Genomic DNA, 72,089 nt, shown 5'->3' with positions numbered 1-72,089 from the left:
TCTATTAATTATCAATTTGTTATCAATAAAACTTATATTTTTGTATAAATCGATTTTATTTAATTTTTTATATTGTATTTCCCTCTATAATATTCTTGTTTTCTATTTAGATTACAGTTTATTTTAACCTTGCATAATACATTCGCATAGAATTGAGAGAGAAACAATATACTGTATTAGTATTAATTATGGTCATCACTCGAATCGAGTTTTATGTATGTCTTCTCATCTGAGAAGTTAGTCTAATTTGAGATCCACACTTCTCATCACAGTTCCAATATATGTTCCTATTTACAATGCCTCCGGGACAGAGTTAGACACCAGGGTCATTTTTTAACCTGGAAAGGAACAAAAATAAAAATTGTCTCAGTCGTGAAGGATTTCTCCTCCACTGACAGAGAACAAGAAATTGAAGTGCAGCATCTGAAGAACAGATACTACACTTTGATCTTGTCCCGAAGGTGCATCACTGATTTTTATTGCATACTATTCTTGATGTTCTCAGATCTTCAATGTCGTGATGCAGTTAACTTCCAAACTTTTAATCCATATCTTGCATATCATATTCACATACAACTGAGATGGAAACTGTGGTATCGTACCTGGCTTTGTTAGAAGTCACTTTCGGACGACAATATGGTCTTTGAGTTAGCCAAGAACCATGCCAATATTTAATATATATTATGGGTATAAAATATATATATATATATATATATATATTTATATATATATATATATATCAGCAAAAGTGCCTGTCGTTCACTGGGTTCAAAAACAGCCTACAGAAAATGGACTCTGATTTATGAAAGTATGATAGGTTATGAAAAGAAAGGGTTGTAAAGAGATAGCTTCGAATTTGGGGTATCAAAACCAAAGCAAAATATGATGAAAGTAAAAATAAAATAGATAAACCCCATAATTTATTATACCATACCTGTTCATACTGAAACACTTATCACAATATTCTGTGGATATATATTAAAAAACCTTGTTAAACTTTGTGACATATTTCCATTCTATGGGGGTCAGGCGCGAACATACACCCCATAATTTTATTATGCCATATTTCTTCAAACTGAAACATAATTATCAAAGTATACTTACGCAGATAGATATGAAAAGTCTTTATTAAAGTTTGTGCCTATTTCCATTCTATGGAGGCGCGAATGCAGACCCCCACAATTTTATTATACCACCCCTATTTAAGTTAAAACATGCTTACCAAAGTATTATTATGTACATCTATATCAAAAACACTTGTAAACGTTTTTTTTTTCATTTTAAAAATTTTTATTTCCATACTTTGTGGACCAGGTGCATACGCAGACCCCACAATTTTAATGAACTACCATTCTGCCAGATCAAACATACCCATTTCTTTGTCTCGATACATCTTCTATCATTATATGTGATCAGTTTTCTATAATAGTCAACCATATAGGAGCCTATTCGTGACGAGACACACACACACACACACACATACACACACAGACATTCAGCTTTATATTATAGAAAATATATATATATATATATATATATATATATATATATATATATGGGAACGTGCATGTAAAAATGAAATAAATGAAACATTTATAGAATAGAAGGATCACCAGGTAGCAAGTGCTACCTAAAAACATGAACAGAGTTTTGTAAATGGAAAATGGAGAAAAACGAAATTTTATAACAAAACATTTTTATACAAGATATGGAAATATAAGTTATATTTAATCATTTATACAAACACGTTTTTGGTGAAGAAAGTTGGGTTTAGTAGTCATGGGACAAAATGCTCATAGTATGAATATATGTATGCAAATAATATACATATGTGAGTATTTGGCAGCGTGGCATTGAATGTGTGTGTTGGTTTAATTTGTTCTTTTTAGTGCTTGCATATATACGTGAGTAGCAATTCGTTTCTGTTTGCCTAACTGTTACTATTGCACAGGAATGTGTGCACAAGATGACGTAGTAAGGCATAGAGGGAGTGTTGAGCAGACGTTCTGAAATCCTGTTCAAGGTGCAGCTGTTAATGTCTCTGTATCTCTAGCTTTTGGCTGCTTCTTTTATAGGAGTTTCTAACTTTATGTTGGCTTACCATTTTCACGTAGATATGTTACTCCGTGGGATTTCGAATGATTTTCATTGGTTGAAAATATTTTGAACTAACACGTTCATGTCAAGATTTACTAGCTACAGGAAGTGACAAAGCGAATACAAACAAAGCAAAGAAAGTAAAAGAGTAAGCGGTTAGAGCTATTTACTTTTTAGCATTCATCAGAATTGCTTTGCAATTAAGTCATCACAAAACCACATGCTTGCAAACTGTATCATTATTAATGTGATGTTAATTCTACTTTGTAAATTTATGAAGAGTAGAACCTCAGGATACAACATTAAGAATTAGTAACAAAATACAGTACATATATATAATCAAATAGCATTATAAATAACCTGGTAAGGTGGGGCAAATACTGTACCCAAGGGTTGGAAAAACATTGTATTCCACATCGTAACTTGAAAAAAAAAAACATATACTAGGACCACCGTATCCCAGGGTTCTACTGCATTTCAACTGAATAAACTCAAGAGAGAAATAATTTTATTGTAAATTTATTAATATGTTCTGTTAATCTCATTTCGTAAATGTCTATATTTTATATATTATTGAAATATTTTATATATTATTGTCTATATTTTATATACACATTTCATAAATGTCTATATTATAATCCATATCTTGCACATATATTTGATATATTTGAGTAAAACCTACATGCCATATATACCTGGTGAACCAAGTGTAAGATAGATTTAAGTAGGTACACTTAAAGCGATGATTAGAAGATATGTCGGTTGGAGTCTCTACAATAGTAGATGAATATCTATAATCTGGTAGGATGTGTAGTAAACATCAATAAATGTTGTCTAAGCCGATATTGCCACCTATCAGTTTAAAAATGCAACTCTGGAGATAAGGGGCGATAACCATATGTGTCTCAAAATTTGAGAGTTTTGTGCATTGTGTTTGTATGTGCACTGCATGCAAGCTTGGCACAATAGGACTTTCAAACTGTCTCTATAGATGTTCCATCCTCAGTGAGAACTAACAAAAGAAAATTGTAAAAAAGTGAAAGAAAATTGTATTAGTTTTGTCTGTTAATCCCGTTTTGATCTAAATCTTGCATATCAGTTTTGAATACACTTGAGAGAAAATCATTTTCTTGTAAATTGTATTAGTATGTATTGTTGTCACAAACCTTTCTGTTCACACATACCTTACAAGTTGAGCTAACAGATATTCACTAATGCATGAAATTGAAGACAATGTATTAACGAAAAGATATATAGATACTTTAAAATGCCTAGCAAGTAACAAAAGCATTATCATATCACCCACATATATAGTAATTATCTAGAAAAGCATATACTGGAAAAAAATATCTACACTACTATCAGCACAAACGAGACAATCAATGGGCTCAGAAAGGGCAAGTTTAAAACAAGATTGATTCGGCAAGAAAGTCATGTTGTGCATTTGGTATAACTTTGAAGGAGCCGTGCCATCAGTGCCAAACTTTACTGTAAGCAATTGGAGCAAGTCTATGAAAAGTTGAAGCAAAAGTACATGCCTTTGACCAATCAAAATTGCGCTTTGATGCAACAGGATAGTGTCAAGCCACACACTGTCAAGAAGACTAAAGACAAGTTTAAAGAGCTGGATGATGTTGAGGCTCTGCCACAGAAAAGACAATAATCTGATGGAGCAGGACTAAAGGTTCAGGGTTCAAGCCTACCTTTCTACTAAAACTTTTTTTTCTTTTACACCTTCAAACACCTGGCCAACGTTTTTTTTTTATCTACCCCCCCACACACACACACACTTCCAAACACCCGGTAGCCCTGCTAGTCTATATATATAAAAGCGAAAATGTGTGTGTGTGTGTGTGTGTGTGTGTTGCAAAAACTTTTGACATGGGCCACGGATTTTCGCCAGATAGGTATCATTTTACAGCTCCAACCTTCGTCCAACAAATATCGAAAAATTGGCCAAAAACATTAATTCCTTCACCCTAAAATCATCAGTTTTGTACAGGAAAAATGTAGCAAAAAATCCTTCCTTCATTTTGCCTTTTCCACGTCTACTGCGACCATGGTCTTTTCTGTTCAATGCAACACTTTCTGAAGAGTTACTGATTAGACTTGTTAATTTGATGAAGCTGAGGAAGCATCTCAAGAATTCTTGGATCCGAAGCTGGTTGAATGGTATTTTGACCAGATTTGAAAGCTTGTAGATCAATGGCAAAGAGTCTTTAAAAATGATGGTCTTTATTTTGAGGATTAATTTGAATTTTTTTTTTTTGTTAATACTTGGCGAGTAAAATTAAAAAATGTTTTCAAGTGTTTACGGACTTATAGAATAAGAGACAACAAAATGGAGTTTCATTCTATATTCAAAAGCAACTTTATTTGTCATCCTCGTTAGTAGTGGGTACAAGAGAGAAACTGGTTAGCAAGTGTTCTTGTGTAAAGATAGCTTTAATATATTGCCGGCTTGTTGAGGAGAGAACAGGTCAGTCAACATGTGCATCATGCAGCCAGCAGTCGTCAGGATGAAGGAGGCCAGTTAAAGGACAAAGAAAGAGTAAAGTCTTCAGTGTATTTAAGTGTTGTAGTGGGTGTGTATGTCTGTGTCGGTATATTGACGAGAGCAGTTCTGCAGCATGATAAAGAGTGTTCGTTTGGGTACAGCACGTGGAAACAAATGGGAGTTAGAAGGTCATCATGTTAGCTTGTTGTACTCACGTTTGGCCTGGGGCCAAAGGCCCAAGTGAAGTCTGCTGCCTGGCAGGGTCAGGAGGAAAAGAGAAGTAAAAATGGAGAGCATTCTCAGTCTTACCTTTTATTCACTCGGTCACATGATTGAGATTGGACAAGCCAGAGAGAAAATGGATTTCATATCTCGAGCTGCAAGAATTAGCTCCTGCCTGTGATTGCAACAATTTTCGACTGCTACAAACTTTTGAGACAACCTAATAGATTATTGGTTCTATTTCACTATTATGCTGAATGTTATTTATGCATAGTTTCTACATTCTGTATAATTGTGTAGAATTTAAGCGTGCTATCACAAAGGAATATTTTTATATATATCTATATACCTATAAAGTTAAGTTGTTTTGTTTTTTTTTCGTTCTGACATTGATATTAGAAGCCTACTTTTTTCTATTGGTATTTATTTGCTTCCCCACGAAAGCACAATGTGACACAAGGTCATTGTTAATGTAGGGGAAATCCAGCTCCACAAAAAAGGGCACTCTGGAAGTAGGCAAAACTAAAAATTGCTTTAATATAGCAGGGTTTCCCCTACATTGATTAAGAACAAATGAACTTAAGTGTAGCATCAGAACAGATACTAAACTGTAACTTCTTAATACACTCAGTTATAGATATGCGACTGAGTATATGAAGGTTAACTAATTTACATATTCCTTTGAAAAACGAATGTTAATTAATCACTTATTTTGTCAATATGTGTGCAAAAACTCGCTACCAAACTCCTCTCTGAATATTTGGTCTACAGAGTTGAAATTTGATATATAGAATATTATTTGGACCTGTAGCAAACTTTTAATTTGATTTTGAGCTAGCAAAAATTGCTGCTAAAGGGGCCAAAATTGAATACAAAATAGTTGACTGTGGTAGGGTCAATCGAATAAAACATTATTCCTTCTTTTACTTTTGCACATGCGCAAAATTAAACATATATAGCTCAAAGTTGCTTAATTTTTAACCTTTTGCATCCATCTGTCATTAGCTAAGACAGTAGCGATGCTGAAGAGATAAATAATGATTAAGGCTGGAGCACTAAAATTCTGGTTTCAATTTTAGCAGATGGAACCCAAGTCAGATTTTTCATAACTTTTGAAATCATTACTACAAATTGAATGATAACCAAATAGAAGTGAACTTGGCCTTCGGACCAAGATCAAAGTATAGTATCTGTTCTGGTGCTACACTTCAATTTTTTGTTCTCGGTAGGTGGAGGAAAAATCCTTCATAACTGAGACAATTTTTAATTTTTGTTCCTTTTCTCCACATTAAAAACCTACCCTGGTATCTAACTAATTCTGCCCTCGTAGGGAGGCAGAGTAAATAGGAATAATCAATTGAGATTTTGCTCTATAATAAGAAAAAAAAAAAAATCTGCATGTATTAAAATATAATATTTATGTGTAATTTACAACTAGGCAACGTCAATGTATAAATGGTAGAAATATTTGAGAGTTGAGTAAAGAGAATTTTTGTGTTTTTTTTTTAGATTTTCTTGTAAAGTCTTGTGACTTTCAGAAAACTGAATATATTGTCTACATTAACTTCATTAAATAGATCCTTCACATTGTCTATTTGATAATAGTTTTTGTTGGAGACCTTTATAGGCAATGAGTATGTGCTCAAGGGTGAAGGATGACTCGCAAGGTATGCATTTTGCAGGTTTCTAAAAAGTTTGTGTGATTTAGATTGCTCTCATCTTAAGTGTTATTCTCTATATAAATTTTGGAAAATGTAACCTCTGACCTTCTTCAGATGATTTTTGTCAAACTGAGGAATCTGCACAGATTTTGAAATGAAAAGCATTATAGGTAGTTCCATGCGTGAAAACCTAATAAAAGATTAACAAATACAAAAGGCGCAAAATAATTAAACAACGCCTGTTTTTTTTATAATAAAACAAGGAAAAGGTTTATTTCGCATTAAGAAGGACTGTGTCCAAGGCGGTGTAAGAAAAGAAAAAGGAACAGAAAGTTCTCAGGTGTTCTACCGTCTGGAAGCAGAAAACTTAAATTGTTTCCAGGCTGTCCAGTGGAAGTCTTCAATGGGGTAGTTGCAGCCAATGGACAGAGAGGGAGAGGAGAGAGAGGCTCATATTCTTTGGTGGTCAGGACTCCTCTGCTCGCTGCAGGATTGTTCCAGACAGGAGTAAATAGTCCATTAAGGGACACATAGGATTAATGCGCCCTGGTAGCTGACTGGTCAGTGTGTAACCGAATCAATCAACAAGGGGGCATTAATCCATGAGAAAATAGTCTGTTATGGTAACTGCTACAGCATGCTCTCGTTTCAGGACAAAGTAAAATTTCTAAGTAATTCAGAGTATTACCTACACTAAGGATTGAACCTTCAACCTCCAAAAGAGTGTCACTTTTTTTTTTTTTACTCTTTTTCACTCCAAACAAGGCATATTGCCACTTGGTCATAAGAGGATACTAGTTGGGATCATGTTTAACATGGGATTATGGGGATTTGACTCTGTTCACATTACATTTAAACTTCTGCCAGTCAATACAGCCAGATAAGAAAGAAACAAGGAGGAGATCCCAAAGTATAGCAGTCCAAGGGAAGAAACTAAGGACCTCAACAGCAAAGAGATGGGATTTTGCTGTTTGTCGGGTTTGAAGTTATGGTCCATAGCCATGATGTATTGTCTCCTTAAAGTTAGTAGTAGAAACATGCATCACAAAAGATTAGAGACAGCATTGTAGGGCAAGAAAGAGAGTTTTTGTGTGTACCGCATTGAAGTCAAGGTGTGCAGATAGATATGTCAGCTTGTTTGTATTCACGTCTTAGTCAAAGCGCGAGCTCAAAGGCTGGGTAAGTTTTGCTGAGTCCCAAGACAGAAGTTGGGCGAGGGACAGTACTGTCTATGTGGAGTTGTTGTCAGTTCAAGATCTGGGAAGAAAGAGGGAGAGTGTGTTGCCAGTTTAAACTTTTATAAACTCGGTCATGTGATTGGACAAGCCTTTTGATTGGACAAGCCAGGAAGGAAGTTCAAAATCAATCAATATTCAAAATCTTGAGCTGCGAGAATTTATTCCTGCTTGTGTTCATTGCAATCCCATCTGCTACAGGTCAGTTAACTAAATTTTTCTAAGTACTTTATCCATTATGTCGCATATCCTTGTTAAGTTTTGTACTATTGGGTAGTGTTATACTATAAAGTGGCCCTGGGGTGGATTTGAGCCACTGAGTGCTGAGAGAGGGGAATAGACAAAGGAAGAGGAAATAGCTTAGAATAAACAAAGAAATCGGAAATATCCTACATTCAACAATAGATATGAAATAGCTTAGAATAAACAAAGAAATCAGAAATATCCTACAATAGACAAAAGAAGAGGAAATAGCTTAGAATGAACAAAGAAATCGGAAATATCCTACAATCAACAATAGAGAGGAAATAGTTTAGAATAAACAAAGAAATCGGAAATATCCTACAATCAACAATAACAATAGAAACCTACTGATAAAACAAGGAAGTGCAGCTTCCGGTAGCCAGGGTGGGGTGGGCGACCTGATATACTAAGACAGAGGAGACAGTCAGTTCTAGATGCCTGTCACAGCGGATGGAAGTTGGACAGTGACAGTTGAGATCTAGATGCGCTAGGCGACGGATGGGAGTTGATAACGACTACAGTTGAACAGTTTTAGAGTTGACTGTGAAATAGAGTCGTGGACAATTTTTAGAATTGACTATGAAACAGAGATAGACGAATGTAGCATCAATAGAACGGGAGAATACACACTCACACTCACAATCCAACAGTCAATTTATATGTGAACTTTGGCGTTTGTGTTTTTCCTTTCTTTGTTCATATTTCTATTTTGTGAACCACGTGTGTTCTCATTGACAGTCGCCAACGGAAAAGAGGAATAGTCGAACGAAAAATCCACGGTACGCAATGTTGGGAGTCGGCGGTCTGATGTCGAGGAGCCACACACGTGGGGTTACAGTAGTATTATGCCACGGGTTCAGTTTTATATACAAGCTTAAAGCTATCGCTGAAACATGTTTGAGATCTATTCTGTTGTATTTACATCTAATCTCTTGCATATGCACTGTTATGCCTAGACTTGCATAGTGACTAAAGTATTAGGAATCTATTGCACATTCTCAGTTTTCCTTTTCTGTTCAAACCAATTTGTTCACAAATTTCATTAGTTACAGTCGAGACTTTGTGTAGAGACATACATTCCCTCTTGCCTCTCGCTCAGCTGAGATACAAATTGACACTGGAAATCAATCTGTACTCAATTACATTTCTACTCTAATACATGCCTGCCAAACCAACTTGCCTTTCATTGTTATAATCTTTATGTTCCTGGTAAATTAAGTTGATTTTATTGTAGAGAACATATTGGTATTTGTGATAATGGTGTTGAGCACCATAGTAATAAGCACCCACGCTTGGCGTGTCCTTGCTATAGAAAAGCACTCGCACTCACACTTATAACAAAAATGATACAAATGCATATTTAAGTGCTGTTAGGGTTTGAGGTAACAAGATAATAAGACTGATTTTGTCTGACAAGCGGATTTTGTTTTTTGGACATTATCTCATTTGCGTGAGTTCGTCATCAGGAAGAAGAAGAAGAAAAAAGTACTATTGCTGCTTGGTTGAATAAGTGAACGAGTCGTGAGAAAGTAAAGTACAATACTGAGGGTTAGTGCAGTGAAGTGAGAGTTGATGCTGCGAATCGAATGGAGATTTGATGTGGAGGATTTAGAGTTAAGAGGAGTTAGGACTTCTTTTTCCTGCTTTCAATATTTTATTTGAAACTCTGAGTATCTTTTCCTCTTCCTTTCAAGCCAGCTCAGTAACAACTGACTCAACGATATGGCTATCCTCCATCTCGACATTCAACTCACACCACCACTCACTCTACAAAGTAAAATAACCCCCACCCACCTACTTCATTTGAGGAGCTTTGTGAAGTGTGGAATTACTTCCTAGTTTACACAGATATCTCTACTTGATCTTTCGACTGATTTTTAGGCAAAATATCTGCTTTATAAATGCATTTTAATCTTTTAAGGATTTGCTGTTTAACCCATTTAGCAATTCCAAGATTATTTTAGAAAGAAAGAATTAATAGTTAAGTCCTACAGAAATATCTATTCACAGGATGAGAGGGAGGGTCAGCATTTTAAACTAATGTAGCATATTAAACTCTCACCTAGACATTGATACAGTCGATTTATATTTATATATATATATATATATATATATATTTATATATATATATATATATATATATATATATATATATATATATATATATATATATAAGGTGTAAACGATAAATTCGCATCAATTTCAATCTGCAATTTAGGTCTTTTAAAGCAGCATTATCAATCTGAAATATTAGTTGTTGTGCATTTTAGAGTCTGATGTTCCAGATTAGCCATCTAAAAATACTAAAAAATGAGTGTCAGTGTAGAATTTTACCATGAAATGGTTACTACTGAATTGTTCCCCACTGGGCATAACACATCTGCTCCTAGGACTGTTCATTGTGTTGTAGCAAACTTAAGGAAAGGTAAAGACATCCAAAAGAAAGCGCACAGTACGAAAAGCGAAAAAATCCGCACCAGAATGTTTCTTGGTGGTTTGAAACAGTCCATTGCAACAAATGCATCATAGTCAAAGGCTGAACTGACAAAAAAAGCAGAATGTGACCAAAATGACTATTTCTAATGCAGTACAGAAAGATCTTGGGATGAAGTCATATTACAGACGACGTTGTAACATTACAGTGAAATCTAAGACCATTCAGAAAGAGAGAAGCCTCTTGTTAGTAAATCACCTGAAAGACCATGGTGGTACCGCACGCATTTTTATGGACGAGAAAAAGTTCATGATAGACGAAGTCTTCAACCGCAGAAACTTGAGAGTTATCGCTAATGACCCTTCTGGTGTTGCTCCAGTCATGCAGAGTAAACAACCTGTCCCTTTCGTGGTGTTTGGAGCTGTTGCCAGCGATAGGAAAGTCATACCCCTTCACTTCATTGAAGTGGACCTTAAGATCAATATAGTGGAATATCTGAGAATTTTGGAGGAAGTTCTTTTACCCTGGATTAGAAGTGTAACAAAATAATGTGACATCGACAAGAAGGAAGGAACACAAATGAAAATTGTTATGAAAAAACTAGTTTTCATGGGAAAGATGAGGAAGATGGGAAAGATGAGGAAGATGAGAAAGATGAGGAAGAAAGAATGTTGCCTTGCAAAAACAAGTCGTGTTTTGGGGAACTTATCTGTGGAATTCGTCTGGTTAGCGATGTTCATTTCCTGTGGAGTTTTAGCCGTTTGGAGGGGAAAAAAAAGGAGCCTTGATTTCTTTGGTGCTGCAATTACTGTCAAAACTCTTCACACATGTCTGGTATGAATAACGGAGAGAGCTAAGCAACATATGTTGTCTTCGATACCTGACAAACAAAAGAGGTAGAGAATTTGAAAAAAAAACAAAAAAAACGCTTTTGTAGTGTTGGAGAGGAATCTAAAAGGGAAGCCTGTGATTGTTTTCATCCAATCATAGGGCACCCCATCAGTGACATCTTCATAATTCCAATAGAAGAACTATGATCAAAAGAAAGTGATGTTCATCTAGGACTCTGCACCTACCCTGGGTTAAAAACAGTGCACACCTTGTTTAAGAGAGAGTTGCCGCTTTTTGTGTTCTCAAATATCTGGCCCTCTAGCACGCCAGATTTGAACCCCCGCGACTATTAGTTATGGAGCGATGTTGAGAAAGTTTCTAATGCTCGCCCCATAACAGTGTGGCCTCCCTGAAGACCTTCATAAGGCGAGCATTCCGCGTTATTAAAAAAGAGTCCGCTGTCAAGGCCTGTTATGCTTTTAGGGCTCGAATTCAGCAAGTTGTGGACGCAGAAGCTAAACGTACAAAATAAAATGTTTGTATTTAATAAAACAGTTAAATAAACCTATTTTTTACTGCCCTTTCTTTATCAAGTTTCAAAGTTTGAGATTTCAAGCTGCCAATTTATCGTTTACATCCAGTATATATATATATATATATATATATATATATATATATATATATATATATATATATATATATATATATGATTAGTTTTTTTGGAAAAAGAATTCCAGCAGAGTGCTCAATTAAAAGGAAAATCCAAATTTTAAGAGCGTACTTATATTTTGTGTACAGAAAGTTGTTAGTTGAGACAGGTCATTGGTACCGTCGGTTTCAAGCCCGATAATAAGGCCCGTTTAAGGTATCCTTATCGAGCTCTCTTCAGCCAATATTCGTCTATCTTATAACCGGAAGTGTGAAGTATATATACCTCGCGAATCCACGTTCAAATCTCGTTTTGTTTAATCCCCCCCCTTTTTTTTTTTTTTTTTTTTATCTATCTATATCTATATATATCTATATATATATATATATATATATATATATATATATATATATATATATATATATATATATATATATATCGGGTAATGTAATACCTAATTTTCAACTTTGAATTATTTAAATTTAAGATCTAATTTCGAAAAAATGTTTTTTTTATATGAATCGATTTTAATTTGAACCCCATTTAATTTTAAAATCTCTTTCCTTATGTATAAAAACTTTAAAATCTGTATTGGTATCGGTTAAAAACTTAAAAATTCGTTTAATTATATCGAACATTTAAAAATTTCCAAAAATACGTTTAAAGTTTTAAAAAATATATTTTTAATTATATCGAATCACGTTTAAAAATTTCGAAATACGTTTAAAAATTATTTTTTAAAAACCCAAATCTTTCAAGGTTTGGGGAAGTGAGTATTTATCTATCCTAAGTGATTTCCCTAGTTTATTAACATTATTATATTTTTCTATAGTTTTAAATTCGAAATAGATTATAAATTACATTTATAAAATATAATTTTTTATATATATATATATATATATATATATATATATATATATATATATATATATGATATATGACATATATGATATATATATATATATGACATTAATTAAAAATCTATAATATAATTGCGATTAAAATCCAAGTTTACCGACTAATTATTTATGTATTTACAATTTTTTTTCCTTATATATATATATATATAAAAACAACATCTAAGTGTTGTTCTTTTCATTGATCCAATTTATTAGGAGACCCTTCCTTCTATGTATGCAACTTTTCAAAGCTTCACTCCTCACATTTAAACATTTTATTTTTGGGTCATGAATGGACCGGAGGATGTAGTATTTCTCTGCGTTACAGAGTGAGCATTGACTTAATTCCGGGACGTATGCTGGTCTATGCTCTATTTTTCTCCATTTTATGGAAAAGGGTGTATTTTTTTCTTTAAGCTCCCACACGCGGGTAGCTAATGCTGTATTCATCCTTGTTTTAGCTCTAAAGGAGCTCATATGTGCATAATATCTTTGTTTAAATTGGCCTTTTGTCATACCTATATATATTTCCGGTATATTTGTGGATCGTTCCGTTACTGTGGCCTCATAGACAAGGGATTCAGCTTTACAATTACCCTCCAATGGACAGCTATTTTTGGTCCTGCAAGAGCAGCCTGCGTTATCTATCTTTTTTGGTTCTTTGGATATTATCGACTTTATTGATGGAGCTGTCGAGTAACTAACTTTCACAGTGTTTCTATTAAAAAGTTTATGTAGTCTATGTGTTCTTGGAAAATGTTTGTCTAGAAGGCTAAGAAAACAATGCCCTACTCTAGTTTTAGTGTTCAATGAAAACGGAGGTAAGAACCAGATTATTTTCCGTTTCCTCTTTCGTTTTATATTTTCTTTATTCTGGGTTTGTTGAAATTTTATGTTATTTTATGTATAAATAAAAATATAATTTGGGTAAATTTATAGAATAGCATTCTTTACGGAATTAACGCCCCAAGCAAAAATGTAATTCAATATTACATGAACATCTTGCTGGAAACAAGAAAAATAAAAACAAATTTAAAAAAAACAAAACAAAAACAAACAAACAATTATTTTAGAAGTTAGAGGTTGACCGTTGATATCTGTTTCGTGTACAAATTTGGGTATATTTTACTGTCAACAGTCCTTCGAAAAAGTGGTCAAAAAGTTAAATATATAATAAATAAATGTTACCAAAGGCAAGGTAAGTTACTCTTCTATCTAACAGGGTAGGTTTTTAGTGTTTTAATTTAATGTAAAATGTTTAATTGGCTCGAAAAACAAGCGTTTTCAAAAGGCACGCGACCTCAAGAAAAAATGGCCACGTAACAAATAGTGTGGCCACTTTTTCTTGTGGTCGCGTGCCCTTTGAACTTGCTACATTTTAGATTTTAGTAAAAACACTAAGACCTACCCAGTTGGTTAGAAGAGTAACTTATTTTGCCTTTTGAGACATTTATTTTTTTATATATTTGATTTTTTACCACTTTTTCGAAGGATTGTAGAAAGTAAAACAATAAAACATACACATAAATTTTAACGTAAACTGAACCTCACTAAAATATAAACCCCCTCCGCCAAATTTATCGATTATATATATAAAAAAAAAAAATGATTAATTGCTCCAAAACGCTAGAATAAACGTGAAACTGCACTCTGTGCGTTTAATTTATGAACGAAAGTGATCCCCACTCAATTCTAAATTTGTATTTTTCTTCTTTCTGCCAAGTTCACACGTAATCTCCTAAAAAAGTACAAACTCATTTTATGCTTGTAGGAGATTTAGCCAAAATAATTTATAAAAATTACCCCAATAGTTGTTCTTAATTTATAGTAACTAGATTATTTTATTTAAAAGAATTACGTCGTTGACAATTTTCAGCTCGACGGGAGAGTTATCTTCTCTTGCTAATCACTCTTTCTATTTTGGGTTCAACTTGCTTTGTTTTAAGTTCGAAAATGGAATTTTGAGTAAAAAAAAAAAAAGAAAAGAAATTAATCCCAAAAGTTTAATTTTATGATTCCTTATTATCATTTTTTTTTTTATACAAAAAATTGAAAAAAATCATCGAGCGAAAGAGAAACAAACCATGTAAGTATATATTACCTTCTCGGAATTGTTTTAAATTGTTTCAGTCCAAAGTGCAGAATAATTAACAGTTGAGAAATCGCAAACAAAACAAGAACATGACTTATACCAAATGCAATAGAGTTTAATTATGTATCAACATGTATACATTTAGCATGCTGAAACTGTTTTTTATTTCAAAAATTGACAGATATTACCTTTTACTACAACAGAACACTAGGTACCTCCAACGCGCGCCACAGTTTTATCCCCACCCGATTTGTAACACGATGTAATTGTAATTTAATTTAATATTATCATCGTAACTTTTTTACCATTTAATAGAAAAAGCTTCAAATAAACTGCTAATATTTTTTTTAATTTTTTACAGCATACAAAAATAATGAAAATGCGAGACAAAAATCGTGTTTACATTATCGACGCTTTAAAAAAACAACGTTCCTATGTAGTGACGTTTTTTAAGCCGTTCACAAACCCATGTTTTAAAAATCTAGTAAAAATCAAATAATAATCATATTTTCCTGAAATTTTCGATATTCAATCATTATTAAATAAACTTACATATTAGAAGTAAGTTTCGATAAATATATGAGCGGAAATATATTTTTTTTTAGGTGTTGTTCTACCCCCCCCCTATATTTCACGGGCCGAAAACTAAGCAACATAAATATGGGTTGATAAAAGTTTCAACATTTTTTAAAGCTGAAAAGATCAAATAATTAAAAAAAAATAGTAACTTTTACTGTTATTTATTTCACTTACCTAAAAGTTGTAAATAAAATTGGACATAAATTCAATATTGTGTTAAAAAAAACAACACTTTCTGGATAATTTTTTTCTCGGTAATATAATTATTCGAATTACAACAACAACAACAACAAAAAAACATTCTAAAAATAATTATTTTTAAAAAGCTTTAAATGATATTAAATTCAAATACTACGCGATATGAAGTTTTTAATGGATTTTTTTAATAACCGGTTTCCAATAATAAAAAATATATATTCATATAAAAGAATATAAGACTATTGAGATAATAAAAATTGTAAATCCAAAATCAACCTTAAAAAAAATCGTTTTGATTTTATTATTTAAATTGATAGAGGGTTGGTTCTTATGTTTGGCGCTTTTTTTTTTCAAAAATGTACGGAGGCTTGTAAAGAACATTATTTTTAAATATTTTTTTTTTTTCAACAGAAGACGTTAAAATTAATTTTATTTTATTAACTCTAGTCTGTGTAGTTCGTTAAGAAAAAAGTATTTGTTTTACAAACGGTAAGTTTTATATTATTTTTTTATCCATAGCAAAAAAAAAAAAAAAAAACGTAACTCCATTAATAATTCAACGTGAACGCTTATCCATAGAAATTAACACAAACACACGAAATGATGACGTCACTATTAAAATGTGTACTATTGACGTTTTACACATCGCCGTGGAGGTACCTACAGAGCACCGACCACTCTAATTTTTTTTTTTTTTTTTTTTTTTTTTTTTTAGTTTTTTGGGGTTGCTGACAATGAATCAGATATTCAAACCAGTCGCAAATTTCCCGTTTGCATGGTATTAACCCCTTTACCCCGGGACTATGTTGCGCCCTTTTACCCTTGTCAACTTCAAGTTTCATGTAGACATTCCAATAAATTAAAACGTTTTTGAGTGTGTAATTTTTCAATAATTATAAATTGTTTTCTTAACCAATTGTAATTCTGTATTAATATTAATAAATAATGGTGTTAACTTTTTTTTTCAATGAATAAATTGTCAGTAGTATAATTAATGAATTTAATTAACTTTTATGCAGTTTGTCTTATTTGAAATTTTTCATGAATAAATTGTCATTGTATCAGTGAATTTAATTGACCTTTCAACACTTAAAATGCACTTTATAAAAAATAATTTCTCAACACATTTAGAGTAGCCAACGAAGCAAAACCGAGGTAAAAAAAAAATCACAATTAGTTGAACAAGTAACTGCTCGACAAACAAAATGTTACTTGCAGACTACTATTGAGTAATGAAGCCTTAGGTACTGCTTGAAAATTTTTTTTTAATTTTCTCGCCAAATATTTAATGAATTCCTTTGGAATAATGATACTAATAATTTCCATGTTCTTTTGGTTCATTTCAGATATTATTTTATATAATTTGATATAATATCAATTTAAAAAAAATCCTTTTTACAAAATCATTCCTTAAGAGTTTTCCAACCGGGCAACTATTCATATTAACATAACATAACATTTAATAACTGTCCATTGGAACTATTGCTGTTACTACTACTCTTTATTTCTAACAGCATCAGACTGACTGCTTACTAGAATTTTTGACTTCAAGCAGTTTATATTTTCTTATCGCTTGCACATTGATTTTTACACAGAGAGAGAAAGAGAGATTGAGAGAGAGAGAGAGAGAGAGAGAGAGAGAGAGAGAGAGAGAGAGGAGATATGGGGGAGAGAGAGAAGGGTGAGCAAGAATAAGGAATGAAGCCATAGGTAAAAAAAGCAAATTTTAAATTTCTTCAAATATTTAATGAGGTCCTTTGGAATAGTGATAATAATTATGCCCATGTTATTCTGCTTTATTTGAGATATTTTTTTAAATATATTTTGATATAATATCGATTTAAAAAGAAAAATATACTTTACAGATTTGGATATTACGGGTTTCCCATTGTAACTATTTATACTAACTTTTCTGTCAAACCACGCTAAATGACTATTTATAATACTTTTACACAATAGCTGCCAACTGCAACTATGCGTATGCTAACTGATCGCTTGTTAGGACTATTGATGTTATCTTTTCATTTTAATCAAACCTGCTTGTGTGCCCGGTTGTTCATAAATAATTTTATCTGTTTTTTTTTTTTTTAATGGATATTTTCTTTTTTTGCTGGAGTTTTCGTTATAGGTAATTATTAACAGGAAAATTGGTGAAAGTCAAAATTAGCACTTGTGGCAATAAACAAAAATAAACAAAAAGCTTCAGCGGTTACATACCTTTCATGGAATGTCATAGATCGAAACACAGTGAAATGTTATTTGGTGCTAGTGCACTTATTGATCTGCACTATTTTTAAATAGTATTTTTAAGTTTAATTAAAGTTTTACGATACCTGTTCTCATTAAATTGTTCGGTGAAAGTACCCACACTATTTTTTAATAGTATTTTCAATTTTAATTAAAGTTTTCCGATACCTGTTTTTATTAAAATTGTTAGGTGAAAGTACCTGCACTATTTTTTAATAGTATTTTCAATTTTAATTAAAGTTTTACGATACTTGTTTTTATTAAAATTGTTAGGTGAAAGTACCCGCACTATTTTTTAATAGTATTTTCAATTTTAATTAAAGTTTTACGATACTTGTTTTTATTAAAATTGTTAGGAGAAAGTACCTGCACTATTTTTAAATAGTATTTTCAAGTTTAATTAACACAAGACCGCTCATGCACCTATGCAAGATTATGCTTAAGGTTGTCAAGTGGTTCATTATGAAGTGCTGGCAACAAGTCAAATGATCTCTGGAGAAGTATACCCGCGGTAATTGAAACGTTTGCAACTGGTATTGTGCCAGGAACCAGCAGTGGTGAATTGCAAAAGTATGCTTTTCCTCCATGACAATGCAAGACCGCACAAGTGATCAAAGATAATGATTATCACTTCATCCACTCCCTGGATAATCATCTTCGTGGGAAATCCTTCACCAATGAAACAGACTTGTGCCAAGCTCTCACAGACTTCTTTGCATCCCCCCTCCCGAGTTTTACTGCAAAGGGGTTGAACAGCTGAAGACGTGTTGGCAGAAGGTGTTGGATTCAAATGGCAATTACTTCAAAGACTAAATATAAGTTACACATACTGTGAAATGTTTCCTTTTTTTCCTTTAAAAATGGCATGCATTTAGGCAGCATTCTTTCATTTAAACATACAGTAAAACCCCAGAATACAGCATTAATCCGTTCCGGGGTTTGAATCATAAGATGAAATCACTGTATGACGAGATCTAAGCAAAATTTTATACAGTACATATTAAAAATTAGTAGCAAAATACAGTACAGTATATAATACACATGTATATAATCAAATAACATAAACAACAGTGTAAGCCAAGGCAAATACCATAACTAGGAGCCAGAAAAACATCATATTCCAAATCGTAACCTAAAAAAATCATATCCCAGGACTACTTTATCCCAGGGTTCTACTGTATATTATGAAATGAGTCTTTTAGTTTAATGAGACTTCATATTCTTCAATTTTTTGAACAGTCCATTTAGTATTTTCTTCACATTGGTGTATATAAGTTTCCTGGGTTTGTTGTCTTGGTGTGTTTATATCTTTATTATCGAGATTTTTAATGGCTTGTAAATTATAATTTAAAAAAAATTATTTTAGGGTTCCTTGACTTTTTGGCTAAAATCAAATTGTAGTATTTGTTCTCCAATACAGCTGTGCCATTTGACATGTAATTATCTCCCTTGAAAAATAAACGCTAAAAATGTTTAAAGCTCTATCGTTTTTTAATAACATCTCTTTAATTAATTATATTAATAATTATAAGAAAAGTACTATAGATGAAATGATTGTGTATATATACAATAACATTTGTTAATGCCAATTATAAAAGTATATTACATAATATTATTAGAAACTGTGAAAAACATGCATATGCAAATAACCCAGATCGAGTTTTATTTGAAAAAGTATGAAAATGGATATATATATATATATATATATATATGTATATTTGAAAAAGTTTGAGAATGGATATATATATATATATATATATGTATATTTGAAAAAGTTTGAGAATGGATATATATATATATATATATATATATATATATATATATGTATTGTACTATCACGAGGCAATGGTGGATGTGTCAGGTAGAGATCTCCCTAATATGGCTAACCCACACAGGCTGTTATAAGGAGTGGTGCACTTTCCTTAAGTAGTAACACAAAGCTGGATACTTCACCAGACTGGATAAATTCTTGTTATGAAATCCAATAAGACTAAGGGACCAAACAGAGAGATATACGATAACATATTAAAACTGTCAATTGGGGAGAGGAAAATTATTCTGAACTTCTTAATAATTTAGTATTTGTTGGATAAAAAACTTTAATGAGGGCATTCGATTATCTATGTATCTTATATAGAGTTCAAGTGTTAGTTCTAGGTAGGGGAGGGGGGCCTTGATCTTTGAGAACCTCAACTGAAGGAAAGTGAAACATGAAAGAAAAATAAAGTATTTTGATCAATTTTAAATGATAACAGAAGCAAAATTTTATATACATGTTAATATTTGTTCTTTTTTTTTGCAGATTTTACTGGGGAGCTTTTTTAAAGGTTTTTGGAAGAACCATCGATCTGTATCTGATTAAAAATTCTACAATTATGCAAATATAGAAAAGAACTATTTTTTTTTAAAAACAACAAATATAGTTATACATATATTATTCTTTTACTGTGAAAATCAGCATTATCAAAACTTTAACAGATTATAAATAAAAAGGAAAGGATTTTGGGCGGACTATCAATTTGCAGCTGATAAAAACTTCTGAAAAATTAAGAAGATACGCAAGTGCATAGAAGAAAGAACTAATTCTTGTAAAACAACAGACATATTTATACATAATTTTTTTTTAGTTTGCAAATCAGCATTGTCAAAATTTCATCAGGTTACAAAATAAAAAAAATATTTTTATTTTGTGCAAGAAACATCGATTTGTACCTGATGAAAAATTCTGAAAATTCAGAAACGATGCAAGTGCATGTCGGCAAAAAATCATTTCTATGCGAAGTATGCAATCGCATTTTTGGGAAAAGTTCCACGTTAAAAAGACACATCCGAACGCATACAAAAGAGAAACCGTTTGTGTGTGATGTTTGTGAGACAGCGTTTTCTGTGAAATCATCGTTGACGATCCACCTACGGATCCACACGGGCGAAAAGCCGTTCTCATGTCAAGTGTGTGACACGTCATTCTCTGACAGGTCGACGCTGACGAAGCATATGCGACTGCACACAGGCGAGAAACCATATTCCTGCGACCTCTGTGAGGCAGCATTCGCACAAAGTTCCCAACTGAAACTACACAGGATACGCCACACAGGTGAGAAGCCCTTCTCCTGCGACGTCTGCGGAAACGGATTCTCACACCAGTCATACCTACGGGTGCACATGCGCATGCACACTGGCGAGAAGCCATTTCAGTGTGAGCTGTGTTCAGCTGCGTTCTCAGAGAAATCCAAGTTAACGAAGCATTTCCGAATACACACAGGGGAGAAACCGTTTTCTTGCGGCGTGTGTGGGGCGTCATTCACGGGCACATCGAATTTAAAAGTGCACATGCGTGTGCACTCTGGGGAGCGTCCATATACGTGTGAAGTGTGCGGTGCTACATTTGCGCAAGAATCGTGTTTGAAAGTTCATGTTCGAATACACACCGGAGAGAAACCTTTTTCATGTCAAGTTTGTGGATCTGCATTTTCGATGAAGTCGACATTGAATAGACACATGAAAAGGCACACAGAATAAGATGTGGAAACAATTCCTGGAAGACACCAAAGCTGTAGCAAAATCCATAATAAGCCATAAAGAAAACAATGTCTAAAACTGTTTAAAGACTACATGGACTCTGAAAGAATATATATTATGCCGGTTGTGATAGGAACAACTGACCTAATCTTAACCCTTGGGCTACGATGGTATTTTTGCACACATTGCCTATGATGAGTATGAATTTTATCACATCACATAAATCAAGTCTGGGCTCTTTGAAAAAGAATCTTTTTATCAAAAAACAATACAAACATTCAAACATGGGTTTCATTCATTGATTAATGCAGTTAGGGCAAAGAAGAATTCCATAGTCATTGAAGACACCATGGTTGCAGTTGTTTGTAATAGTAAAAACTAGGTGTTAAAAAATTAACAGCCAGCATAGTCTAAGGGTTTTAAAACAGCAAAGGATTAGAAGAGATGAACAGGAAAAGATATCAAGATCTAAAGAATGATTTAAAAGCGACATGGTCTCCTGAAAGAAATCAACATTATTCCAGTTATGATAGAAGCAACTGGCCTAATGAAAACAAAATCTTAAGAAATTTCTGAAAACAATCCTTAAAGACTATATGGACTCTGAAAAAAGCATATATTATGCTTGTTGTGATAGGAGCAACTGACCTAATGTTAAGAAAAGCAAAGGATTAATACAGTTGAATGGGAAAACATAACAAAGATATCAGGACCAAAAGAATGATTTTTAAACGACATGGTCTCTGAAAGAAATCAACATTATTCCAGTTGTGATAGAAGCAACTGGCCTAATAAAAACAAAATCTTAAGAAATTTCTGAAAACAATCCCTGGAAGACCAAACTGGCACAAAATACAGCGAGCAACCATAAAGGGAACAACATCTATCTATTGGATATAAATTCAAATTGTAATAAAATCAAGTTCCCTTTGATCTCTTAAAACTAGCCAAAGTAAAATCATAAAAAGAAATAGAATAAAACTTGGAAACAATCCCAGGAAGACTAAGCTGTAGCAAAATACAGATAGAGGCCATAAAAAAATAATGTCTAAAACTGTTTAAAGAATACGAGGGTGTGCAATAAGTAATGTCCCTGACCCACTTCTCATAGCAGTAGAGCAACAAAACTTGGCACAGTTATTAGTCTTTCTCTACATAGGAATCACGCGCAGTTATGCATTTCTTCCAGCGTTTGATGCAGCTCTGGAGACCGTTTTTGTAGAACACCCCACGTTGGTCCTCCAACCACGACGTGACTTCAGAAATCAAGGCGGCATCATCTGGGAAATGCTTTCCTTTCAAAAACAACTTCATGGCTGGGAAGAGGTGAGAGTCAGAGGATGCAGGGTCAGGAGAGTAGGGAGGATGGGGGTGGATTTCCTAACCACACGCCGCGTGCTTCTGATCTGGTGACATGCGAGTTGTGGACCGGAGTGTTGTACCGCAGGAGAAGGGTACCTTTGCTGATCTTGCCCCGCTTCTTGATTTTGATAGCTTCGCTTAATTTCCTCAAAAGTGAAGCATAATAGGCTCCTGTAATTGTGGTACCCTTTGCCAGGAAATCTGTCATCACTACTCCGTCCTGGTCCAAGAAAACTGTGAGCATGACCTTGCAGTGGTCAGTCCAAGTGCTTCCACTGCATTGACTGGGCTTTGGTCTCTGGATCATAGTGATGGACCCAGGTTTCATCCTGTGTAATGAGTCTTTTGAAAAACTTTGACTCATCTTCTTGGCACATCTCCAAATTCATCCTCGAGCACTTGACACATTCTCACTTCTGGAATGTTGTAAGCAACTTGGGAATCCATTTGCCAGACACCTTATGCATATGTAAATGGTCATGAATGATAGTTTTCACAGACCCTGTACTAATCTTGACATCTTTGGCTATTTGGCGAATAGTAATGCGCCAATCTTCCAAAATGGCAGCCTCAACTTGATCGACAGAAGCCTCAACAATGGGCGACCAGGTCTGGGAGTTGTTTCCACAGACTTCTAGCCATGTCTGAATTCACGATGCTAGCGTTTTACAAGGTCATATGATGGGGCATTATCACCATAAGTTTCTTTCATTTCATCAAAAGTCTCCTGTGGTGTGCGTCCTTTCAAATACAAAAACTGGATCACTGCTCGATATTCAACAGGCTCCATTTCACACCTGACTCAGTTCAAACACCTGTAAAACAGAAACCACAATTAGTTCAGAGCTGTAATTTGCCACATAACCCGTAGAGATATAAATCATTGCACATGCAAAATTTCAGCTAGATCAGACAACTGAAAGTGGGTCAGGGGCATTACTTATTGCACGCCTCTCGTATGTGATCTCTGAAAGAAAGATATATCAGTTGTGATAGGAGCAACTAGTCTAATCTGAAGAAATACATGGAAAGAATCTCAGAAAGACCAAGCTGTAGCTAAATCCAAATAGAAGCCATAAATGGAACAGCGTCTAAAACTGTTTAAAGGCTACATGGACTCTGAAAGAAGGATATATTATACCGGTTGTGGTAGGAGCAACTGGTCTAATCTAAGAAATACTTGGAAGACAAAGCTATAATGAAATACGGATAGAAGCCCTACAGAGAACAAAATTTTTTTCTTACAAGAGTGCTAGAGTGCAAATCGTAATGAAATCAAATGTTAGCTCCAGGTGGGCGCCCTTTGGTCTTAAAACTAACTGAAGTCAAATAATAAAAAAATGGTTTTAAAAATGACATGGTCTCCAAAAGAAATAAACATCATTTTATCTTTTGTGATAGGAACAACTACCCTAATGAAAAAAAAAAATCTTAAGAAAGACTTGGAAATAATCCCTGGAAGACTAATACAGATAACAACCAAAAAGAGAACAACTTTGATTCTTAACTGAACCAATCGGATATAAATTCAAATTGTAATAAAGTCAAGTGTTTCCTACAGGAGGAAGCTCCTTGATTCCTTAAAACTAACTGAAGTAAAAGAAATTAAAAAAAAAATAGAATCTCAAGAAACCTCTCGGTTGGAATGTATGAGATCGTGATTAAATATCTGGCATGTGGTAGGATGCCCCATCCTCAGCTAGAACAAAATGATCAGAAAAAAAAAAGGACTACTGAACCATGTTTGAATAAGCATTTCCAAAACAACTTTCACGTAAAAATACTTGAATATTTTTTATTTGGTTTTGACTAACGCTACTTCAGACACAGTAACCATTTCTCATTAAAATCGATTTATATTTTTAAATAGGAAAAATGTAACAGCAAAACAGTTTGGTTTTATCTGATCGCATGCTAATTTGTTAAAACTGAATTGTGCTTACTGTTTGCGGTAAATTCATGTTCAACTCGATGAAGTGATATTTTACTAATAAAATTTTTTACAAATATTGTGATTATATTACACAAAATTTATCTTTTCCAATCTCTATGACTTAACTGTGCTAGCCGTTTTGAACAATGGGAGCTAAACCTAAGCAGCAACATTAAATCCTAACATTAACCTACAGAACCAACACCCAGCCTCTGGATACACAGTGATTGTTGGTGCTAACTCTCAATATTTCATCTGGAGACTTTCATCTCGATCAGTAAAATAGAGCTATGTCTATTTTTAAATAGCTATTTATGTAATTTTCAAAGAAATTCATTGCAAAAGTCCGTTCAGAAATGTTTCAAAGACAATTTATTTCAGAGCGCACAAAATTCTGAATTGTCTTTTTTTTTTAATACTATAAATAAAAATGTTAAAAAAGAAAAATTATCAGAAATTAATGAATATCTATTATATTGTTATATGTATATGTTTATATATTTGTATGTATAGGATTCACTCCTAAACTAATTAACTGATCATTATAAATTTTGAAACGGCTATTAGACATAAGGAGTCCATACGCATGTGTAACAGAGCACAGATGTGCGTATGCAAATGTATGCAAAATGGCGTCACTAATAAAGAAAAAGACGACAAAAGTCATGCTTGGTAGGAGAATGAGGAAATTTCGTTATAACGGGAAAAAGTGAGTTGAAGTTCTTTCCTATTCTTTGTCTACTTTGTGACTGAGGCTGCAACGTGTTGGGTAACGTTATAAATGGTTTATAGTTCAATTTAATCTAAGTCAAAGAGGACAGGAATTCTTCATGAAAATTCAGACATCTGATTTTTGTTAAATTTTAACAGCAAATATTCTATTAGGTTGAAGAGAAGTTCTTGCAGAATTTTTAATTTGGATTTCAAATGATGTATTTTCAAATAAGTTTTCGTTATAATACCTTTACTTTATATATCATTTTAAAGCATTTTTTCGTTCTATCTAATCGTTTAAATTACAATCGTTTTAAAACAATTATGCCCTTTTTTTCAGAGCATTAAATACAAGATGGAAAAAAAGAAATTCACACAATTTTCTTATTTCAATCCAAGCTAGGCCAAAAAGCTACTGAAACAGCTTGTGATATCAATGTAGAATTTGGCCCAGGAACCACTACTGAATGCACAGCATAATAGTGGTTTAAGAAATTTTGTGGTGGCGATGAGAGTCTTGAAGTTGATAAGCATAGTGGTTGGTCATCGAATGTTGACAACAATCTATTAAGAGCCTTAGTCAAAGCCAATCCATGCACAACTATTTGAAAATTTGCTTCTGAATTAAATGTATACAACGATTTCCAACCACTTGAGAGAGATTGGAAAGATAAAAAAAAACTTGATAAATCAGTTCCTCACGAATTGAATGACAAAAGAAACACTATTCATAATAGTGTTTCTTTTGTCATTCAATTTGTGTAATGTTCCCTTCCTTTCCACAACAAGAACGACCCGTTTCTTGACCAGGTTGTGACAGTTCCTTACAACAACTAGCTATGCTCAGCTCAGTAGTTAGAGGCCGGCAAAGCTCCATGACACTTCCCAAAGCCGGAGTCGCGCCAAAAGACGGTCATCAAGACTGATTTGTGGTCTATTACGGAGATTAAGTACTGCCAACAAATTAATAAAATGCATCAGAAACTTCGACAACGCCCAGCATTAGTCAACAGAAAAGGCCCAATTCTCCTCCATGGCAATGCTCGACTGCACGTTGCTTAACTGACCTTTCAGAAGTTGAATGAATTGGGTTACAAAACTCTGCCTCATCCACCATACTCTTCAAATCTCTCACCTACTAACCACCACTTGTTCAAGCACCTCAATAATGGGAAATGCTTCAAAAACGCCTAATAGTAATGGATTATTCTGCCGTTTCCACTTTGGACCCAATTTAAGATGTATAGTACTGGAATATCAATGTATATTCCTTAAATTTCAGTTTCTTTTTATTTTCCTGAGTTTTGAGAGTATATGGCACCTCTTATTTGAAAATTCAAATATTTCAGATGTAAATTGAATTCAATCCATACTCATGAGAACCCAATTAAGATTTCAATTTTTTTTTCAAGACTCCTTGAGTTAAAGCCATACATTTTAGACATTTTCTAGAATTAAAATTATGTAATAATGATTGAGGTTTAATATTATCTTTAGATTTTAATCTTTGCATGTCAGAGGACATGAAATTGGTGGAAAACGGTTGTTTGGGGAAATAATTTTATCTGTCCTGGGTCGGGTATTCTTGTGCATGGTATAGTTTGTTCTCAAGTCTTCTAACTCATTTGAGAAAGAGACACTTTCAACCACTTCCTATTCTTTCCAGAAAGAAATTGGGTGAAAGGAAGGTATTTTACTTGGTGACTGCTTCCGGTTTTGAATTCAATAATTGATAAGCAGTGTTTCTAAGAAAGCTGTTACACATTATATTAGATGTTTTTTAGATATTTTTTTTTATGGTGGTGGGGAGGGGGGGGGCTTCAATTAATAATTTTTTTCACCATTTTTTTGTAATTATTAACATAAGAAAATCAAAATACGTTTATTAATTGGAAAAATTTATTTTTATCACAAATAATCAATTAAAACTTTTTATAACTGGAATGTTTTTTGCTTATATATTATGTAATTGGAATTCATTATTGAGATGATTATTATTTTATTAATTTATTTATTGTGGACTATTATCCTCTTTTTTCCTAGTTGGTGTTTGCCATTCGGTACAGACCCAGAGGCTTACTTGGCCAAAACGTGGTGAGACAACAACAACTATGGTAGGCAGTAATTGCTGAGTATGCAGTTAGGAGATTCGGAGTTCCTATCCCATCGCGGTTACCACCTGACGAAGGCCAGAGGAATAGTTGGCCGAAACGCAGTGAAACAACAACTAGGAAAGATGAGGATAATAGTCCGCAATAAATAAATTAATAAACAATACTCATCTCAATAATAAATTCCAATTAAATAATATATATACCATTTGGTACGGACTCGACCATCAAAGTTCAGATAATAATTAAACATGGATTTATAAGACCAAAAAATCCAACCTTGATCGTTGTTTGGGGCCCGTGTTGCAGTGGATAGAGATGTTGAATCTCTATGGTTCCAGGTGAGAATTGTCTGAAGATAGCGGTTCCAATCCTACCCAAAGCCAGCCAGAGGCTTACTTGGCCGAAACGTGGTGAGATGACAACAACTATGGAAGTCAGCAATTGCTGAGGATGATGTTAGGAGATTCGGAGTTCTTATCTTGTTGCGGTTACCACCTGTTTTTTGCTTGCTTGAAAATATTTTCAATGCTTTTGTTTCTTTTTTTGGGTTTTTTTTTTACTATTTTTTGTAATTAAAATGTTTTTTTTTTTGTTGTTCGAAAATATTTTCAATACTTTTTACTATTTTTTATAAATAGAATGCTTTTTTTATTTGTTTAAAAATATTTTTCAATAGTTTTTTTTTTTTTTTACTATTTTTATAATTGAAATGGTTTTTGTTTGAAAATATTTTTTAAATATTACTATTTTTTATAATTGGCATTTTTTTTGGCGGGAGGATGTAAAAATATTTCAGAAAATAGTTTTACTATTTTTTTATTCATTTAAACTAGTGAAATAATTTGCTAAACTCTAAGTGAATGAAAATGATGAGGAACTGTTTTCTGATGAACATTGCTTCTCAATTTCTGACTTCAAAACCAGAAGCTCTCATTAAGTAGACTATTTCTCTTGCAACAAAAAGCGATTTATTTTTATCTTTTGTTCTATGATTTTCTTCCTTTTGCTAATGACACTTTTCACATTTTCATGTAATCTAATAATCGTTATTATCTAAACATTATTTTGTGCAGCAATTCAGTGTTGAGAAACTTCCCCACCTGTTCTCTTGCAGACCAGTGCAAAGTGTTTTTTTTTTTTTTTACAAGGCTGTCACCACTTATCAAGGCCCAAAGGTCATTCGAGGATTAGAGTTGATGAATGTAAGGTGGTAGTGTTGTAACCGTTGATGATGTAAGTTGTCTAGAATTTTGATTATTTAAGAGGATAGTTCAACAAGAAGTTGTTTACATTGGACTTGAAGTTTACTAATTTGTAATTGGCCGGGAAGCAGACCAGTGGAACAGTATTCTACAGACAGGTAGTTCTAGGAAAGAAGCTCTGTTCATGGAATCTGCATTTAAATTTAGGCACAAATATGTTGAGTGGTGCATTTTAGTGGAATAGAGATAAAAATGAACAGGAATTCAAAGGAGGAAAATAAACACACGTGTTGACTGATGAGAAGAACTCTTTATTAAGGGAAAGAACAAAAAAGGGGTTATGGGATATGTACAGGGAAAGGGAGGTAATAGAGATACAAGGGTTATCGGACTTTCAACAAGATAGACAGTGGGGGAAATTTTTGATAATGGTTGTAAGTCAAGTGTGTTTTATGAAAGTTTGACAAGGAGGAACCAAAGATTGGGGCTCAGACAAACGCTTGCCATGAAAATAATGCCACGACTCTTCTATGGGAAAGAGGTTGCAGAGAAGAGAAAAAAGCATCACCTACTAAGTTACGAAATTGGTTTTGAACTCTGCCAAGGCAAGATAGGGAATGCTGAGCAGGTGTGGTAGCAGTACTCTATTCTAGTACGTATTTAATAGAGGATTGCATCGGCAGCGAGATACCAACTGGAGCGGTAGAATGATCCAACCATTTTTCCAGTGATCTTGGCACCAGATTTGATATATGTGTTTCATTCCAGATCAGAAGTAAAATTCAGTCCCAATAGCTTGTTCATATATGGTACTTCCCCAAGACGAGAGCCATTCATTTCAATTGGGATTAGATGGAGATCAGAGCGATTATGATAAAAAAATAGAAGCTTGGTTTTAGATGCATAAAAATTAACCAGCCACTTTTTTCCCCATTGCACTATGTGCTCAAGATTAGAAGAAAGAGAATCAGAGAGAACTTGGTTATTGTTGGCCTTTGAAGTGTTGCCATGGATTGTGATGTCGTCTGCATAAATGTCTACAAATGATCTAAGAATGTGATTTGGGAGATCATTGATGAAGCCTAGGATGGAACCTTGAGGGACGTCAGCCTTGATACTAGGAACTTATGATTTCTGCCCATTGATGATTACTCTTATAAGACATTAAGAGAGAAAGGATTTAATAATTGAGAGGAAATTTCCAACTATATAACTGGAAATCTTGTGAAATAGACCTTTATGCCATACCCTATCAAAAGTCTTTGATATGTCAAGAGCTATTGTTCTAGAAATGAAGCCCTTGTCGAGAGATTCACTAATCCCGTGTGATATTACAGTTAGCACATCAGCTGTAGATCTAGCAGAACAGAGATCATATTGCATTTCATTGAATAGGTTATTTCTGTTGAGGTGGTTGGCCACTTCTCTATTTATCACAGATTCCAACAACTTACTCATGACAACACAGGAGACTGATTTGTCTGTACTGAGAGGCAAGTGACCCCTCTTTAGAATTTTTAAAAACAGGGCAGACTAATAAAGTTTTCCAGGCTGTTAGAAAGCATTTCTACTTAAGACAACGTTTAAAGAGCTACGTGAAGGAGAAGAATCCCTTATCTGATCCTGAAAATATCCATGCTCTCCAAGATGTGAACGCTGAGGACCAAAATCCCTGCGAGGCATCCAAAATGCAACGATTTCCAAGTAAATATAAGAACTTCTTGACCTAGTACTGAACAGACTAAATTTAACTTCTGTAATTCCATACTTAATTATTGTTGAAGGGGAAAATGTTAGAATAAATTGCTTTGACTCTTCCGGAAATAAAGGATCATAGTTATTCCCCTTGGCCGGAATTAACTATTCCGCCATATTGATTTCTCGAAAACAAGTGTATACTTTTAAGTTGATAAAACCTTTACAAAAGGCATTCCTGTTTATTCTTCTTTTATCTCGACTTATCATTTCAAAGATGAAGATGAACAATAGCTATATTAAATATAATTCTCATCAAAAAGTGTTAGATTACTTAAATGGCACTGCAATGAATAATTTGCACTTTTCTCTTGGTTTGAAAGAAAAGGCTGCAAATAGAAAAAGAAAAATGCCCCTAAATTCCAGCATGTACGATCAATTGTCAATTTGTCTGCCTGTTACAATCAAATGGAGATTACTCCACAGTTATCTATGGAAAATCAAAGTACAATGAGATAAACCCTTGCCTATATGTGCCTAGAATATTTGGAGTGGGATAATTGAGAAGATGCTTTCTTTGGATAGCTTAAGGTTTCCCAGATTCGCAATGGACACTTCTACTAGTTTAGATTTAATTATATTTTGTGATGCTTCACAAAAGGCGTTTGAATTTGTTGCTTATATATTCCAAAATGGATCAGCAAATTTGCTATTTGCCAAATCCGAGGTGGTGTCTTTATATAAGAGGACTCTGCCTTCTTTAGAATTAATGTCTGTAATTTTTTGGCTTTTAAATGTATTCTTGATTTGTTGAACATTCTTGCTTCTATGTTAATTATAAAAAAAAAAACATTTTATTTGTTGATGCTCGGGTAGTCCTCTCGTAGGTATTGTCAGAAGATATAAAAACTAAATGCTTATTTATTAGAAACAGATTGAAAGACATACATGAAACTATAAGACAATCAAAAGATTCTGATTTTGGTCTCTGGTTTAAATATGTGCCCTCTGCAAAGAATTCTGCTGATTTGATAGAAAGAGGGTTTTTTTTGGTTTTTTTTCGGAAATTCCAAACTGTACTACAGTTCTAGTTATGTGAACTTCCATGATTGTCTGGTCGTCATCATATCGTAAGAATCAAAAGATTCTATTGTTGCCATTGGTTTCCCCGATATTTTTCTAGTCAGAATTCTTTCTAGAAAGACATTGGTGATTACAGGTGGAATCATGTGAAGGTTATCAACATGCTAAGTGAAAGTGATTTTTTGTGGAATGAACTGGATTCGAACTTGGGATACCTAGGTCATCAGTCCATGTTGTTGAGCCCTGACATCATCAACATCTATACATTCATGGATGTATGTCCTTGATAGTGAGTTTACAAGGAACAACTTGCCAGGGTGATACAGAACTATAACATTGTAAACTTGCAACCGCATCAACATATAGATAGAATTAAGAAGTCTGATGTTTATTTGTGTGGTTCGTCTTATTTTATTACCCCGCTGCTGTCATTTCACATTTAAAAAAAATTTTCTTATCAGTTTGTTCCAGCTGGGGACGGAGCATCCTACCGAATGCCAAACATTCACTAGCTAACTCACATATTCTAACCAAGAGATCTTTTTAAGATTCTGACCGTCCCTTCAAGTGCAGTTGTTTGAATCTTTTTTGCATTTGGTTCAATGGACATATTTGTCACATAGTTCTTGAAATTCTTCTTCATGAGTCTAATTGGTCCTATAATTACTGGAATGATAGAAATCTTCCTAAGATTCCAGTTTCTTTTCATGTCATACATAAGACGTTTGGTATTTCGTTATCTTTTTCCTCTCAGCTCTGTTTAATCCAGCATCATCCTAACACTAATAGAACACTAACTTCTTCTAAGGTTGCTTCTTTCTTCTTCTTGTCCCATATCACTATGTCAGGTTTTATGGCACCGTTTTCTAGATATGTAGCTATAGGGATTGCATAGTCACAGTGGATAGCGTGCAACTTATTTCCGACTGTTCTTTCAGTTATTGTTGCATTCAATTTTCAAGTGGAGATATTCAAGCACTCCATTGTGTCACATTGTATAGTAGCCGTTCTCCAACAGAACCTTACAGTTGGATTTTGGGTGGCTCACACTCTCTACTGTGTGGCAGAACCTACACTTGCTGTCATTGCTTAGATCACTCCTTCTCTTAAAAGCATTGATCATCAAGCCTTGATCTTGGGCAGACTCCTGATCATAGAGGAGTGGTTCTCTTTTAGCCAGGCCATACAGCTTTCCTTATCTATATAGTTCTGTATACATTAATACCTTAATACATTAAATACTGTACACACTGTTGGTTGGCTCATTCCACTATTTTTGTGCAACAGAAGTTCTTGGTGTATTTTTGTCAACTCTTTTGCGCTATTTCCATAGCAAACTTATTTTCTGATTCTGTCTCATTTATAAGATAATTTTGTCCAAAATATTTGTCCAGTTTCGTGATGGAAGCTGTTCTGTTGCCTCTTGTTTTGTGATATTAGTGCAGCATTTTGAGGTTTGGATTTTGGGAGTTCATCAAATATTGCCTGGTGTTTACAAGAGTTGCACGATACTGATGGTCAATTTCTGAGAGACCCATACGCCCTGCTCCTTTCGACATATACAGGCTTGCAGACACTGATTTCTGAATGTGAAATGTAAACATTTAGGTGTCACTGCTACTCTCCATAATTGCATCTATCTGTTTGTTTTTTATCTGTAAATCTAGACATGCGCTAAGGTCTGTTATTTCGTATTATTATTTATGTAAGGAATATAATTCTATGTCCCTTAATTATCTTAAGGTTACTAATTTACGCAAACATAGAGTTAATTTTAATAGGCTCTTCCCTCACTCAGGAATACATTTTACACGCATAGGTCAAAGATCGAGACAAAATGAAAAGATGTGTATTATGATATTTACTTGTCGACATGTTGAAGCAGTTCATGTGGAATTAGTTAAAACATGCCTATCCATGCAGTGATTCTTTCATTTGTGAGATTCCTATGCATATTTATTCTAACAATGCTCAATCTTTTATAGCTGGTTGTAATTTGATTAGAAAGATATTTGTTTCTGATGAATTGGCAGAAAAATTCAGTTCATACAACATCAACCATCTTAGCATATCAATGTATTCGGCTTGGTTTGGAAGTGTTATATCGCATATCCCTCCATATTTACATAAATAAAACAGAAATCAGCAGGAGCAGTGGCAGCGACAATGTTGGTGATGCTAAGACGAACCCCGTTCGTCGACACAACATAAATTATCACACCAAAAGCACCCAACAACATTAAAGCCTATTTCTTTATATACTCAGATCACTGGCATAACTCACAACTCACCTCAACAAAGAAAACTGCTAGAGGAAGTCATTCATCATAGAAAAATCAAATTCAAAGCACAAACATCACAGCCAATGCCCCTCCAGAAGTATATAAACACAAATAATTATCCCATGGAACACTGTAATAGTATAATTCTCACTAGAATACCTTCACGACTTTATCAGCTTCAATTTGATATGACAAGTGAATATAACCCCCAGACAGATGACTTCCTGCTGTTCATTAAAATATGAAAACAAACACAAATCTAAAACAAAAACGATACATTAACACCGGGAAATATTTATGTCTACAACTACGTCCGCAGGAATAGTATAAATACAGCAGGTTTTTTGACAAGCAATCAGATCAGTGCAGCTCACCAAGCAGTGAGGTTTGTCTCGTCAGCAGCAGCAGGCAGTCAACGACGATTCACTTGATACCAGAAGCTTAAGCCAGCAGCTGCAGCAGTCAGTCAGCGTCAATTTATTTAATACAACCAGCAACGGCAGCCAGCTCTGGGCTGACTCAACAGCAGCAGCAAACTGTCACCAATCTCTCACTAGCGACATCTGTAGCAGCTCTCTAGACTACCCCTCTTTCGCCACCAACTCCCAGAGCCTACCACCTATGCCATCCTTGTTTCAAGTAGCTGACCAACATTCTCATCACTACTGCACATCAGCCAACGTTCCTGTCGCTGCCGTCATTACCACAACCTTTATTTCAAGCAGCCCACCAACATTCCTGTCACTGCTGCCGCCGTATTCTGCTGCCTTACCATATTCTGACAATATCAACCGACCGACGCTGTCTTTGTTTGATGCAACCGACAAACATTCCTATCACTGCCGCCGCTGTCACTGACACATCCTGACAATATCTGATGTGATATGTAAAGTGAAGAACATAGACGAAGCCCGGTTAGGAGGGAACAGAACACGTGCATTTTATTCAGGATAATTACATAGAGAGTAAATCTATTATTAGTTTTGTACTAAGTTTGTTTGCCGGTAGTTGGTGTTAGTTTCGTATCATAACATCCCCCCTGTTTACTTATGTGTTATTGTGTTGTTGTTTTTTTTTCTAGTCCTTGAACCTTGTTGGGGTTTTTATGACTCGTCCAGATCGAGTACGGGTTGGACTTTCCTGGACTGAGTCTTCCTGTGTGCCTTTTGTATTGTTGCAGTGTGTGTCAGTTTGTTTTTGTCCATTGTGTACATGGGTTTGTCCCGTGTTCTGCATTGTTATTGGTGCTGGGTCGTCAAAGCGGACTCCCTTCATTGTCGTCTTTATTGGTACAGCACGAAGGTGAGCTCTGTTGCAGAGTCTGGTCCCGTTTGGAGTCTGTACAGTGTAGCTCCTTGGGTTGTCCTCATCCTTCCAAACAATTGTCCCGGGGTACCATAGCTTGTCGTCTTGGTTTGCTTTGGTCACATGTTGACCTGAGTATAGTGGTGGTAGGTCTCTGGTTTGCATCTTACCGTCGTGGTTTCTCTTCATTTCATCTGACCTTTCTTCTAGTTGCTGCCAATGCTCTTCCTTTCTTGGCTTTGCTCGGCTGGGGAGTGTCATGGGTATAGCTTGTCCGAATAGTAGTTCAGCAGGTGATGGTAGGTTGCTATCTATTGGGGTTGCTCGGATCTGCAGTAGTGCTAGTTGTATGTCACCCTTGCCTTTAAGGCATTTTTTTCATTACTGATTTGACATGTCGCACGTCTCTCAATAAATCCATTGCTTCTAGTGAAGCATGGTGAGCTGGTGATATGTTTAATACCCCATGATGTAATGAAGTTGTGGAAGGCTTGCCCGGTGAATTGTGGGCCACTGTCTGTCATGATTTGGTCAGGTCACCCGAATAGGGATGCATAGCTCTTGATTTTGTCAGCTACTGCTTTGCTGGTAATGGGTGTGGGCATTTCGTCAATCACTGGGTATTTTGAGTACCTGTCCACGGTGAGGAGATATTGCCATCCATTTATTTCGAACAGGTCCGATGCAATGTATTGCCACGGTTGTGATGGAATGTTGTGTGGCTTGAGTGGTTCCCGTCTGTTGGCATCCTGGTGTTCCTGGCAGAGTGAGCATGACTGGCACATTTTTTTCGACGTCCTTGTTGATGTTAGACCAGTATATGCTCTCTCTTGCCAGGCGACGGGTTTTTTCTATGCCTTGATGGGCCTCATGGAGTTGGCACAGGATGTCACTCCTCATAGATTCTGGGATCAGAACCTGCCTTCCTTTGAAGAGTATTCCTCCCTCGAAGGCTAGTTCTTCACAGAATGACCAGTATGTTCTGATGTCAGTTAGGACATCCCGGAAAGTTTCTGGCCATCCCTGGAATACGATCTCTTTCAGGAGGTTTAGAGTTCTATCCCTTGTTGTCTCGCTACAGAGCAAGGCTCTCTTCTCCGTCGAGAAATTGATGGTTGCAATGGTGAGGTGTCCATCATCGACTTCTGTGTCTATGCCATCAATTCTTTCATCTAGTTCGACGACATTGTTCTTTTCTGGGTTGGGCAGTCGGCTAAGTGTGTCCACAAAGATCATGTCTTTGCCTGGGTGGTAGACTACCCTGAAATTGTAGCCTTGTATCTTTAAAAGCATACGTTGCAGACTTGGTGGTGCTGAGTATAGCGGCTTTGAACATATAGTGACTAATGGTTTGTGATTGGTCACTACAGTGAACGTACTTGCATAAAGGTACATATGATAACTCTGGATACCATGCACAATTGTGAGCATTTAGTGCTCGATGTTGCTGTATCTGGATTGGCATTTGGTCAGCGTCTTAGAACCGAATGCGATTGGCTTGTCTGCCTGTGTCAGTGCTACCCCCAGACCCTTCTGCGATGCATCGACTTCCAGTGTTACTGGTTTTGTTTGGTCGTAGTAGGATAAAAGGGTGTCAGCGGTGATCATTTGTTTTAGGTCATCATAGCATTTTTGGTGGTCTGGATCCCATCTCCAGGGTGTTTGTGATCTCAGGAGACTGTGCAGAGGGTGTGCTTTCTCAGCGAAGTTTGGTATATATTGGGAAAGATAGTTCAGCATTCCTAAGAAGCACTGTAATTCGTCCTTGCTTTGCGGCTGAGGCATCTGTTGGATGTCATGTACTTTGGTAGGGTCTGGCTTGATGCCGGTGGGTGTGTATATGTTTCCGAAAAATGTGATGCTGCTTTTTTTGATGGCACATTTCTTACTGTTAAACACAAGACCAGTTTTAGCTGCTCTTTCCATTAGGTTTCGCAGATTTCTGTCATGTTCCTCATCGTCCTCTCCATATACTGCCACATCGTCAGCTATGTTAGCTACACCTTCCAACCCTTCAAAGATCTGGTCCATCTTTGCTTGGAATATGTCTTGCGAGACACTTAGGCCAAATGGTAATCGTTTCCAACAGACCCTTCCAAATGGTGTTCTACAGGTTGTCAGTAGCTGGGATTGTTCATCCAGGTGAATCAACCAATATCCTGCTTTGGCATCTAGTTAACTGAATACTTTTGCTTTCACAAATTTCGGGTTCAGTTCTTCAACCGTGGGTATTTTGTACAGACACCTTTTCAAACTGGAGTTAAGTTTCTGAGGGTCGATGCATATCCTGAGAGATCCATCCTTTTTTGTGCTAAAAGCCAGGCTGGAGCACCAGTCTGTGTGCTCCTCTACTTTTCTTAGCACATCCTCTTCTATCAATCTCTCAATTTCTTGTTTGATTTTGTCCTTGAGATGGATGCTGCATTTACGAGAAGGGTCAATGAATAGCTCCGCGTCATTTTTTAGCAGAAGTTTAGCCATTCCGCTGAAGTTTCCGATTCTGTCAAACTGTTCTGGATACGCTTCCTTAAGTTGCATGACATCGCAGATAGGTGTATGCAGAAGTTCTGGCGCTGCCTTCTTTATATCATCAACATTTATCGTGATGAGGTTGAGCTGTTTACTTGTAGGCAGGCCTACAACGGCTGGTCCTGGAACATCTACCACATAAAATACGGCGTTTATCCATTTGGAGTTCTTGTGTCGGCATGGAATGTTGATGGTTCCTGCACAGGTGATTGTGTCACCGCTATAAGATGTGAGTCTTATGTGTGGTGATGGTTGTAGTATGTTTAGGGTGGCTTTGTATGTTCCGTACATTTGTCAGAATGTTCTCATTGGGAGAGTGTTTCCTGATGCCACAGAGTCACTCTTCAACAGGAGTGTATGTGGTGAGTTGGGTATGTGGGGAGGTTTGACGGTTAGGGTTGTGTATGCCTCATTCCTGGGTTCCTTGTCGATGCTGTCCATGCATTTGTCACTGATCGTGATCGCATAAAAGTGTTTGTGATAGTTGTCACTATCACTATCAATGTCTATGTTGTCCACATTTTGGTTTCTTCTTCCACGTTCCGGTCTCCTTTTCTGACTATGATGCCGGTGGTGGTGGGGTTGCATTTTGTGGCCTCTACTAGGAGGTCTACCCTCTCTGTGCTGTTTCGTGGACCTACAGCATCTGGCCCAGTGACCCTTGTTCCCACATGCGGAGCATTCATCGTAATATGTGGGGCACTGTCGTGGTTTGTGGCATGTGTCACAGTTCTTGCATTTCCTGCCCCTGTGTATGCTATGGATATTCTCTTTTTGCGACTCGCGGATTTGTGGAAGTTGGTAGTTTCCGGCTGTGAGGGCTTCGAATTTTCTGCCTTCGGTGAGCACGTCAGCGATCCTGTGTCCTTTGGGTTTGCTGTATAGTTCATTCCTGAAGGCTTCATAAGGTGTGGAGGCAATTATTAGCTCGATGATTCTCTCATGCAGCTCTTCTTCGGAGAAGTCGCAAGCGTTCTGGTTCTGGTGACAAAGTCGTCTAAACTTTCGCCAAGTTTTTGTCTATACTGCATTAAATGCAGTCTGTGTATTCGGAAGTGCACATTAGTGTTTATTTGTGCTTCATAAAACTTCCATAGTTTTTGTGGTGACCGTTTCTCTTCGTCTGCCAACCCACTGGCATTGAGCCGTTTCAGACCCTCGTCACCTATGCCACCACAGATTTTTCTGGCTTGCTTCACTGTGTCCGTTATGTCCTCGTCCTCTAAATATAACGTCATTTTTTGTTTAAATAGTGATAATGCTTCACTAAGGTCGGTGTCAGTCCATTACATTTCAGGTAGATGGGTTGCCATTTTGTTAAGGTTTTAATTTATTTATTTATTGAGGTAGTTTAGCTTTTCTAAGCATGTGGCTTTCTTGTGGTAGTACCGTGTATTAGACGGGGTAAAAAATTACGCTTGGTCTGATATATAAAAAGTTTTAAAATTTCTGTCATCGACAGAAAACTATCCAGTAGACAGTAGATATTTGAAATATTGTTGGATATCAGTAGTGTAAATTTTTGTACACACGAAAAAAAAAAGCGTTTGGTTGCAAGGGACACTTATGGCTGGCTGACATTCGTTGTCGTAGTTTTTTTTTCATGTTGGTTTAATTTTGTTTCCTTTTCCATATAGAGTTTTGTCCAGGCTTTTTAGTGTGTACAAGTTGTTTTACCGCCTGCCACCATGATGTGATATGTAAAGTGAAGAACATAGACGAAGCCCAGTTAGGAGGGAACGGAACACGTGCGTTTTTATTCAGGGCAATTACATAGAGAGTAAAGCTATTATTAGTTTCGTATTAAGTTTGTTTGCCTGTAATTGGTGTTAGTTTCGTATCATAACAATATCAACAGTTTTTAATACGATTGCTTTGACTTTCAATAAAAGTTTGAACTAAACCTTTTCGTGTGTCGTTCTTGCTTCCATATGCTTATTTTTGTAATATAACAGAAGTGTATGGGAGTGTTTTAGAAAATTAAAACTGTTAATTCACGTCCCATTACTTAGAGATCTTCGAGTGATTTTAGTCTTGATGTTATTTCTCCAAATGACTTCATTTACCTTCATTTTAAGAATTATGTTGTTTTTTTTTTGTTTTTTTGGAGTTGTCAATAATTCATTATCAGGAAACCGTCATTCCCTCTGAGGAAAGTTCAAATAGGGATAGTGCTTCAGATAATGCAGATTGCAGTGAGTAATTCTAGCGTGAAAACTAATTCTAAACGTTGAAGAAGAATTTGTGAATCCAGTGATGATTATCTTTGGCATTGGTGTAGAAAAAAAATGTCTCAATTCTTTTGGGCTACTACAAGGAGTATTCCAAAAGTAATGCTTCCTATTTTTTATTCAGCCTGAATAGATCAGAAGGAATTGCAAACCGCATTGTTATGACGACTGAACTTATACATTCATGACCTGAAAGTGCATTCATTTAATAAAATCTGAACAAAATATATTAGACTTCCTTGGAATTTTAACATTATCTTTGCAGAAGTATTTATTTTATCTGTTAATAAATAATACCTATGAACAGATTCATAAAATATGCAGAAATGATGGCATCACTGATTATATGGAAAGCATTGGAAGTCCTTATTAATCACTTAATACAAAAGAATACAATTTCATTAATTTACGAGAATTAAATAAGGACTTACATGGAAAGGCTCATAAATTATATTTGTGTTTGTTTACATTTAAATTAATTTAATATTAATTTAATAAAAAGAACACTTAATATTTTTTTAGTTATCATTTTTTTAAATTCCCCCTGGGCAACGCCGGGAAATGGGACCTGCTAGTTTTCAATGAATTTCCAGTTTTTTTAATGTACAAGCTATTTTATCATATTTCTATTATTAAATTGTACTGAGATTTTAAAATTTTTTCTGGATGTATTTCACATATAAATTTTAGTTCCACATTCTCAAACCATTCTAGTCTTTTGGAGCATTATTTTATTTTGTTTTATTTGATTTTATATATACAGTTCCACCAAAAAGAATGTCCGCACTTTTCATTTTTTCAAAAACTTCAAATTTAAGCTAAATTGAATGTAACTGTTTAAACAACCTATACCTCATTTGATTCCATCTTTATGCCTCTATAATTTTACCTGTTTACATTTGCATTTTAACTGAAGTATCCTAGTGTTTTCATTAATTTAAAAAGATAGCTTCAAATCAAGAAGGCAAAAAGAAACTCTGCAGCAGCAAATGAGCTTAAAACCATCTTTATTCACCTTTTAGCATCTCTGATTGTAAAATATCCATCTTAAATTATCTCTAATCGTAATTGTTGTTGTTCCTAGCTTATACAACATAACATTCAATCCATATACTTCGAGTCTCTCTAAGTGATCGGCAAGAGCTCATTAATCTCCACCTTTCTGGTTTATCCAATCAAGAAATCAGCCGCAGATTAAAATGTGATGAGAAAACTGTAAGAATGACTGTGCAAAAGCACCAAAACACCAGCAGTGTTTGTGATGCCGCTAAATCTGGCCATCCTAGAATTACTTCTTAAAAGGAAAAAAAATGCAGCCTCAGAAACAGATTTGAAATGGCTCTCCAAATCTAACATGATTATACTCTTGTTAAAAAGTGCTCTCTTTCTACAGTTAAGAAAAGATTGAAGGAATTTAATTTGCAAGACTCTGTTTTAAGATGCAAGTCAATGATTTCTGTAAAGACCAGAAAGTGCCGTCTGAAAATCGTCAGATGCAATGAAGATCATGACTCTTCATAGTAGTCGAAAGTGATTTTTAGCAACAAAAGCGAGTTTAGTGATGGTAGGTAGGTAGTATGTTGAAGGAAGGATGAAGAATTAAGTCCTAGGTGCACAGTTTTAATGCTGCAAGGTGGTGAAGGTTCACTTTTGATGTGGGGCGTTATTAGTGCCAATGGTCCAGGACCTATATGTCAGTTGCAAAATCGAATTAATTCGACCAAATACATTAATATGTTGACTGAGTATTTTCTATCCTACTTCGGCCAGAATTTGGATAATAATCCCATCTTCATGCAGGATAATGCTCCCATTCACACAGCTGGCAATGTCAAGAGGTTCCTGGAAGAGCATGATATTCCGTGTTTGGATTGGCCTCCACAATCTCCAGACCGCAATCCTATCGAAAACATATGGCATTACATCAAGCAACAGCTACACAATGATAAAATTTCAAATCTTGAAGAACTTTGGGCAAAAATTAAAGAGAAGTGGGATACCTTTTCACCCGAGTATCGCCGCAGACTAATTCAAGAGAATGCCCCAAAATTTACAGGCTGTCAAATTGCAGAAGGGCTATGCTACTAAATAATAATTAGTTCATTGTGTTCCTGTTGTATTTGTGTTGCATTAATGTTCTAAAGTTACATTTAAATAACAATTTTCCATTGTGTGGAGTTTCTTTTGCCTTCTCAATTTGAAGTTAATTTTTTAAATCGATGTTAACACTAGGATACTTCAATTAAAAGTCAAATATGAACAGGTAAAATTATAGAGCTCATGTTCCCCTATTCCGAATTTGTAGCAACGACTCGACATTCAGTGGACTTGTTTTTTTTTTGAGGGGGGGGGGTTCTACCAAAACAGTAATTAGCAATATTATTTTTTTTTTTAAGTTTAACATTTCAAACTGCTATCAATTATTGCATAATAAAACTAATTAACTTGAAACAAAAATATTTTTTCTTATTTCGAATTATTTAATCAAGGGAAAATTCCATTTTTTTTAAACATGATTATTAAATTTTAAAAAGGTATTTCTAGCAAATTACCTAGAAATTTAATAAACAAAATTATCATAAAACTGATTTTAAATTTAGTAATCAAGTAAAAAAATTGAATTTTTACTTGAATTCGAAATAAGAAAAATGATTTTTGTTTTACTTTATTTTTACTGTGTAATTATTTATATCAGTTTAAAATATGTTTTAAAAAAACATTGTTAATGGCCGCTTTGGTAGAAAAAAAAAGTTCACTGAATGTCGCCTCACTGCCACGAATTCGGAATAGGGACACGTGAACAAGAAAAGCGAAGGTAAAAACCAGGGATACATCTGTTACAGGAGATCCAACTTTAGTAATGTTAGAAAAAAAAAAAATGGAATTTTTTATTAAATAATTCGAAATAAGAAAAATGATTTTTAACTCTCTTTATTGTACAATAATTTATATCAGTTTTAAACTTAAAAAAAAAAAAAAACGTTGTCTGTCTCCCTGTTTTGTAAGTCCACTGATGTCGGCTGACTGCTATGAATTTGGAATAGAGGCATGTGAGCGAGAGAAAAAAATCGAAAGTACAAACAGGAAGACAACAAGTACACAAGATCTCCCCCCCCTGGTAACCTCCTATTTTAGTCACGTAACTTTCCCAGATTGCTTTTTTTTAAATCATGAAACGCCGAAATGGAAATTCACTTGAAAAAAATATAGTCGCCAAATAAACCGAGAAAGAGACTAAGGAAGGGCACTATAATATCCAGAGTGTCTTCAATCAATACTTGAAGCAATTTTAATTATTATGCTAATTCAACATGATCCTCCCTCAACACATTAAAAACCCTACTCTTGTGACGATCTCGTAATAATAGTGACAATCTCCTTCTTACCTAGTGATAGGTTTATTGTCAGTGTTGCCAACTGAGATTTTCAAAACCCGCTAGATTCGGGACATAAAATCTCCAGAAAATCGCTAGATTTTTTACTTTCCGTAACCGAGATTTTGAAAACCCGCTAGAGTAACAAAAAAACATCTCCAAAAAAAGAAACATAAGATTTTAACTTTGTACCTTAATATATAAATTTAGTCGTTATGCAGAGTAAGGAGCGTGCTTTTTTAGACATGAATTTCAAGTTAAATTCAATTTTTATGGTTCTCCAACTTCCAACGTAGACCCCTACTACCATGTCTCCTCCAAAATCAGGGATCTACATTCTAACCTTCCAGAGGTTGAAACCCAATTACAGGAGACTAAACTAGACCTTTTATTTTTAAGTGAAACTGGCATTGGACAGGCTATTTCCCTAGAAGAGTTCGCAATTAAAGGATACTCTAACTTAACTTCTAAATCTGACCCCCAAGATCGCCATGGGCATGGAATATGTGCCTATATAAAAGATAACTTTCCATGTGGTAGGGACATCTCCAGGGAAGATCCTAACTTACCCTATATGTGCTTCCGGGTTGCTTTAGCTCACACTACTGCATTTATATTTACTCTCTATCGCCCCCACAACAGCGGAGTTACTATCTTTAAAAGCATATCTGAGAAAATTGACCAAGTCCTATCTGCTTATCCTTCAGCTAACATTCACGTATGTGGAGACTTCAATGTTCACAACCTCGAATGGTTGACCCACTCAAACAAGACCGATGATGAGGGGAGGCTCTGTCATGATTTCTCCATTGCATATTACCTCACTCAGATTGTTCAGGAACCCACCCGTGTGCCCGACAATGACGGCCAGTATGCGAGCCTACTAGACCTTTTTCTCACAACTTGCCCTGAACTATGTTCAGTTTCTGTTCTGTCGCCTCTTGGATCTTCCGACCACTCTGTTGTATCAATTAAGATAAAAATGAAATGTAAAAAGTCTTCAGACGTACCTCTCCATCGTACAGTATATCGATACTCTATGCCAGACTGGGATAGCTTCTGTATATTTATATCAGATCTACCTCTGCGTTCCATGTTTAAAAAGGATGTGTCCTCTATAGTACAATCCTGATAGAATGGTTAATTGTAGGTACTGACCGTTTCATACCCTCGAAAAAGTTCCAGCAAAAACCTAACAGCCAGCCATGTTTCTCTCCAGAATGTGCTGCTGCCATTGTGCACAGAAATCACTTTTTCCACTGCTCCCAGCGTAATAGATGTATGGAAACTAAAGCCGCTTTCAGAACTGCCAGCAACCATTGTAAGAAAGTAATAAAGAACGCAAGAGCGTTGTATGCTCAATCCGTTAAGTCCAAAGTAGCTGAGCAGCGGCTTGGTTCCCAACAGTTTTGGCAAATAGCAAACAGAATCCTGAACAGAAGCGTGTGCTCCATCCCAACTATTATCAATGGACCTGAGGTAATCTCGTCAGCATCAGACAAAGCCAAACTCTTTGTCAAGAACTTTGCAGCTAATTCTACCCTTTGTGACCAAGGCCGCCAACCCCCAATATTTCCTCCTGTATCAGAAAACACGCTATGTGATATACGTATATCTGTACGTGATGTTGCCAAGATAATCAAAAACCTTGATTCCAGTAAAGCAACTGGCCCTGACGGTATTCCAATTATAGTACTCAAAAAACTTCAACCTGAACTAGCGCCCATACTTACAAAACTGTTTAAACGTTGTCTTAAGGAGAATAGTTTCCCATCTCCCTGGAAAATTTCATCAGTATGCCTTGTATTTAAGAATTCAGGTGATCGCTCATCCCCCTCTCAGTACAGGCTAATAAGTCTCCTGTGCATCATGAGTAAGTTGCTGGAATCTGTGTTAAATACAGAAGTAATCAACCATCTCAACAAAAATAACCTTCTTAGTGACACTCAATATGGTTTCCGTTCTGCTTGATCTACAGCAGATGTGCTTACAGTTATATCTCATAGGATTAGCAAATCTCAGTATGGGCGCTAGTTCAGGTTGAAGTTTTTTGAGTACTATAATTGGAATACCGTCAGGGCCAGTTGCTTTACTGGAATCAAGGTTTTTGATTATCTTGGCAACATCACGTACAGATATACGTATATCACATAGCGTGTTTTCTGATACAGGAGGAAATATTGGGGGTTGGCGGCCTTGGTCACAAAGGGTAGAATTAGCTGCAAAGTTCTTGACAAAGAGTTTGGCTTTGTCTGATGCTGACGAGATTACCTCAGGTCCATTGATAATAGTTGGGATGGAGCACACGCTTCTGTTCAGGATTCTGTTTGCTATTTGCCAAAACTGTTGGGAACCAAGCCGCTGCTCAGCTACTTTGGACTTAACGGATTGAGCATACAACGCTCTTGCGTTCTTTATTACTTTCTTACAATGGTTGCTGGCAGTTCTGAAAGCGGCTTTAGTTTCTATACATCTATTACGCTGGAAGCAGTGGAAAAAGTGATTTCTGTGCACAATGGCAGCAGCACATTCTGGAGAGAAACATGGCTGGCTGTTAGGTTTTTGCTGGAACTTTTTCGAGGGTATGAAACGGTCAATACCTACGATTAACCATTCTATCAGGATTGTACTATAGAGGACACATCCTTTTTAAACATGGAACGCAGAGGTAGATCTGATATAAATATACAGAAGCTATCCCAGTCTGGCATAGAGTATCAATATACTGTACGATGGAGAGGTACGTCTGAAGACTTTTTACATTTCATTTTTATCTTAATTGATACAACAGAGTGGTCGGAAGATCCAAGTGGAGACAGAATGGAAACTCTCTAACACACAAACACACACACACACACACACACTCAATAAATTATAAATTTCAAATTATATTCCTTGTTGAATAATAAATTGTAAATTCTAATTTACAGAGTTTAGATAAAAAAAAAAAATCAATTTTTTAATTAGCTCCCAAAATGATTGTCAGATTTTATCAATTATTTTTTTTGCAGCACTAACAGGATAAAATATTAATTATGGAAATATGTGCAGATATGAATTTGTCTGTTTTATTTATCATTTTGCGAATATTAATGTATCTGACTTTTGCAAATAGATATTACTTTTTCACAAATATTAACGTGTTGCTATTTGGTTAGTGGGAGGTTTTGCTTGTGTAAGAAACAAATTATGAAATCGCAATTTTTAGAAAAAATTAAATTACACATTTAAGATCAAAATATCACCGAAGAAATTGTCGCAAGATACAATTCAAATAAATATTTGCATAATAAAAATAACAAAAAAAAATCAACAAATAAAACTCAAAAATACATTTTAAGTAAAAACATTATTACTTAATTACATGTCATGTCGAAATTAGTAAAAATTCCAAAAATGACAAAAAAAAAAAAAAAAAAGAAATGCTTAAAAAAAAAGATCTAAAACTTTTAGATCTTTTTTTTAGCATTTTTTTTTTTTTTTTTTTTTTACTAAAACAAACAAAAAACATCAGTCGGTATTGACTGCAATAAAAGATTTTTTTTCTTCTTGTAATTGTAATGTTCTATTCGATCATTTTTCAGACTTGTTGAATTTATTTTTATTAATTTCGACAGGCAATTAGACAATAGTGATCTTTTTACTTAAGATGCATTTTTGTATCCAATTATAATGCACAAGGATCACATCCAGAACCCCCCCCCCAGAAAACAAATTAACATTTGAAAAATAAACAGTTTTAAGAAATTGTAAAAATCAGACAACAAAATAAGTCGATTAATTCGCTGTACCATGACTGAAAAAAGAGACAAAAATAGTTGGTAATATTGGTCAGTAAACCGTTTCAACATACCTACCCTTAATTAATGTTGTTTAAATTATTTGTCACATTATTATTTATATTTAAGAATTCAAATGTTTAAAAACAATGTAATTCATGAAGGATTTATTTTAATCATTTTTCTTTCCCCCCCCCCAAATGATTAGCACAAGTTAATTACTTTTTACCATTAAAATTTAAGATATTCTGATAAGTCGTCAGAATGATTTTCAGTTTCAACAGGACTAAAACTTGTCCATATAGGTAGAAAAGTAACTTATCTTGCCTTTGATAACATTTATTTGTTATGTTTGTTTAACAACTTTTATGCATCTATGTGTATAGTAAAACAAACCTAATTTAACTTTTAAAATCCTATATAAAAAAAATAATTTTGCTAAAAATAAAGAATAAAAAATGCTAGTTGAAAAATTATATAAGCCTTATAAAATTATATATATCTTGGTGATAAAAAATGAAACAAACAGGGCCACAAGTCCGCAAGTTAGGGATCCTATTCCCAGATTTTTAACATTGACTCTTCCAGTTTAATTTGTATGTTCTCTTATTGGTAAGTCCTGTCCTGAACTCTTATCTATTTGGAAGTGTTCACTTCACACCTACTTGGCAAAATTTACAGTTGAATATTAAAACACTGAACTTTTTTATACTTGTTTTGACCTGGCCGCTGTTAGCTGTATATATCTTACTAATTAATGTTTGCGTTTTTTTTTTTTTTTTTTTTTTTCCCCCGTTTCAATTTCTTCAAAGCGAAATCTCCAGATTTTAGAGGAAAAAAACGCTAGCCGCTAGATCCAAAATTTACCTGCTAGATTTCAAACGAACTCTCCAGATCTAGCGGGAAACCCGCTAAATTGGCAACCTTGTTTATTGTTCAGAGAAATTAAATTACACATTGGATTATCTCCCTTGAAAAAAAGTTGCTCGCTAACAGAATAAATTCTAAAATATTCTCTTTAAATTCACTTTTCGATGTATATTCTGTAAAACGAATAATAAAAATTAATATATTATAATATATTTATGAAATAATAGTAAAATAATTATATACTAATTATTTTTAAATTTAATTATACGCTATGATATTTATTAATATGCAAATTAGATAGGCTGATATTTCTAGTGTAGGTGTATATTTAGTATAAATAGCAGATAACGTTTCATAAATGTGTGTTGCAAAAAAGGAGAGACGGTTAGCACTCCCCTTGACAAGGACGGAAAAAGATCATTTGATCTTCTAAACACATATGGCATTTGCTTCCTACTTCGAAGCAAACCTATTTTTTTAAATCAATTTTCTCAAAAAGATGTCTAAACTAATTACGAGGGGAAACTAAGCGTAAGAAAATACGTATACAATGTGATAAAATCTGGTTCCCTCCCCTAATTTTCTCCAGCATAGGAAGATTTCGCTGACTGAAGATGCTACATCAAATAAAGAAGTCAATTTCACCAAACAAATTAGGTCAAGACTATATGTGTAAATGGGGGGGGGGCTTTGAAAAATATTTAACTCGTAAAATTCAATCCTTTTCATTACGTAAAAAATGTCTGTATGAAGGCGCGCCGGCACTTTGTAAACATTGTTTTTTAAAAAATAAAAAATAATATTTCTATTATTTTTTAAACAACTTTAATAGTTTATTTTGGAAGTATATTCTATAAAGAAAATAAACAACCCACTTTAAAAAGAGAAATTACGAGTTTTTTGTATTTTATTCGCAGTTTTGTGTTAGGAGTGTCAAAAATCCCCCCCCCCCAATTCTGATACACCTAGGGCTTGGGCCAACTCCAAGCCCGTCTTGGCCAGTCTATCTATCTTACTCTTAAGTAGACTCATTCGTCTAAGCACTCTGCAGTGCACTGCACTGCCACTGCACTACTGCAACTGCCCCTTTTGATTTGTGTATCTATTCTTTTTAACGTGGTATCTTTAAAGAAAAATGGGTTTGTTTTACTATACACATAGATTCGAAAAAGTTATCAAAAAACTAATATATAACAAATAAATCTTATCAAAAGCAAGATAAGTTACTTTTCTACCTAATTGGGTAAGTTTGTAGTGTTTTTTTAAATGTTTATTCGGTTTGAAAAACATGCGGTGTTAAAAAGACAAATGTCGGCGAGCTCGCTGTTGGATACGTTAAGTTTGGGAAAATGAGTCCAAACTAAAAAATTGTACAAAATACGGATTTGTATTACTGTACACATAGATTCGAAAAAGTTGTCAAAAAACAAATATATAACAAATAAATGTTATCAAAGGCAAGATACTTTTCTGCCAAACTGGATATATTTTTTGTGTTTTTATTCAATGTAACATATTTATTCAGCTCGAAAAACATACAGTGTTTACCGATGTATTCGAAAATTCAAGATGGCGTCTCACACCCTCTTTAACACCGTAAGTATGGAAAAAGGTGTTATAAATAAAAAACTATAGAAAATACTATTAAAAACCCGCCGAATATATGTTAACCTATGTCACGGTAACATATATTGAGCGAGTTTTTAACAGTATTTTATCCGGGTTTTTATTTATGACATCTTTCCCAAACTTACCGTGTTAAAGAAGGAATCAGACGCCATCTTGAATGTTCCAATACATCGGTAAACACTGTATGGTTTTCGAGTTGAATAAACATGTTACATTGAATAAAAACACGAAAAATATATCCAGTTTGGTAGAAAAGTAACTTATCTTACCTTTGATAACATTTATTTGTTATATATTTGTTTTTTTGACAACTTTTTCGAATCTATGCGATGCGACATGCGTACAGTAATACAAACCCAAAAAAATTATTGGAAACACCGAATATATGTCAGCATATGTCACCGTAGTATATATTGAGACTGCTGTTTTAGTTAAAAAAAAAAAAAAAAAAAAAAGGTGCTTGTGCATTGTGCACTTTTGCCACCGTGCTATTTTTTTAAATATTTTTCTTTTTCAGATTAAATTCAAGCTTCACGATATTATTATTATTATTATTATTATTATTATTATTATTATTATTATTATTATTATTATTATTATTATTATTATCATTAAATTGGATACTTCTACAGTTTATCGCCGAAAATGGAGACGCCATTTATTTTCGCGCACTTGTTGTTAAAATCCGAGGGAGAAATCAGTATTTTAAAGTATGACCGAAGTTAGAAATAAATAACAAAAAAAATTAAACTACATATTAATTAGTTTCGGAAAGAACTATGAAAAAAGTAAATAAAGAAAGTGAAAGAGAACATATATCCGTAATTGTTTAATTGGAAATGTTCGAATGGCTGTCAAAATAATAACGTTATTATTTCAGCACGGTGGTAAAAGTACACAAGTACCAAAAAAGTCTAAATATTGCAGCCGTGAATAAATAATCTAAAATATTTGTTCTGAGTTATGTCCCCTGAGTGTAGACTCTTATTGTTTACTTTATAACGCCTAAGAAAAATACAATTTTACCCAATTTTTCGTAAAAATTACTTTTAACTATAAATAACTTTCTGTTCTATGAATTTTCGTAATTTTTAGATATATTACTATTGTCGACATGACAGTTAAGTACGTTATATTGTTTTTGTTAAAAACGACATTTTTTTGTTTTTATAATATCGATCTGCCAACTCTTATCTTAACAAAAGCACCCAATATTTTTTTTATTTTTATTTTTTTCAATCAGATTCTGTTTAGGCGGCCAATTTTAACGCTTACCAAAGTTTTTTTTTATTTTTTATATTTAATATTACCGAGTTATCTCCCTTAACATGAGATTTTTTTTCCCTTTGTTTTTCAACAACAGTTTCTCTCTCATCTCTTTCACATATTTTTGTTTACTCCAAATCTTAACATTTCTCTTCTGTTATATTATCAATCAACAAAGAGACGAAATAACGCGACTGTAACTGTAAGTATTAAGTTTCCATTAATGTTAAAATGTTATCGAGAAAGAAAAGTAAAATATAGATCGCAAATAATTCGCGAAAAAAAAAAGATTTATTTGAAAACCTTCGAATGTTTTCCTTGTACTAATAAGGATGACATTTTTCAGTTTTTACGCAGAATACAGATCATGCTATTTTTTTTTTATTTTTTTTTTTTTTAGCTTAGATTTTCAAATTAAATTCAATTTTTACGGTATATTTTGTTTAATAAATTGTTAGGTGAAAGTACAAAATAGTTGCTAAGTCCTTTTCCGCATGTTAATTATTGGTTTCTATCGTTATTATTTCTGCACGATCCTTATTTTTCATGAGTACCGATAAAAAAAAAAAATATTTAAAAAATGAGTACTTATTAGGTATAGGCAAAAATAAACGAATAAGAATAGGGGAGCCTAGTTTTGAAATCTGATTTATCATAAAATTTTTTGTAGGTTTCCGAATACTTTTTGATTGTATTTGAAAGATTAAGGACTAAAGTTAATTTCCCAAAGAAAAAAAATATATTTGTACACTAGGTGTATGAGAATTTTTGTAGGAATTTTTGACACCCCTAGCACGAAACTGCGAATAAAATAAAATAAAAAAAAAACTCTTTTAAAAGTGGGTTGTTTATTTTCTTTATGGATTATACTTCCAAAATAAACTATTAAAGTTGTTTTAAAAGCAATAGAAATATTTTTTTTAAGCAGTAATAAAATGAATTGAATTTTACGAACTCAGTATTTTTCAATTTTTAAACTTTAAAAATCTATCAAAATGTTTCTATTGATTCTATTTTTACGATATTTTCAGGGTCAATGTGAAATTTTATGCTCTTTCCAATAAACTGAATATAATATTTTAGACAAAGGTTTTTTTTTTATTCACGCCCCCCCCCATTTTCAACTGTCTATTAAAAAGTAAATAATTAATTTACTCACCAAAGTTTTATATATCACAAATTGAAGATAAAAGATCAATAGATAATATATTCAAATTTAAAACAAAAAAAGTAGTGTTTTTTAGAAATTTATCTGTAAAGTCCGAAGTTTAAAACCTTTTTTTTTTTTAACCACGTTGTTTGTTTTTTCTTTTTTAAATGAAACCTTAGTCCTTGCTTCTTTAATTGAAAAAAATAGGACTTGAATTACGTTTTTCGAGTAGTTATAAGCTTGGAAAGACAGGGGGTCGAATTAATTCACGCCTCCCATTTTGAAATGTCTATTAAAAAGTAAATAATTAATTTACTCACCAAAGTGTTATATATCACAAATTGAAGATAAAGATCAATAAATAATATATTCAAATTTAAAACAAAAAAGTAGTGTTTTTTAGAAATTTACCTGTAAAGTCCGAAGTTTAAAAAACAAACACGTTGTTTGTTTGTTTTTTGTTTTTTTAATGAAACCTTGGTCCTTGCTTCTTTTAATTGAAAAAAAAAATTAGGGCTTGAATTACATTTTTCGAGGAGTTATAAGCTTGGAAAGACGGGGCGGGATTATTCAATATTTTTCACGAAATTTCGGACACACCTATTTGTACACGTGGAAAAAAAAAAAGTTATGAAAAATGTTTTCACAGCGAGCTAACCAATTCAGCTAAATTTTGAAGTTAAATAAATTCATTGTAAAAATCCCTTTAGAGATAAATATTAGTTTTCTGGGTCTATTTCAAAGATAAAACATCCTAAGATATTGAATTAAATAATAATAATAATAATAATAATAATTTAAAAAAAAAACACCTTGTTTGCACAAAAAATAGCTGAATAAAACCCAAAGCAGAGTGTTTTTGCCGTTCACAAAACCACAACAAACCATAGTTTTGGAAATACGGAATATACGGAGGCCCAAAATCTGACACAGTCGAGAAGCTGTCTGAGAATGACGTCATGTAATTAAAAGGAAGGAGAGGTGCTGGGTTTCTCCGCCCCCCCCCACACTCCCCCTAATGGGCATCCTTATACCTTTACCATTTTTTAATTATTTTCTATGTTCCTGTTTTTAAATTAATTTTTTTTTAAATTATTGTCCAAGATTATATAAAAATTATGTTACGCAAAAAGTGTCACATTCTTGCGAGCAAGGAAATTATTAAAATCTTGCATATAAAATTATGCGAAATCTGTAATTTAAAAAAAAAAAAGTAGAAATACTTTTGCTATTATAATTTTTTTTTCTGTGAAAATATTAAATAAACAATGCTTAATTTAATGGTAATATCGGTAGTTTGAGAAATTCATTTTTCTTCAAGTTATATCGAATTCATTAATACAGACTTTACAGGCTTTCTTCGTAATGTTCCTGTAAAAATTATCTTATTTTTATTGTTACAAATTACGATGCTTTAAAAAAAAGCAAAAAGAAATTCTTGCGTTTTTTATTTACTACTAAAAACCATAACTTTAGTGAAAGTATTTTTTGTTTAAACAAAATAATACATTTCCACTAAGATTTAAATAAAAATAATTAGTTCATTATATTCCGCGATCATTATTTGAAAAAAACTGAAAAATTTTCTGATTTTTGGTGAATTTTTAAGTAAAGGGAGGGGTCAAAATGTTTATACATTTTGAGCGTCAGCATTCATTTTGCCCGTACTTAGTACTTGTGCAATTTGTATCTATTTTAGCGTGAGTTTTTTAATAGTATTTTCAAGTTAAATTCAATTTTTTCAAGAACAACTGCTATTGGCTTTTTAGTAAAAATAAAAATAGTCTATCGTTTATAGGCTACAAATGTTGGTGTAATCTAAATTTTGTGTTATGCCTCCTATGTGTGAACTCTTGATTGTCTACTTTATAATATATAAGAAAAATGCAATTTTGCCCAATTTTCCATGAGAATTACTTTCAATTAAAAATAACTTTTCTACTCAATGAATGTTTGTAATTTTTGGATATATTACTATTTTCGCCATGATAATTAAGTGCATATTTAAAACATCGATTTTTCGATTTGTTTCTTAACAAACACCAAGAAAACAGAATTTAGAGTGGGAACATTATTTTCGCATATAAATTTGCCGTAAATTGATCTTAAATTTGAGATCGTTAAAACTTTTTAAGAGCTGTTTTTTTTTTTCTTTACCTCTAACACTAGACCCGAGTGACAAGGTCGGAAAATTGCACATAATCGCCTAAAAAGTATCCCAAAAAAAACGAGCAGTATTCATTTTTTATAGCAAAAAGCAACAAAACAGTAATTTACTTGGTACTTATGCAGAATATGCACCATGCTTAAATAATAGCATTATCATTTAGCGCTTGTAAATAAAGAAGTATTACAATTGAGGGTACAAAGAGACTTTATTCCTGAGCATACCAGCACAACACATTGTTGCAGCAGGGTGAAAGGCAGTGGATAGATGCCAATTGACTGTACAACTACAAGGTAGACACAAAGGCAAAAAGATAACAGCAATAGCAAAGAAGAATGACAGACACCAATATCTGATAATGGATATCATGTTTTATTTACTAAGAAAACAAAAATGGTAAATTTGTAGGTAATGAAGATCGTTTAATCAGGATCAGTCCAAGTGAGACAATCAGTAGCTGGAAACTGGTAGCTGAACATCAATGGCACTTGAACAGGTCCCTGGACATCGTTGGACTCTGGAATAGGTAACTGGACGTTAGTGGGCACTGGAACAGATAACTAGACGTCAGCAGGTACTGGAAAAAGTAACCAGGCGTTAGTGGACTCTGAAACAGACGGTTAACACTGGAACAAGGCAGTCGACTCTGAAACAGACAGTGGACACTGGAACAAGGCAGCTAAATGTCAGTTGGCACTGAAACAGTTAACTCAACATCAGTGAGTACTGGAGCAGGGTAATTGAATATCAACAGGCACTAGAACGGGTAGCCAGGCATCAACAGGCACTGGAACAGAGTAGCCGAACTTTAGCAGGCTTTGGAACCTGGTACCCACTGGAAGCTGCTGTTAAGCACTGGGAACTGTAATAGATGTTGGAGGCTGCAGGAAGCCGCTGTAGGCGTTGGAGGTTGTAGGAGGTGCTGGAAGTTGCAGTAGGCACTAGACCCTGCAAGAGTGAGCCAGTATTCGCTGGTTGTAGAAGGTAGTCTCAGAAGACAGGCAGGCAGTAGTTATTTGCATACATGTAGTTTGTGGCAATAATTTGTGGAAAGTAGCCCTAAAAAGGGCTGTTTGAACTAATCTTGTTCCTATTGCTGAAACCCTTTGACTTGACTGGGTGCGTCACAGTCCCAATTCGGCAAGCTTCCTGCTCCCTAGCCAGAATGAAAATTGTTGCCTAAAAAGTATTTTTTCATGAAAGAGTGTAGAGAAATGCTCTTGATAAACAAACAAATGACTAAAATTAAATCCCGACGGAACTTGCCACCATAAAAAGAGTTCCATGTATTTATTTACTGTGTCTAAATTCATTTCAATTTAGAATTAAACATCTGCTGTTTTTGTTTAATTGTAAAAAGCTAAGTTTAATGTTTCTTTTCTTTCGTATGTGATTAAAACAAAAGTAAGTTGTTAGAATGCATGCTCATGACGTGTCATTTTTACCGTCAGGCATAGCCATTTGTTTACTAAATGAAAGCAGTGATTCAACACATCACATTTATACATATTGGTTGTCGAGATGCAGTGTGGGAGGTCAACTGAAACATCTTCCTCAGTCACAGTAGAGGGCTGGATGGTTGAGATAATTCCCTGTTAAGGATCACGCTGTTAATTGTTTTCGGGATGGCAAGCTGAGTTATCATCTTCATTGCTGTTGTCTGAATGTTCAGGATTAATCCTTGAGCTATACCTGTTCAAGTAGAAACCCTGAAACAGTCATCCTTGTCGATCTTGTATGTGTTGACCCTTAACTGAAAGCCAGCAAACTTTTGAACGTAGATCCAATCATTTTGTTTGGATGAAACCAGGTACCTTTATGCACATTATTTGTCATTTGATCACTGTGATAGTACTCAATCTCTCCAATATCAACTTCTGTAATAGGCTTACATAAATGAGTGGGAGCCTTAAAGCTGCTGCTTTTTTTTTATTTAATCCATGTAATTGAAGTAGATGCATTCATTAGTATATTGGTCCTGATGATACAAGATCTCTCTGACGGACAAACCAAGTGATACAACTGTATTGTTCAGCTCACAGCAAACTACAGAGAGTGAGACTGTCAAGATCTGTGAACCAGCTGGATCTAACATGAGGAGCTCTCACTGGACATATTGGGCAATCTTTGAAGGGTTTTTCAGGATTTTTTAGGGTTACCTGGCTCTAGATATGGTGAGTATGCAGGAACATATTGTTTTTGTGAAACTAGAACTGGAGGCAGAGTCTATCCTTATCACTGCATATGGACTATTGATGGTTTGATAGTTAAGCAGGTCTTTAGAATAACAGCACACAATACCTTCCTCTGCTCATCTGGTATAAGATGTCCGACAATGTATGAGCTGACATACTCCAATAAGACAAAAATCAATTAACTGTTCCTCTTTATGACATTAGTAGCGAACGATAGTCCAAGTGCATTTGGGGGTGGGAGTCCTCACTGGACTGAGGCATAGCTACAAGTGGGTAACTTCTCAAGAAAGCACACTGGTGACATACAGATACAATTCCGGACACAGTTTCAGCCAAGTTCAAGGCATAAAAGTATAAGCTGCTGAGTCTGGTAGGGTGTCCTAGCTTAGTGCTGTCAGTAAGACATGAGAACCATGTCATGGGATGGTGATCCCATTGTTGAAAAGAGAATCATTCTAGCAAATAACTACAAGACCGTCTGGAGTCCACATGACAGTCTGGAGATTCCTCTTCCCGTCCTTAATGTTAAGTTGCTTTGAAGGGTGAGTTCCCTGCATGCGGTGTGCCCGTGTTCATTTAAGGTTTAGGAGTTTATTTTGGATTTCTTTTCATGCAGGAGTTTTGAGGATCCTGTGATGATCTCTATAAGTGAAGTTCTAAACATGGTGGTCTTCTCCTGCACTTTTGTTTTACATAGGAGTCACCACTTATCAAGGTCCTGAGGCCACTCTAGGATAAGGATTATTGAGTGTAAAATAATCAATGGTATGATATCGTAGAAGTCGTTATTAATGGAAATTTGGTAGATTGGATTACTTAAGGGAGTGGTTCATCAAGAATTTGTTTATGTTGGACTTGAAGACAACCAAGTTGTAGTCAACTGGGAAGCAGGCATGCGGAAGAGAGTTCCACAGGCATGCAGTTCTAAAAAAGAAGTATTGTTCATGGAATCTACGTTTTGATTTAGGCACAGTTAAAGAGTGGTGAAAGTTATTGACAGTGGTTTCAGCTAGATGAGTGTTTTTTCGAGAAGGAGCAGATTTGATATGTCACATGGCTATATCCAGGAACATTGCAACTGGAAAATTTAGCAAGTATGTTAGTTCTGTCAATAAGATATAAAATAGAAGCCTGGAAATGACAGAGGATTGAAAGAAATGATGTCAATCTAGAGGCTGAGAACTGACTCCAACAGAGCTTTTCATAGGCTTGAACAGAAGGCTTGCTATCAATGAGGACAATAAGATGGTGTTCTGACTGCACAGCAATAACTATTATTCTTATTTCACATGATAGTCAGGTGGGCTGATGACCGTGCAAAGTTGCAGAAAAATGACCACAGAACAGCAACCTTCTTCATCTATTTGCATACATCAGAGTGGCAATGCTATGTTCTTTGAAAGATTGGCCAGTTACAATTCAATATTAATCAGTAGGACGGTGTATGTGAATAGTTTTTGCCAATGTCAAATGATTTTGTGCTGTGATGAAGGCTTCTCATAAGGTTTATTACTTATTAAAAAAATATATATACATTGAAATCATTTGAAAGTACCATATGTAGGTAAATTAACCACTGCCACCATGCCAGTAAATAAAGAAGTATTACACAAAATGATACGAAGAGACTTTATTCCTGAGCATGCAAACACAAAACATAAACTAATTAAAATGGGGAAAAACATGAGTAGATTAGAAGGGAAAATAACTCTGTCACACTGAGTATGTTTATAACTTAATACAATAACCCCATCTTCCCCCCACCCAGAAATGTTTAAATATTAAATCGAAGTGCAATTTTGTTAGTATAAGATTCATTTTACCAGCTAACAACTAATTTCTTACAACCATTGAATGGTCATAATTCAATGACTAATTGGAAAGAAGAAATACTTGATAAATATTAAAATGAATTTGTTATCATTGTTTATCTTTTGTAAGTATTTATATGTCCACATTACAAATTTTTAGATATAATGAAAATAAAATTTTGGTTTGCGATAGCTTGGATATAAAAGTTGTTTCTCTTAAAACTAGTGTGGTTTGGGTACTGCCTCCAATTATCTTTCTTGGACAAATAGATGGATGCTCATGAAGAAACACACAAACACAATTCAGTCTTAAAATATAATCTGCATATCTGTCATTGCTATATATATATTCAATGTTTTGTATATTCTGTTAACAGAAAAGCTTTGGGGAGGAAATTATTAATAAAAAAAGCAAATTCCAAAACCAAATATAAACAGGTAAGCACCTGCTATTGTCCATTTACCTGTAAATGTTAACCTCCATTAGACTTGACTTCTTTTTTTAATACGGTTGGTTATTTTTATTTTAATATTGAACTCTAAATGAACTATCCGCATGAACTGTTTTCCATATTTACATTATGTTTTTAAGTTTTGTGACTACAAATCATAAAACTTAAAGTTTTGTCCTCTGCAGTAACCAGCAAATGCATAGAAATGTTAAAATTTTTAACATGACTATCTGATTATTTTGCTAACAATTTTTTCCTCTGATGAGAAGAAATAGCATTCTTTGAAACTCTGCTAATTTAGGAGCACCCAAGTTTGGAGTATTCTGCCGAATAACAAAAACTTTTTGTAAATTTATACTTGACAGCTCTGTTTCTTATTATTGTTATATATATTCACCAGTAGTTATTTGCAAACATGTAGTTTGTGTCAGTAATTTGTGGAAAGTAGCTCTTACAGAAATATTAAATATTTTATTTATTTATTTATTTGGGTACTATTATCCTTATCTTCTGTAGTTTCTGTTTCACGATGTTTCAGCCAACTATAGATGAGGATAATATTCGGCAAAATATAAAAGTTTTATTTTAAATATAATTTTGAAAGTCACATTTAATGAGTGCAGTATCGTTTAATTATTAAATAATTAAAAGAACCAAATTATTAAAAAACAAAAAACGATATTTTGTCATTACATCCCTCCAAATAATGGAACTGGTGGCCTGTATATTATGACATCCAAGTAAATTATATTTATTAAAAATAAATTATCATGAATGTATAAAATTTTAAAAACATTTTTTTTCAAACTCTATATCATATTTCTCAGCCTGACATCATTGCATAGAAATACCGTCTCTTTCAAAATGAAATATCGATCAAACTAAATAGAAAAATTAGTGAAATCAAGTGGAGGTAAAATTTTGTTTTTAAAAAACATAGTTGAAAGGAAACCAGGCATTTTTATCAAAACATGTATTTCATCTGTATGAATGAAACAATTTATGACAAAATTGACAGATTAACTCTACTTTATTACATAGATTAATATTTAATTTGATTATAGATCCATAATGATGGCCGAATATTTCCTACTACAAATTCTTATTAGTCAGCTATAAGTAAATAACTAAACTTTAATCAAAATGAAACTATTAAAATCAACATAGTTTTGCCAGTGATTAAAGTTTATGTTGTAAGAACAATCAGTTATCTCTTCCCATTTATCTCCCTTTGGAAGAAATTATAGATTTGAGTTATTTTCCCTGGTAAAAAGGTGTAGAGCCCTTTGGTAATAAAGGAAAAGGGGATGCCTAACTTTTTTTGATAACATGTGACTTGGTAAAAGCTGTGGTACAGAAACTGGCCAACTATCATGTCTTCACATTGTATTGTGTATATAAATGCAATTTATAGAAGTCAATGCAATGCAGCAGTGTCACAGATAAATATGAACTGAAAACAAATTAAGACATAAAGGTGGTACGTTTCTAAATTGTTAAGGTGACGACTGATTATTCGTATTATTTGGATTTATTGAACTACTGTTCTCATCATAAGTGTTATTTTCACGTTTCAGTTGATGGAACCTCCAACCTTCTTCAGGTGTATATTGTCGAACTCGGTTCAATTGGAAATTCTGCCCAAATTCCCAATTTTGTCAAGATACAGCTGAAGAATATTGGAGGTTACTGAAAATGACACTGAAGATGAAAACAGTAGTCCAGTGGAAGGTGGAATAAGTTTTTCGGTTTTCCACCTTTTTTATTTGTTTTTAAATTTGTTTTTTATGTTACAAGTTTGCGGTTAGTTTGGGGTTCTCTATTATTACAAGCAAGTTTTCTTCCTCAGATAACTTTACTTTCAAATGTGCATATGAAGACCTTTACCATGGGGTATAGGCTGGCAGAGAATGAGTTGAATTTAAAATTAAAATTTATCTGTTTTCAATGTTCTTAAAGATTTAATTTATCATCAATCCTTTTTTAAAAAAGAATGCATCTGTATATATTTACTTACTAAGCTTTAAATTTAAGACAAGCAGCATTTCTTTTATCTTTTCTAATATTAAAGTTGACAAAACAAAATACTAAGTTCTCTTTAAAAGAATCAATATTAATTAAATGTCCCTTTTTCTTCCCTGCAACCTCTATCTCACAGAAGAGATGTAGTTTGTCTTTGCTTTATCGTTATTTTCATGGCAAGTGCTCGAATGAGCTTCAATCTATAGTCCTCCCCTCGCCAAACTTTCACAAGGAACACCTGTCTAGCTGAAAACACTATCAGTAATTCCCCCCACTTTTTATCTGTGCCTAAACCTAAACGTAGATTCCATGAACAAAGTTTCTTTCTTAGAACTGCACGCTTGTGGAACTGTCTTCCGTTTTCCTGCTTTCCAGCTGACTACAATATGGTTGTCTTCAAGTCCAATGTAAACAAGTTCTTGATAAGCCGTTCACCTTAAGTTAACTAATTTACTGAATTTCCATTACTAACAATTACTTTATTGTCCAATTGACTACTGTACACTCTTTAACCCTTATCTTCGAGTGGCCCCTGAGCCTTGATAAGTGGTGATGCCTATGTAAAAAAAAAATTAAAAAATTCTTTATGGGTATTAAAGAAAACAATACTACATTTTAAATTGCAATGTAATTTTCAAACCACAACTCTAATAAGCATATAGAACAACCTTTTGAAAGTAGATTTTCGGACACTGACAACATAAAAAATGTAAAATAGCAAATGGTTTCAATGAATATGTTATTTACTTATTTTTAATTTTAAAAATACCAACAAAAATAAGTAGTTAAATGTTTAACACCTTTTTTAATACGTTTCATAAAATTCATATTATTTGAATTCTTCCGATTACTCTTTTCATCTTAAGTGTTGTTTGCATGTCTTATCTATTGACCTTCTTCAGTTGTAACCTGTCGAACTCAAAAATCATTCTGTTGAAGATTCCCAAGTTCAACAATATACATCTGTAGGCGGTCGAAAGTTACACTGACTGAAACTTTGTGAAAATAACACTAGAGATGAGAACAGTATTCTGAAGAATCCACATCATATGAATAATCAATTCTCATCTCAAAACTTCAAAATCTTCGTAAGGTATTTATTAATTTTACTTTTGTTGCACGAAACAAAAAAATCTATAAAAAATTGAATGCTCAAATGATCCCATATTTAATACTGACCAAACTCAATTTCACTTAATTTAAGTAATCTAATGAGATCCAGTGTGTCTGTGTGTGCATGTAACAGATATAGTACTATGTAAATTCAGTTCTAAGAGACACTCTTCTGGAGGTTGAAGATTCAAACCTCAATGTGATAATACTAAAAATACAATTTTGAATTACTTAATTCCCTGCAACCTTTTTTCCACAGAAGTGAGATTGCGATCTTGTCTCTGCTTTATCATTATTTTCATGGCATGTGCTCGTCTGAGCTCCAATCTATGGTCCTCGCCTGGCCTGACTTTCACAAAAAACATTCGTCTAGTTGAAACCACTATCAATAATTTCCCCCCCACTAATTATCTGTGCCTAAACCTAAACGTAAATTCCATGAACAAAGTTTCTTTCTTAAAACTGCACAAATGTGGAACTTTATTCCATTTTCTGCTTTCCAACTGACTACAAATTTCCACTACTAACGATTACTACATGTTCCTCTTTACCACTGTACATGAATTAACCCTTATCCTCAGGTGGCTTCTGGATCTTGATAAGTGGTGACTCCTTTGTAAAATAAAAACTTAATTCAGTTGTGGCTGATGGAACATGAGCATGTAAATTAAATTAAGTGTTTCATGCAGATTTCTGAGTCTCGTAGAAAGATTGACAAGATCCACCTGAAAAGGTGGGAGATTACATCGTCCGAAACATTATAAGAGTAAGATTTAAGATGATATCAATAGTCTGAATAACTAAATAATCCAAATTATAAATCTTCGTCTTAAATAAAATTCAGGAACATGATCCAGTCCGTTTTATTTTGTTAAAACTCGTATTCATTTATTGGGAAGAAAAAAAAAACTTTAATACATGTTAACATTTGTTTTCTTTTATTTTTACAGATGCAACGTTTTTTTCTGAAACGGATCACAACGTTTAAAGCCATTAAAGAAGTGATGAATAGAAGTGTCCCATATGCAATGTTAGGTATAAACGTACAGAAATACAGCAGATTTTTCTGTTTGAAAATGCACATGCAATAATAATAGTAATAACATTTACTGTGATGTGTATATATATCAGAAATCTCAAAGTGTAATATTGTCCAGGAACGAACACATATTGTAGTTTTAATCGCAAAGTAGACAAAGAAAGTGAAAAGAACTTCAACTCACTTTTTCTTTGTAACAGCAATGTTTATTTCATTGTTATGGCTGTGACATCACCCAAGTGATCTCGACTCTTCTCCACGCCTCACACATGACTTTAAATGTTATCTTGTTCTGTGCTCCACATCTCTCTTGTGATCATCATCTTTCCCCTTTTTATAGTCTTCTTCTTTACAGGGGACGTAATTTTGCATGCATTTGCATATCGCTTTTTGTGATTTGTTACAAAAGGAATAAAAGGCATTCAACAAAACTTTAAAAGAATTTATATTTTCCAATTGGAACTTTTATGTTAATATGCTTATAGAGAATTTGGGAAATTCACCCGTGATAGGCAAGGAAGTAGAGACTGTTGATGTTGCATATATGATTCAGCCTTATTACCAAAGGCTTATACTGTAGAAACCAAGTGAAAAAAAGGATATTATGAAATCTATGAGTTACATTTCATTTGAGTGCTTGTAGAAAAGGTTCAAACATATTTATAAACAATTCCATTTCACAAAACATTTGCTAAGACAAAGAATTAGAAAATATCTTGCAGTTTGATTCAACATTTTGAGAAAAAATATTGCCGAAAATTTATCATTTAACATATTTGATAATTTTTGTAAATACTTAATCTAAAAATATACAAAAACTATATAGTTGCAATTATGTATTTGTGAATATACATTTCCAGTCTTATTACCTGTTTAAATTGGCATTAAATACATGCAGAACAAAAACACACTTTAAACAGAATCACCAAAGATTTTGGTTTCATAAATCTTGCACATACAAAGAAAATCATTTTGTTAATTTGCAAAAAAAAGTCTCACATTCTGAAGTCATGGCTGTAAATAAGAAAAAGAAAACACCTTATTGTGAATTGTGTGGGTCTACATTTTCACAGACTTCCACGCTGGTAAGACACATGAAAATACACACAGGCGAACGGCCATATACCTGTGAAGTCTGTGGAGCAGCTTTTTCTGAAAATTCTAGTTTAAAAACACACGTTCGAATACACACAGGTGAAAAACCATATCCATGCAATGTTTGTGGCTTTGCATTCTTTAACAGTTCTAACTTAAAAACGCACATGAGAATTCATACCGGAGAGAAACCTTATGCTTGTGAAATTTGTGAATCAACATTTTCACAGATGTCCGGGTTAAAAGCTCACATGAGTGTACACACAGGAGAGAAACCACATGTTTGTAACGTTTGCGGATCAGCTTTTGCCCAGAATTCCACTTTGAAAACCCACATGCAAATACACACCGGAGAGAGACCCCACTCTTGTCAAATCTGTGATTCAACATTTGCAAAATATTCTAGTTTGAAAATACATATGAGAACACACACTGGAGAGAAACCATATACTTGCGATATCTGTGGATCAACATTTTCACAAAATTCTCATTTAAATTCTCACAGGCGAATACACACGGGGGAAAAACCGCATTCTTGCAATGTGTGTGGATCAGCGTTTTTTGATAAATCCAAATTAAAAACACATATGAGAATACACACAGGTGAAAAACCATATTCTTGTAAACTTTGTGGATCTCATTTTTCAAAAAATTGCAGCTTAAAAACTCACATGCGAATTCACACAGGAGAGAAACCATATTCTTGTGATATTTGTGGCTCATCATTTTCACAGAATTCGACTTTGAAAACTCATATGAGGGTACACACTGGCGAGAAACCATATATTTGTCAAGTTTGTGGTTATGCCTTTTCACAGGATTCCAATTTGAAGAAACATATGAGACTACATGCAATGGAGAACTCACATTCTTAAAATGATTATGGCTATATATTTAAATGATAATCTAAAAATCTATAAAATAAATTACACACTCTTATCTGGAGTCTCTGAAATAGTATGTGAATGTCTGACATCTCACCATAATATAAAGGTAAAAAGATTACAAAAATACTATTTAGTTTTTAGCAATAGAGATCATCAGTTTCCAATCGAAGTCAAGTATTAGTCCCAGGATGAATCAGTAATCTGTCACAACTAACTGAAATAAAAAAAAAATCATAATGTTTATTTGATTAATTCTAGAGTCTTAAAATATTTGCAGGTAAACCACTTTTTAAAATGATTACGGATATTTATTTTGATGATATAAAAACCTATAGAATAATCTGGAGTCTCTGAAAAAGTAGGTGATGTGGAAATTGAAAAAAAAAGAGAGACTACTGTCTGAAGATTTTTTAAGGGACCTATATATATATATAATTCATAATGAAATCGTTTTAATGGCTTATTTAAATAATAAAAGAAGTTCTTTATTTCTATGTAAAGCTTCCAATCACATCCTCTTACACAAACTGCGATTGTTTCATGGTGGCTTAACTATTTGTACTACAGAGTATCTGCATGTGATCTCCAAGCATTCAATGCATAACCTTCAAATGCATCAATGTATAACTAATTACAACTTAATCTAAGTTGTGTACTACAGCGTTATAAGGGAACAAAACAGAAACCTCTGCTTTTAATGTTTTATTTTGTCAACCTACGAATTCCAAATATGTCAACGTATTATATCACTGACTAAATACGGATCCTAGTGTAGTACTTATCAACAAAACAAACGCCCACGTGTTTGTGCCTTGTGTAGGCATGCGCGACAACAAAACTTGGGTTTTTATAAGCGGAAGTCTCGAGGTTGTCAGGAATCTCCAGGTGCATGCGCAAGAGGAGGGATTGAGAGAGTGGTATAAAAGGCAGGTCGAGTGAGAAGGTTGTTGTTGTTGTCATAGGACGTTACAGTGACGCGTGCATTAGCAGTTGATTAAGAAGTTGTTTTTTTGTGTCAAGTCATGCACCTCGGTGAAGGTGAAGGTCACATAAGTCATGCACCTCGGTGAAGGTGAAGGTCATACCTAGTTCTGGACACTTCAGCATTTTTGGTATGAATTTTTGAAGCAAACGTTTTGATCAAACTCCTAACCCTTCATATAAGATACTAACTCCAAATTTTATGTTATCGACCCAACCTTTGTTTTAACTACATGGCATGATACAATAGTGAAAGATTATCTCCAACACCCATACTGGAACACATCAGATCACTAAACCATGTCCACAAAGTTAGTAACCGCATCTACATAGGTTTCATAATGGCTGAACATGATATAACTCATTAGTTTTCCAGACCCGTTCCATAATATGGAATATCGATATACATTTTAGATAAAATTTAAATGAGAAATTTGAAAACTTTGAAGTGTTGGATATAATGATAAAATCATTTTTTTATTTACTTGTGTTTCTGTTTCAAGTCCAATATTAGGAAGTCCAGTCCATGATTTTTTTTCTTCTTCATTTTGGTGTTATGGTGGAGGCAATCGCTCAGAGTAGAAGAGAAATGCATGTGCTGTTCTAGTGGGTTCACTTGTGTTGTGCTCCAGTTTCGAGCAGGGAATTTAAAAAGTGATTTTATCATTATATCCGACACTTCAAAGTTTTCAAATTACTCATTTAAATTTTATTTAAAAATAAGTGTTTACTTTATACATTTTAGCTTTTCTGAGATTGCTTATATAATAGACAATTGTGATTCTATTGAAAAATAACCTCCGCATCAGGGTTTCCATAAATCAGATTTGACTTCAGCAAATCCTTATTATTCAGAAAAGAATAATTTTCTGCTAGTACACACATAAGATCAAACAACACACTAAACACCTAATTTGAGTTCCTACTTGGCTGACCTTTAATTTCATTTTCAGCCAACCTTAATTATTGTTATTGTTTTAAAATATTCACTCGAACACAAAATAAAAAAAATTAAAAGTTGATAAAATGGTTAGCTTCCCTCTCTGAAAAAAAAATGGAAATCAATGCGACATTTGATATAACATAATGCTTATACACAAAATGAATCGTAAAACTCATGAAGTTAGAACATTTATAAAATCAAAAATAACCTATAAAAAACCTTCTTTATCAATATTCTCATAAAGCCACAATGTTCAACATACAATAGGAGACCGAGACTGTACCTCCTTTTGCAGAACTGTTCCACATAAATCATACAATTTTTATTTATTGTTTCATTTCGAAAGCTATGAAGTTCAACATAGCAATCTCTGACACTTTGATTTCTTTCAAGCAGCAGAACAAGATTTTACAATAAAAATCTAAGCCAAAACCAAATTCACTTTTTTTCATCCTCTTTCTGTTTGTCCATTGACACTCAATGCCTACACAGACGCCATACCCCACCAGCACCAAACAATGGCCAACAATCAAATAGTAGTTGAATAAAAGTTTGTGTGTGACTGCATTTTTTCAAATGCGACATCTAAACCAATTTTTCATGTTCACAATTGTTCATTATTTCTGGGTTTTTTTTTCTTTCTTAGTGTCCACTATAATTCTTTTTCATTTTATAAACAAGTTCAAATTTTTCATTTTTTCTTCTTTCTACTGTCCCTTTTTCATTCATTGTCATTTTAGTCTGAATTTGAAACTAGTTTGTATTTTTCTTTCTTTTCTCTGCTTGTTTCTTTTTTATAAATAAGTTGAAAATATTGTTCATTCTTTCTTTTTCTTTCACTTTCCTTTTAACAAGTTCATTCGATAATCTATTTGTTTTCTCTTTCTTTTTACTCTAAAAGTCACAAGAATTCCTCTCTTTTTCTTTTGTGTTTAACTTATAAAAGCAGTAAGTCTTTTGAAATATCACAATTACAATTTAAATAAACTGGAAAAACTATTTACAAAAGTCATTCCAGAAGGAAGACATCCTATTTTTTAACCAAAAAAAAAAAAAGTTGAAAAGTTACAAAGATGAGAAAAAAGTTACAGAAACGAGCGATCTTTTGTGCTCCATAATTTATTTTTCTACATAGTCACCACCATTCTCAATGCACTTTTACCAATGACGGTGTAGGGGCTATGCATGGGCGTTTGGAATGTGTTTTGTCACCCACACCTCTTTTGCCACTCTGGAATCGACGAACCCATCTTTTATCGGTGCTAACATTAACTGCATCGGCTTTGTAAACATTCAACAATTGGATATTTTTTCTGCATGGATGAATTCAATGACGCATCTCTGCTTCTGATGCATATCAATGGCAGAGGTTGTTTTCTCATGAGTCTCACATTGTTTATATCTGTAACAAAGGGATGAAACATTCAGGTCATGAATGCATAAGTTCAGTCATCATAATGCAATTTGCAATCCCTCTGATCTATTCAGGTAGAATAAAAATATAGAAGTCATTACTCTTGGTATGATCCTCGTACAATTACATTATTATCATTGCCTATGTCTTTCTTTCTCCTTTCCTTTGTTTTTTACTGTTTTTTCTCTATATTTTCTCTCCTTTATCAACTGTCGTTTGCTTGTTGTATTTCTTCTGTCTTTTTCTTTTCTTGTTTTTTAATCATCTGGACCCAACGTTGTCCATGTCACCCTAGCTTGCAATGTGCCCCCAAAGTCACCTTGCACCAAATTGCAGATGTAACATTTTTAACTAAATAAAAATGTTTTTATACATACATACGGGGAGTTATTTTTTTTTTGCTTGAAAATCACTACTTGTCAAGGCCAGAAGGCTACTCTAAGATAAGGGTGAATAAGTGTTAGGTAGTTATGAGACAACTCCATGATGATCAGTAATGGTGGAACTTTGGTATGGCTTTGTTATTTAAGAGAATGAGTCAAGAAAAACGTATTTAGATTGGACTTGAAAACAACAATATTAAAATCACCTGGGAAGCAATCCTACAGTATCTTGTTCTACAGACAAACAGTTCTAGGAAAGAAACTCTGCTCATGAAATTTTTGTTAAGTTTTAGCCGTGGATACAGAGTAAGGGAAATTGTTGACTGCTGTTGAACTAAACGAGTATTTGTTATAAACGTTTTACAGGGAACGAGAACCATGGACTCGAAGCTCAGTCGAGTACCTACCATAAAAGTAACGATAGAAAAGAGATAGACTTGTAACGTCTCTTCTGTGAGCAAGAACAGGTAGGAAGGTAAAAGGGGCCGGTCCATTACATTCCAAAGGTAGTTTTATACCCTGTCAAGACAAAAAAAGAGTACTCTTAGGAGCTTCTCCCTAAATGCGGCCAGTAAAATAATAAAATCAGAATTTGCATTGATTATTCTACCAGTCTTAATGATTGTTTGAAAGATAAATTACCCTCTACCAATAGCCGAAGAAAGTTTTGCAAAATTAAATGGTGGACAAATATTTGCAAATCCCAGTGGAAGAAAAGTGCCGAATTATTAACTTGATACACATAAAGGATTATTTAAAATAAAAAGATTGCAATATAGAATAAAGGTGGTACCCGCCATTTTCCAATAAACGATGAGATATAATATTAGCAGATATTCTAATAAAAAAAGCGAAAATTTTAAAACATGTAATGAAAGTGTTAAAACAAATAAAAGATTTGGTTTAAACTGAGTATGTAAAAAATGCAAATATCTATGACAGTTGATGAAAATGGCAAGACTCCTGATTCAAACCAAACAGATGCTATAAGATACACTAACTAATATATCACCATTACAATCACCTGGAAATTTATCGAATTGCTATAATGAATATCCATTTTTTTTTTTTAAGATATTATATTTAAAATCATCCACTACAAAAAATGGAATTGGACAGACGACCGTCAAAACGCATTTGTTAAACTGAAAAACTAAAAAACATTGTTTTGACACATCACAACCATAATAAGACAAAAACACGATGCAAGCAGTTTTGGTTTGGGAACAGTTTTGTTGCACAAAGATAACAGTAAACAAAAAACGATCCAATGTGTTTCAATGATGCTACGTTTGATGGAAAAGAATCATAAATAGAGAAAAAAGAATTATCCATATTTGCAATAAAAAAATCCATAATGTAATAAACAGGCGTATGGTTGCAAGAAAAATACAGACAGTGGTAGAGGCATCTTTGTCAGTAGCAACAAATCTGGTTGATGTCGGCGAGTTACTCACACTAAGTTGGTGACGGCGATGGCGAAATATTCGCAGTAACTTGGTGACAGCAACGATGGCGATATATTCACAGTAAGTTGGTGACGGTGATGATGGCGAGAAATTCACAGTAAGTTGGTGACGGCGACGTCGAGAGTCTCCAAGGATGGTAAAACTGCCTTGTGGTGGAAGGAGGGGTTCCTTTCATAGTCAGTCTCATGATTTTTTGTGTCTCTGATTGGTCAGTAAGTCGCATTTTCTGATCATGTCGCCTGTTACATCCGTGTGGAGAACGCAGTTTGTTTTTGTTCTCCGCAGAGCATGCATAGGCGTAATGGAAATTTTGTATGTGACCGAAATTTTAATGTGTGGCGAAATGCACATGCAATTACACTTTATAACAGAGTGGATAATGCAGTAATTGAGTGAGATCTGTTATATAACAAAGATTTCAGATCTCAATCAAATTTGTAGTCTACGTTTGTGGAATGTCTTTAGTTCCCTGAAGCAGGCAGGGAGTCGCCCTCTTGTTATTCTTGCTGGGGGTGGAATTCTGTCCGTATTGCCATCCTGTAATGTTGTAGGATGTATGTCATGAGTTAGTGCTGGGTCATTTGACGTCTGGTAGTGGTTGGTACATGGTGGGGGAAATGGGGGTCTATTGCATAGGTGGGGTGGTCGAGGGGCTAAGTGTCTGATATGTGAGCAGTGGATTCAGGCTGTATTGCCCTTTTCATTTTGTACCTGGCACATCATTTGATTTTATGACTGTGAAATTTCCCACCCAAGGTAGATGAGATGCTTGGGCCGTTCCTGACTGTGGCCGATGGAGTAAGACCCTGGCGGCCACTTGTATTGGGTCCTTGTAAGTGAGATGATTGCATTCCTCTCAAGTTTGTGATCAACCTTGTTGTTGGCCTGAGTGACGTGGTGGTGAACCTGTCTCAACAGGCCATTGATCTTCAAGCCATATGCTCCTGGATAGTCATCTTTGATTTCTTTTCTATGAAGTGTTTGCAGATCAATGTTTGGGTGACAGCCAGTGATTGCGTAGTGGAGAGAGACACCGGTGGCACCGTTGGCCGTGGCGTTCATAGATAAGACAATGGATTCAAGGACGAGTCTCCATTCACAGCCTCTATCTTCACACAGCATGTATAGGGCATTCTTCATTGTGCAGTGTTGACGTTCGATGTTTACTGAACTTTGTGGTTGCCAAGGGCAGTGGAGTTCCTGCATAATGGATATTTGGCTACAGAATTGTCTATAGACCCCTCCTGTGAAGTGTGTGCCCTGGTCAGAGGATACTAGGATACTATGCGAGGAATCTCCCTATGCCGAAGGAAGAACTGGTACAATCCATGGGCAGCATCAATGGCATGGTCCCTTGCACATGGTACGGCCGTGAAGTATTGGTCCAAAATGGTCAGGACGTATCATTTCCCCTTTGAGTTTGGCATTGCCACAAAGTCTATGTAGATAACTTTGAATGGTCTCTGTTCCCATTTGCAATGATCGATGAGTCAGTGGATGCGTCTGCCATAGTTCACTTTACATTTTGTGCATGTGTCGCAAGAGTCAACATAGGCCTTAGTGTCACGGTTTTTGAATTCCCACCAATAGCTAGACATGAGCTCTTGCATGTGTGTGATGCCTGAGTGGTTGTTGCCCTTGTGTGCTTGGGAAAGGTATCTGGCGCGGAGTTTATATGGTACAACCAGCTTGGGGGAGTTTTTGCTGTCTCTTATCAGAACAGAGGTGCCTGGTTCCAGAAAAAATTGCCGTAAGTGCTTTTTGAAGAACATAGGTCGGTGGTTGCCAGGATAAATATGTGGCTCACTTGAATTGGGTGACTAAAAAGTGATGATGATCTTTGCTAGGATTTCGTCCTTCTGTTGTTTGTTTGCAATGCTCAAGTGGTTGAAAATTCTGTCTGTAGGAATGGAGGATGAAGAGTGGAATACAAAGAATGCATTGCTAATACGCTTTTGGGTGCAGATGTCCTGTGGCGTGTGAGATTTGGGTATGAGCTGTAGACTGTTAAACTCGCCAAGGCCCCATGATGGGATGTATATGTGTAATTCCAAACCACTTAGCTCGAATGTCCAGCCTGCTGGGGTCGGGTCATGTGGAGTTTTAATTTTCTTCTGTCCGCAGCCTCTGCTGAGTATGTCAGCCCATATGTTAGATTCGCCTTCAATGTATTCTAAGACAAACTTATAACATGAGA

General features: G+C 34.3%; 3 protein-coding genes and 1 non-coding gene across 6 annotated transcripts; 3 read left to right on the top strand and 1 right to left on the bottom strand.

Annotated features, from left to right (window-relative positions):
* The first annotated feature begins 14,158 nt into the window (after positions 1-14,158).
* On the top strand, positions 14,159-25,321 carry LOC145242186 (uncharacterized). Its single transcript, XM_080105183.1, has 2 exons — positions 14,159-14,854; positions 20,187-25,321. Exon 2 carries the CDS (start codon positions 20,600-20,602, stop codon positions 21,401-21,403), a length of 804 nt encoding a protein of 267 aa, XP_079961309.1. The 5' UTR covers positions 14,159-14,854; positions 20,187-20,599; the 3' UTR covers positions 21,404-25,321.
* A 10,381-nt stretch (positions 25,322-35,702) lies between these two features.
* On the bottom strand, positions 35,703-36,524 carry LOC145242774 (uncharacterized). The gene has a single exon (XM_080105912.1). It carries the CDS (start codon positions 36,522-36,524, stop codon positions 35,703-35,705), a length of 822 nt encoding a protein of 273 aa, XP_079962038.1.
* An 11,714-nt stretch (positions 36,525-48,238) lies between these two features.
* LOC145243315 (U6atac minor spliceosomal RNA) lies at positions 48,239-48,356 on the top strand. Its single transcript, XR_013862856.1, has one exon. It is a non-coding gene; the product is annotated as a U6atac minor spliceosomal RNA (small nuclear RNA).
* A 2,453-nt stretch (positions 48,357-50,809) lies between these two features.
* LOC145242184 (uncharacterized) lies at positions 50,810-68,418 on the top strand. 3 transcript variants are annotated; one of them, XM_080105181.1, is made up of 3 exons: positions 50,810-50,973; positions 61,471-61,661; positions 62,632-68,418. In XM_080105181.1, the coding sequence occupies exon 3, from the start codon at positions 63,731-63,733 to the stop codon at positions 64,688-64,690; it is 960 nt and encodes a 319-aa protein (XP_079961307.1). In that variant the 5' UTR covers positions 50,810-50,973; positions 61,471-61,661; positions 62,632-63,730; the 3' UTR covers positions 64,691-68,418. The 3 variants fall into 3 exon arrangements, with proteins under 3 accessions (XP_079961307.1, XP_079961306.1, XP_079961305.1); XM_080105180.1 differs by lacking the exon at positions 61,471-61,661 and adding an exon at positions 58,472-58,532; XM_080105179.1 differs by lacking the exon at positions 61,471-61,661.
* The last annotated feature ends 3,671 nt before the right edge of the window (positions 68,419-72,089 follow it).

This window comes from Euprymna scolopes, chromosome 21 (assembly GCF_053919585.1).
Source record: "Euprymna scolopes isolate OS-2025 chromosome 21, ASM5391958v1, whole genome shotgun sequence".
Lineage (NCBI taxonomy): Eukaryota > Metazoa > Mollusca > Cephalopoda > Sepiida > Sepiolidae > Euprymna > Euprymna scolopes.
The sequence above is the reverse complement of the archived record's forward strand: the minus strand, read 5'-3'. Positions and strand labels throughout refer to the sequence as shown.

Coding starts and splice junctions, on each gene's coding strand:
- LOC145242186 (XM_080105183.1), top strand. CDS start 20,600: ATGAAAAATTCTGAAAATTCAGAAACGATGCAAGTGCATGTCGGCAAA.
- LOC145242774 (XM_080105912.1), bottom strand. CDS start 36,524: ATGCTCACAATTGTGCATGGTATCCAGAGTTATCATATGTACCTTTAT.
- LOC145242184 (XM_080105179.1), top strand. CDS start 63,731: ATGGCTGTAAATAAGAAAAAGAAAACACCTTATTGTGAATTGTGTGGG.